At 37.1% G+C, this 72089-nt stretch overlaps 1 protein-coding gene across 2 annotated transcripts; it reads right to left on the reverse strand.

Moving 5' to 3' along the window:
* Positions 1–36541: 36541 nt before the first annotated feature.
* On the reverse strand, positions 36542–56487 carry CD200 (CD200 molecule). 2 transcript variants are annotated; one of them, XM_019652278.1, is made up of 7 exons: positions 56268–56487; positions 47590–47671; positions 45649–45969; positions 44435–44707; positions 43796–43813; positions 42770–42877; positions 36542–37727 (listed from the first exon to the last, which is right to left on the reverse strand). In XM_019652278.1, the coding sequence occupies exons 1-7, from the start codon at positions 56277–56279 to the stop codon at positions 37720–37722; spliced, it is 822 nt and encodes a 273-aa protein (XP_019507823.1). In that variant the 5' UTR covers positions 56280–56487; the 3' UTR covers positions 36542–37719. The 2 variants fall into 2 exon arrangements, with proteins under 2 accessions (XP_019507823.1, XP_019507824.1); XM_019652279.1 differs by lacking the exon at positions 43796–43813 and having other exon boundaries at positions 56268–56484.
* Positions 56488–72089: the final 15602 nt, after the last annotated feature.

Here is a 72089-nt window from a genome sequence, read left to right on the forward strand (position 1 = left end):
AAAACACTCCTGGGGAATGTTATGCACTCTTACCACACCATCCTGCCGTTACACCAGAGTTGACACATCCTTAGCCTTCCACTTAATAAAGCATAATAAAATGCAAATTAATGAGAATGACAACATAGAACAGTTGTTCTCAGCAGAGGGTAGATTTGTCTTCAGAGGACATTTGTCAATGTCTGGAGACATTTTTGATTGTCATAGCTGCAGGAAGTGGGGGTGCTACTGGCATTTAGTGGGAAGAGGCCAGGAATATTGCTAAATATCCTACAATACACAGGACAACCCCCACAACAGAGTTATCCATCCCAAAATGTTGGGGTTTAGAAACTGTAGCCTAGAATATCACCTTGGAATTTATTAGAAATGCAAATTATCAAGCGGAAACAGAGTGGGGCCCAGAATTTGTGATTTAAGTTGTCCAGGTCATTCTCAGTGATTCTCAAGTGTGAGAACTACTGGTAGAGAGATAACCTTGAATGGATTATAATTTTTAAATACTGTAAATTTTTTTTGCCAGCTTCACTATTTTGTTATATTCAATTTCACCATGTAATTATTTTTGAAATATTTCACAACCTAAAGGGATTAAGATTGAGAAGAGTTAGTGGGTTAGCCTTAGTTTTCAGAGGGGAGTGGCTCAACTCATAGCCTCAGGCAATAGCAGTAAACTGAAATAAGGGAAAAGAAATGGAATTTTCTGATGGCTGAACAGCCTGCTAACAAAGCAATGCTTATTACAAGATGAGCAGTCATGCTTGGGTGTGATGCCAGTGACTTCCTAAAGTGGTTAATTTGGATTTCTTATTGATGAAAACTGTTATAATAATAAGATTGACTAATCAGAATAGGTCACATTAACAGCTTGACATGGTGATGTAAATATAATCTGTGATAAGAGAAAAGGACAAGTCCAAAGATTTACTGAGGAACATTGCAGACCTTTATATTTGATGTTGTGTATATATTAATATTGAAATAATAAGGCTTTGAGTGAAGATGAAGGAAAATATGGAATCCCCCCAAAAGTAAGCAAAACTCACACTCCTCAAAGTGTGGCTTATGGATCAGCAGCGTTGGCATCATTTGGGAGCTGTTAGCAACGCAGACTCTCAGGCCCCACTGCAGACTTGTTGAATCATAATTTATAAGCCCCATATTTTAAGAAGGTCTCCAGGTGATTCATGTGCACATTAGAGATTGAAAAGCACTGTGCAAGGATAACTCAAGAACAACGTTTTGTAGGAAGTAGGTCATTTCCTTGCTTTTCGCTTTTGATGTACAATAGAAATGTCTTTATGAGTTCCATTATTAATATTTGAATGCACAAGGAGACAAAATGCAGTAAACTTTGTTCTCTGATTTCCTTAAAAAAGAAGCATCCCATTTCTGAAATAACAGGAAATTTCCCAATCGGGTTTCCACTGTTACCAAAGTTGGGTAATATTTTGTTGCCACCATCCAGGCAGATAAAAGAAGGGAAGCCAGGTCTTTGCCATAATTGAAGAATTTCTCTTTTCTTTCATTACTCCTTCATGGCCTCCCATCACCACTGCATAGTTATTACATTTGTTTATTCAAGAAATATTTGCTAGACACCAAGTGTTTGCCAGGTTTTATTCTAAGTGCCAAGGAGTCAAAGAATGAAAAACATGGCTTGTGTTCATATTTGAAGGCATAATTTCTAACATTTAAACTATATACAGATAAGATTAATGAGAGGTTCTCAATTATTTGTTTTCAAGTGTCAAATAAATTCAACACTGGTTTAGAATATTAAATAGCTGATGTAAGTGACAGATCTATAGTCTAATGATATTTGATAATTTTTGGTACATATTTTATCAATAGTTTCCTTTATGCATTTCTTATTATAACAGTTCCTTTCTTTTCCTTAATTGTTGGAAAGGTTGACAAATAAACGAGCAAGGATAAACCAATAAAAAGAGGCCTAAAATGAAGGACTTCTCTGTTTGGGTCCCAGGATCAGCCTGTTCGCCTTGGGTGAAAGGCACTCTCTTTTCTATTAATTCAGTCAATGAGTCAGGATGTCTCCCTCCATACTAACGTTAAAAAAAAAAAAAAGGTAATTCAATTTTTTCGTGTATCTGACATTTGCTGGCAGGATATACTGGAAAGCGCACTGAACTGGAAAATTGGAGAGTGGGATTTGAGTCCTAACTTTGCCAATAACTGGCCATGAGACGGAATCAGTCTAGTCACATCTCTGAGCTTCAGTTTCCTAATATGTAAAATGATAATAAATGTAGCAAAATTCATAAGAATGCCTTGAGATAAATATATCATTAATCATGTAGGAATTATTATCTTTCTGGGTCTTGCACTATTTCAGAAACAGTGCTCACTCAGGGTTATTAATATGAAATGAGAAGTGAGATGCAGTGGGTGGAATTCTGAATAAGAGAGTGGTTACTATAAAAAACACTCACTGAATTTCTTTACGTTAACCTCCTGAAGACCCAAGCTTCCTTTTGCTTAGTCCTGTCTAGAGTTTCCAACAGTCTCTTACCAATCCCTTGAAAATATTTGTTCATCTGACTTTACCATGAGATGACTCTAACAGTTATCTGTCACTTGCAAATCCATACTGAGGTATTGTGAAAAAGAAAAGTTGATTAATATTCAATCCGTATTGACTTCTCTTGTAATAATTTTCTATGAATACACCAGGTGAATGTGGGTGACCGATCAGAGCAAAGAAGCAAAATTTAAAAGCAGAACTTCTCTCTTGGATAAGCAAAATATATAGCTTCCTTATTTACTGATATTTATTGATTAGCAATGTTTCATTATGTATATATAATTAAATAAAGCAAATTATTATTACAGAGATGATAAGAGGGAAAACACATATGAAATGAGATATTCTTCCACCTTCATTAAAACTCACAGGTTTTTATTTGTTTTTCTCCCTGTGTTGTCCTCTCAATCTTACGCTATGATTTGCTTGAATGGCCCTTTAGGAAAGTTGGTTCTGAGAAATTATTTCCAGTCTTTGCCCAATTTTACTATTTTTTCCATCACAAAATATTATCATGCATGACACAGCAGTTTATGTCTCCTCAGCTCCCTCTTTCTTCATGTCTGGCTAGTCATAGCTACTCAGTTATTGCTCCTCACCTGTTTATGGAAGGGCTTGCCACCATGTGCTTACACTGGCAACACTGTACAAACAGCTCCTCCGTAAGGTTTCATAATCTTGGTATGAAAACATGAAAACATACAGCTGTGTTCGTGTCAATGTGTGGCGGTATCTTGCTGAGTGGTGTTCATTATTGTTACTATGTGTTTTTGTGTGCCATTGCGAGAATGTCTGAGCTTGAATTAGAGCAATGAACAAACATCAAATTTCTTGTTAAACTTGGCAAGAGTGGAAGTGCAATAGGGCATGTTAGTCCAAGTTTATGGGGATAATACCCTAAAGAAAACAGCAGCAAAAGGATTAAACATTTTTCTGAGGGGAGAGATTGAGTCACTGATGACGAGAGTTCAGGGCAGCTAGTAATGAGCAGAATTGACTAAAACATTGCAAAAATTCATCAAATTGTGCATCAAAATCATTGACTGACTATGAGAAGCATAGCAGCCCAAGTAAACATCGACAGAGAAACAGTTAGAAAAATCTTAACTGAAAATCTTGGTATGAGAAAGGTGTGTGCAAAAATGGTTCTGAAGGAGCTCACCGATGAACTAAAGCAAAGGAGAGTCCAAGTTTGCCAAGACCTTTTAGAGAGGCAAGACAATGTTTTGGGCCATGCTATCACTGATCATGCAACATGGCGTGTCAATATGAACCTGAAACAAAACGTCAAAGTACGCAATAGAAGTCAGCCAATTCTCCAGGACCAAAAACATTCTGTCAGTCCAAATCAAGAGTCAAAATAATGTTGCTAACATTTTTTTATATCAGAGAGATTATTCATTATGAATTTGTACCAACTGGATAAACAGTTAACCAAGTTTACTATTTAGATGTGCTGAAAAGGCTGTGTGAAAAGTTAGACAACCTGAAATTTTTGCCAACAATTCATGGCTTTTGCATTATGACAATGCACCAACTCACACAGCACTGTCTCTGAGGGAGTTTTTAGCCAGTAAACAAATAACTGTATTGGAACACCCTCCCTACTCCCCTGATCTGGTCCCCAATGACTTCTTTCTACACCCAAAGAGAAAGGAAATATTGAAAGAAAGACATTTTGATGACATTCAGAACATCAAGAGTAATATGATGACAGCTCTGATGGCCATTCCAGAAAAAGAGTTCCAAAATTGCTTTGAAGGGTGGACTAGGTGCTAGTGTCGGTGCATAGCTTCCCAAGAGGAGTACTTCAAAGGTGACCATAATGTTATTCAGCAATGAAATATATAGCACATTTTCTAGGATGAGTTTGCGAACTCAATTGTCATAACGTATTATACTTGTTTACACATGTTGGGTTTTCCCATTATTCTTCATAATAAAAACAGAATAATGTAGTTCAGTATTGTGTTGTTAAATTCAGAATTAAAAACATTTAGTTTGGGCCGGCCGAGTGGCACATTGGTTAAGAGCTGGCTTGGGACGCCGGCTCTGAGCAGCAGGGCCCCTGTTCGGATCCCACATGAGGGCCAGTGACACTGCCCTTTACAGCTAAAATGGTGAACAGCTCAACCTGGAGCTGGGCTGCCGTGAGTCGCCGGGGATGGCGTAGGCTTCAGTGAAGCTGCAGTGGGCTGCCATAAGCTACCATGTGTGGCCGGCAGCCAGTGTGAGCGGCGGCAGCCAGTGTGAGCTGCCAAGAACCGCTGTGAGTGGCCATCCGCAGGCCGGCGACCAATCTGCCTCACCCAGGAAGAGTGCAATGAATTAATACCAACATGGGCCAGTGAAGCGACGTCCTCCACAACTAGACTGAAGAACAAAAGGACAGCAACTTGTCTGTTCCCCTTCCCCCAATTCCCCAGTGCTGTTCCCCTCCCCCAATTCCCCAATTGAAAAAAAAAATCTTAAAAAAACCCCCAAAAAACGTTTAGTTTGATTTGAGAGATTTGCTAATTTTATCAAGTAGTGAAGTTCTGTCAGGACATGGATTAGAACTTATTTCTAATACCTTATAATTTATCTACTTTTCTACTACAACTTCTTTCAAGGAATTCAGACCTTGTAGATTTGTACAGCAATTCAAAAGACTAGAACTATTTCTTATGCAGTATCTATTAAGAGGAAAGGAAATGATTAAATCAGAGTTTAAGAATAACAAGTCAGAGGGTAAATGGGGTCAAATATATGGTGATGGAAGGAGAACTGATTCTGGGTGGTGAACACACAATGCAATATATAGATGATGTATTATAGAAATATATACTTGAACCCTACGTAATTATACTATTGTCACCCCAATAAATTTTAATTAAAAAGAAGAATAACAAGTCAACTAAAAATGAGAAGTTCTAAATTTTTTCTTCCTTCTTTTTTCATTCATGCATTCATTCATTCACTCATCACCCATCCATTTGTTGCTTCAGCCAATAAATATTAATAGAAAACCACTATATGCAAGTTACTTGGCTTCAGCAGTTCAAAATGGGAAGAAAGCCTCCAGGGAGAAGTAGCAAGTCTATCCTATTTGCTGAACTACTCATGGAGTCCCAGGATATAAAAGACAGTAGAATTTCTGAAATCTGATTTTCCCCAAGAAATTTGTGCTTGCTGCTTCTCTTACAATAGTGATTAGAAATAGTTCTCTGGATTAATTTTAAAATTACTTTCTAGAGTATTGGTTCTGTGTCATTAAAGATTCCCATCAGGAAATGCAATCTTTCACCTCCTTTCTCAGTTTAATTTGCAAACCTTAATCCTTTGTGATTCATTATTCCTGACCTATAAGTGAATGAAACATGAAGGGCCTCAGTCAAGAGTGTCATTCTCAAACTCTTAGGAACAGAGTCTCCTCACACTGAGTCTCCTCATGAATGAAAGTTCTATATCTTTGCCAAAACATGGCAGGCCCCAGTTTTTGTTTTTGTTTTTGTTTTCAAATTGGTGAATTGGGGGAGGGGAACAGTGTTGGGGAATTGGGGAGGGGGACCAGCCAAGTTGTTGTTCTTCAATCTTAGTTGTGGAGGGCACCAGTCTCCATCTAGCTGCCCAATGGCAGCTCGAGGACACTAAGCTCAAGATGCTGTGTTACAATCTCAGTTGCAGGTGGGTGTAGCCACCATCCCATGTGGAGTGGAACCGACAGGTAGCCTTGTTGTTAAGAGCGCAAGTTCTATCCACTGAGCCATCGAGGCGGCAGCTCAGCTCAAGGTGCCGAGTTCAGTCTTAGTTGCGGGCAGGTGTAGCCCACCATCTAGAACAGGCAGTCTTGTTGTTAGATGCACGTGCTCTCACCAGCTGAGCCATCCTACCACCTGTTCGCAGCTCAGCGGCAGCTCAGCTCAGGCACAGTGTCACTGGCCCATGTGGGAATTGACCCGGTGGCCCTGTTGCTCAGAGCTCACGCTCTTGAGCTAACTCTTAACCAATTGAGCCACCTGGCCGGCCCCAGGCTCCAGTTTTTTAAGACATCCCCAAAAACACTTCAAACTACCCTAACTGCTGAATTGATAACATTAATTTTTCTACTTTGTTTTCCTCTTATGTTTTGTTGTAACTTTCACAGTATTTATTTTTTTGCAGTTTTTTTGCAATTTTCCTATTATGTCACACTGTTAATAAAATCAAAGTACATTTCTAATTGCTCAAATAGTAGCCTGAATAAGTATGATCATAAAAAAAATTACTTGCCTCTATGGACTACAACCCTCAAAATGGTTATTAAAGGCTAATATGTAGAATGAGAAGAGTAACTGTGACTTAGTGTATGTATGGGGTTTCTGTTTTTTAGTAGAATTATGATCATATTTTCTTAGAGTTCAAGAAGACCCAACTTCAACCTTCTCCCCAAAGCAGCAATTTTTTCTATGTGAAATACAGTAATTTTTTATTTGGAAGCAGAGGAAAAAGTTGGATACATGGATTTTTTTAATAAAAGAAATGTGATATCTTTTGCAAATCTGAGTTAATAGTTTCAGATTCATCTCATTGCATTTTTAATCATACCTAGAAGGGTAACTAATTGAACACACTTCAGATAAGGGAGCAAGTAAGGTTATTATTTTATTATTCAAATAAAAACCAGAGTAAGCCTTTATATTGAATTGTCCTTCATAATACTAAGCTTCTCTCCTTGCTTTTAGTCACCTTCTTCATGGTAATCCCAAATTTCCAGAGAGTTTACACGTATTCATCATATTCACAGTAAAAAAGCCAGCCCCCTTGAAGCTGGAATATGTCAAACTGCCTCTATAAACTCACTATTGTGGACGATGCTTTATGGCCTAAAGTGAAAGTCATTTCCAAAGAAATTCTTCCCTCACTGATGCTGTCTTAGCTGCTATCCAATGATCCTGGCTATGTACAAGAGATACTTTTGGTTGGTCCTGTTTTCCTCCCAGCACGGGTACTCATCTGCGAAATCTTGAGACAAAGCTTTCCTGACTCTGAAGAGCACTGGGATGTTGCTATCACTGCTGCCTTTCAAGCAGTGTGCTTCAATTCATCTCCAAGTGTCAGCCTTGATGCCAAGGCCTTCTTGGATAAGTAGGGAGCCTTAGCTTACTGTTCCCACAGAGCCAAACAGTTGTATTCATTCTTTGTTGCCAGCTTGTTTGTCCTGCAATGGTTTCTCAAAATATACAGTAGAGGGAAAAAGAAATAACTCACCCTGCCCTGGGAGAGTTACATCCAGATGACTTTAGCATGACAAAATAGACCTGGATGCCAAGGACATTTTCTTCTTTAAAACAAATGAGTGAATAAAAACATGCTAGGTTCTGCTTTTACAGGCATCCTCCCACTACATTGCATTTAAAATATTTCAGCATACATCTTTATTAGTTGGGGAAAAGTGTCATTGCTTGAGTCTTTCAGCATACTTCACCACTGACGACAGCTTAACTAGTTATACAGACTCATAAATAATGCACCGTAGCCATAAATAAGCACGAATAAGACAATTAGTTGACTTGGTAATAAATTCCTCAAATTGTAGGCCATTTTTTCAGATGGTACATCTTTATGAGTGTCATCTCAGGAAAAACAAATAAATAAGGTCACAGCGACATTCATAGACACATAATTTTCCAACATAGCCCTGTATCTCTCTTCATAAAGACACTTGTGTGTACCCAAGTCAATCTTGCATCACCTGAAACTTTTTAACCTAAGTATTATGGGTTTATGAAAGTACAAATGATACCAGACTACAGGAGTAAAAGCCAAATAAAAAGTCTAGTATTGTCTGACATGAAAGAACCACTTATACTCCACCTGGCTCCAGGATATTCCCATGCCAGTATCTTGTTCAGATCCACTAAGGTAAATTTCCTTTCTCAGGCCTTAATGAGCTTGGGAGACTGAGAAAGCACATCAGGGAATAGAAGGGAGGAAAGAAAAAAAACTAACATTATGTCCTGCTATGCTTTTTCATTTAATCCTGAAAACACACAAAGCATTATTCACAAATGAAGACATATGGGCATGAAAAGTGATAACCTATGATCATGTGGTTAGTACGTTGCAGAGCTTTGATTTACACTCAGGTCTGCCTCCAAAACCCTACTTATTTTTGTCCTGCTGGAGATCTCTTTTACTATTCACACTTTTCTTGGACGAAAAATCCAAATTTTCTTTCTAACCTTTATCATTTAAATCACAAATACTTAGTAAGAACACCGTAAGTGCTAAACCATTAAAAAGGCATAATACACTTTCAAATTAATTAGGTACTTTAGTATTTGACAAATTTTTTTACATACATTACCTCTTGTATTTATCTCAAAAACAGTGTGAGATAAATATTCTTGTATCATCTCTTTTTTGAAAATGGGGAAGCCAAGGCCTAGAGAGGTAACTGACTTGTGGGAGATGACACAGCCACAGCTGAGGCACAATGTGAACCAGGATCTTCTGTCTCCAATTCCAGAATAGCTGCATTAGTCTGTTATGTGCAGAGTGTTTTATTGAGGAAACACCTGTAGCTTTTCTTCAAGGGGCAGAGCATCAGGGAAACAAAAACAAAGAGTGCACATACTTTCTTACTGACAGCGGCATCCTTCTACTAACGATTTCAAAAGTCATTCCTGCCCCGTTTCCTTCCTGTTCCCCATGAAGGTCTAGAGTGGTTTATATTCACTGTGGCAGATGTTTGAGCTTTCTTGTCCTGGAGATATGCTTCTTTTGTCCTTTCACTTCCCTATGACCTTATTCAATGAGAAGTTCAAGCACCATCAAACTGTAATATTTACAGTGTAGACGCAGGAGTCTTGCTGCTATCCAGAGAACCCAAATGTTGCAAAACCCAGTCCCATTGGTGCCATCACTGCCAAACTAGGGAAAGCTCTGTGTCAACTCATCCACTCATCTGTGAGTTCTTGCTCTGCTTGAATAATTTTTTTCTTTCAATATTCTTAGTTTTCTTGCAAAATTATCCATGTTCAAATTTCTTTCTTTAGCAAGTAGAGACCCTCATGAGGGCTTTGCTCTTGGCTATGGTTCTGAAAATTGAGTTTGTTAACATGAAGTTTCACAAAGAATAGATTGTAGTGGGGCAAAGGTGAAATGGAAGGCAAAATCTTGGGGGAAAAGTGAAGTTGATAATCACTTAGTCCAAGTAAAGAAATTATTTAAGAGAGGGTAGAGGAGAATCATGAGAGCAAACCAGCTCCAAAGCCAAGAGGCCAAGGCCAAGGTAAGGAGAAAGGCAAGAGCTAACCTAGAAGTACATACACAGGCAGAACATGAAGTTTTACCGAAGAGCCCTAGATAGAGGCAAGACCTTTATTAAGAAGTCCAGGGGCACAATCTTTGTTCCAATTTCTTTGCTCTGTACTTGGAATTGTCAGTTCCAAGTGGGATGGAGGGGATGGAGGTCTCAAAAGCTTCACACCGAGCTGAATACTCCATTGAGAAAGCTGGGGAAAATCACCCTGGGCTCAGTCAAAGGACATTTTGGCACATTTGAGTACCACCAGTAATACTTAAAAATATTAATTTTTATTAGCCACAAACTAATACCCCAGTGCTACAGGAGCAGTTCTTCACCTCCATCCCACTTTATTGTCTACTCCCTAGTGTTTGAGTTCAGTGTTGACACAGATCCTACAATTCCCTATTTTTGTTAAAGCATTTATTTTAATTTACCTCCTATGGCTCCTTTAGGCATCTGAAACTGCAGCTCCCACTCTAGAGGTATAAACAAACTTGTCCCCACTCCTTCCCTTTTCACTTAATCTCAATTCCAGTGCCTCCAAATTGCAATCAATCCCAAAGTAGTTTCTTTTCTTCTTCCAAGTTTCCTAGGGAACCTACCTTGTTCTTGGAACCCTTACCATGTTTCTAAATTAATCAACTATTAAGCAACTCTGTAGACATTAAATAGTATGACATAAATCATCTCATAAGGCAGTACATGATATGGCTGTACATAATTATATGTAACATAATTTCCAAATGTGCATCAAAAATTATAAGTTAGGAGAGTGAAATTAGAAATAATTGATTTAAAAAAAAATCCATGGAGCTTTTTTTCTTTTCTTTTTGTAACTTTGGCACATCTAAAATCACATTGTTTGGGGATGTGATAGTCTAGTATGAAACATTTAGCTTGCTCATTTAAACAAATTTGGTTTGTTATGTTTAGGATATGATAGATATTTGTTTTATTGAAAAAACAAATATGGCGAAAAGAAGTCCCCTCACCCTCATCCCCTATATTTCTTTGAAGAAGTTAGAAAACAATAGGAACCAAAAGCCTAGAGAAAATAATCTGGATTTTTCTCTTTTGGTCCCTAGGTCTTCACATGTCTAGTTACCAGTCAAGGGAAGCATAGAGACTGGTCCAGAGGAAATTTCCTGGGGAAGTTGTCTTTGAGGGATGGAAAAGATTTATATGGGTGAAGTATAAGAGGGAGAACATTTCATCTTAGGCAAAAGAGTCCGCATATAAACACAAACACAGCAATGTGAAAGGTTGTAACAGAGATTTTTGAGTGTGAGATGGGCAGAAGTGCAGCTCGAGGTGGGACAGCTTACTTTCTCTTTAAAAGTGCTCCAATCTAGCTGAAAAGTGTATTATAGTTTTCCCTCTTGATAAATTCTGCCTCCAATTAAAACATATTTGTCAATTTACTCAGCAAATATTTACAGAGAGCTCTTCCTCATGTGACAAATATATAGTATGTACATATATTCTCAACAAAGATATAAGTACATATTGGTGAAGTCATATATTCTCAACTTTTTCTGCCTGGCATTCTGCTTAGCATAATAATCTCAAGATCCATCCATGTTGTCGCAAATGGCACAATTTCATCTTTCCTTATGGCAGAGTAGTATTTCATTGTGTACATGTTTGATATCTTTTTATCCAATCATCTATCAAAGGACACATTGGTTGTTTTTATGTCTTGGCCACTGTGAATAATGCTACAATGAACACTGGAGCACATATAACCTTACAGAGAAATGTTTTCAGGGGTTTTGGGTGTATACCCAGGAGAAGGATTGCTGGGTCATATGGTAATTCTATTCACTGATATGTGGGATATAAAACTAAAAGCCACAGAGGAACAAGACAAACAAATAAACAAAAACTTATAGACACAGACAATAATAGCCCAGAGGGTAAGGGAGGAGGGTGGTGGTAGATGAGGGTAAACGGGGTAAAAAATATGGTGATGGAAAGAGAACTGACTCTGGGTGGTGAGCACACAACGTGAAATATATTGGGTTGTCAGAAAAGTCATGACGCATTTTTGCAACGAAAAACAGAAAAAATACATCATGACTTTTCTGACAACCCAATAGATGATGTATTACAGAATTGTAAATCTGAAACCTATATAACTTTACTAATATTCTCATCCCAATAAATTTTAATTAAAAAAAGATAAGTACAAAGAAGACATTTCACATAACTGTAATTAACATATTTTATGAGACAAAAATTTGAATGCAGAACTGCTCTTGAAAATCCAGGGCTGGTGGCTATTGTAAGTATAACAGGTATGTAGTTTCAGGCAAAACCAAAAAGCATCCATATATCTCAGAGAGGCACAGAGGTGCATAAGCTTTCTCCAAAGGTGAGATTGAAAGAACCCTAAGACTGACCGTATAGTGTAAGGAATAAATCGTAGGAATCATCTCACTTCAAATTAAAAACACCATCATAGAATGCTAAGTAAAACACAAGCACCTGTCATATAATAGAAGCTCAATACGTGTTTACTGAATGGATGAATAAATGATTCAAAGTCATTTTGACACATATCACAGGTGTCTTGGTTTGGTAGTCCATATAATGGTTCACAGCACAATAAATAGTATCTGGTTCTCAAACAGGATTTTATTATTTCCAAAAGGTTTCAAGAAAAAACAAAACTCTAACAATTTAGAAAAGGAAATAAATATTAAGATTGCCCTCCTCAGAGTTTAAACAATGTTGGTAGTTGACAATGATCTGTTTCTTAAACTTCATGGGGGTGCATTACTTGTTTATTATATTACTTTTTATTCCTTATAAAACCTTTCTTAAATTAGTTTAAAATAAATGCAAATAAATTATATAAATTGGGGTGAGGGGGAAAGCTCATTACTTTGTCCCCTGCCAATCTATCGGGTCAGGGGAGGAATTGAAGCTGAACTTGTAGTTGAAGAAGAGTGAGCAAACAAACCTCCAGAAACTCTCCTATGTGGAGGGTTCAGCGATGGTATGAAACCCATTATGCTGGCATTTGGGAGGATTGTACTAACCAGCTCATTTCTGTCTTTCTATCTATAATAAAGTTTTGTAAAAGTCTGAACATATGATAAAACACTTTTTTTAAAATGCTGTTTAGGACCAAAGACCCTAATATGATTCTATGGAAGATGTTATGGAGCCTCTTTAACCTGGCTTATTTCTGCCATTGAATTTAGTCCTGAGGAGCCCAGGGTCTACACTGTGGAAATAATCCTTTCTCAACATTTAATCCAACTATTAGTGGATTGGGTCTGAATTTTATGTCAAAGATTCCTACAGATTGATCAGAATTTCACTGAGTCAGTTACAGTTCATTAGTCTGCTGGCACCCTGGGGTGAGGGGTGGGGGCCATGGGCTTGAGGAGACATAGCATTGTCTTCCAAGGAAGTGAAAACTACTCCAAACGGAAAGTGTTCCTAATCAATGACAAATTTATAAGAATTCTATGGATGCAGGAGTGGGCTTCATTCCAAGGCTTCCCAGAAGTCACCCTGGCAGAAAAATATAGTGCCTTAACTGTCTGCACTTATTTAAAATTAGGCATGCAAATATCCTTGAGTTTTATTTTCTATTTAAATTTATAACAGCTTAAAATGTATTTTAAAAAATAAAATCCAGCTAAGATAACATTGAACAGTGAGGAACTGGAAGCTTTCTTGCTAAGATCAAGAACAAAGTAAGAATGAATGTTACCTCTCACCACTCCTTTTTAACGTTGTACTGAAAGTCTTAGGTAACGCAATAAGCCAATAAATGAATAAATAAATAATGAAAGGTATATGCAGATTGAGAAGGAAAAAAATTAAACTGTCTTTGTTCACAGATGACATAATTATCTATGTAGAATATTAGATAGAATTAACAAAAAAATCTCCTATTGCTAAGAAGTAATAGCAGTAAGGTTGTAGGATTTGATTAATATACAAAAGTCAATCACTTTCTTATATACCAGCAATGAACAAGTGGAATTTGAAATTAAAACACAATACCATTTATATTATTACCCTCCAAAATGAAAAACTTAGATATAAATCTAACAAACTATATATACAAGATCTATTTGAAGAAAACTACAAAACTCTGATGAAAGAAATCAAAGGACTAAAAAAATGGAGAGGTATTTCATGTTCATGGATAAGAAGACTTATTATCGTTAAAATGTTAGTTCACCTTGACTCAATCTATAGATTAAACATAACCTAATCAAAATGTCAGCAAGCTATTTTGTGGATATCAACAAACTGATTCAAAAGTTTATACACATTGTCAGAAGACCCAGGATAGCCAACACAAGATTGAAGGAGAAGAACAAAGCCAGAAGACCACCACTACCTGACTTCAAGACTTACTATAAAGCTACAGGAATAAATACAGTGTGGTATTTGCAGAAGAATAGACAAATAGATCAATGCAACAGAATACAGAGCCCAGAAATAGACCCCCATAAATACAATCAACTCATCTTTGGCAAAGGAGCAAAGGCAATACAATAGAGCAAAGTTAATCTTCTCAACAAATGATGCTGGAACAACAAGATATGCACATGCAAAAAATAAATAAATAAACCTCTTTCAGGGTATAGGCAGAGACCTTACACCTTTCACAAAAATTAACTCAAAATTGATCATAAACCTAAATACAAAATATAAAACTGTAAGAGTCTAAAAATTATAACATAGGAGAAAAATCTAGATGACCTTGAGTATGGTGATGACTTTTTACAACACCAAAGGGATGATCCACTAAAGAAATAATTGATAAGCTGATATTCATTAAAATTAAAAACTTCTGCTTTCATGAGACCATGTGAAGACAATCCACAGACTGGGAGAAAATATTTGCAAAATGCATATCTGATATAGGACTGTTACCTAAAATATACAAAGACATCTTAAATTCAACAATAAGAATATGAAAAACCCAATCTAAAAAAGGCCGAAGACTTAGAAACCTTCCCAAAAAAGACATACAAGTGGCAAATAAACATCTGTATAAACAATAATAAGATAGCACTACACACTTATCAGATGACCAAAATCCAAAACACTAACAACACCAAATGCTGGTAAGGATATGGAGTAACAGGAACTCTCATTAATTTCTGGTGGGAGTGTAAAACAGTTCAGCCACTTTAGAAGATAGTTTGGCTAGTTCCTTACAAAACTAAACATTCTCTTAAACAATCCAGAAATAGCACTTCTTGGTATTTACCCAAAGGAGTTGGAACTCTGTCTGCAAAAAAACCTGCTCAAGAATGTAGCAGATTTATTTACAGTTTCCAAAACTTGGAAACAACCATGATATCTTTGGTGAATGGAAAAACAAACGGGTCCATCCAGACAATGGAATAGCATGTAGTGCTAAAAAAAAAAATGAACTATCAATCCATGAAAAGATAGAAGAAACTTAAATGTATGTTAATAAGTGAAAGAAGCCAATCTGAAAAGACAACATACTGTATAATTCCAACAATATGACATTCTGGAAAAGGCAAAACTATGGTAAGAGTAAAGGATAAATGATTGCCAGGGGTTGTGGGGGAAGAAGGGCTAAATTGACAGAGTGCATAGGCTTTTTTGAACATAAACCTATTCTATATCATACTATAATGGTGGAAACGAGGCTGTACATGGACAGTGGGCAAGGTGTATGTTGGGAACCTCATCCCTTTTGCTCAATTTTTCTGTGAACTTAAAACTAAAGTCTATTTAAAAAAAACCAAAAAACTAAAAAGCGTGTTAAAAATAGAATTAAACATTTTCAGAGCTTGAAATACCTCTAAGAAAACTTTGGTCACTTGAAATACAGTTAGAAATATGGTACTTTTCTTCATTTCATAACTAATAATAACATCACCAGAAACCACAATACAATTAATATTGCTTGAGCATGGAGGAACTTTACTAAATCTTTGAAAACATTGTCTTCTTTGTTACTCACTGCCACCTGATGAGCCAAATATTATCTTTAACCAATTTTATGTGTAAGGAAAGAGATATACAAAAATAAGTGAGTTGCTCCTGGTCATAGAGAAAATAGAAAAGTTAGTAAAAAGTACATTAAAAAGACAGCCTAAATCTAAGGCTCTTGTATGCCAGCCTGGCTCTCTTTTATTCTGGCCTCTTATTCTGTGGGGTTAGGTAGGACACAGGGCACCCAGTATAAGAAAAAAGGACTGAGTACACAGAGTACATCTGTACCTTTAAAAGACTTTACTTTGTGAACTTTCCAGAAAGCTGCCTGAAGGATGTTGGTGAAACCTCTCCTGTGCTCGAGGCAGAAAGCAAGTCTGGTGCTGCCCAGGAAGGTCCTCTCTGCTTCTTGAGCGAACTACAGTGAAAATTGCTGAAGAGGCTGTTGAAAGAGGTTGTTTCACTTCCTGTACTCCATTCAGGTGTCCACACGTGTTCTCTGCGTGGCTGTTACGTGAAGGTACTGTTTGGACACTGGAAGTATAGAAGTGGGCAAGGCAGAGAAGGTTCATATTTGAGGTAGAGGAAATAGCAAATGCCAACGAAGGCCCGGATGCGTGAGAAGAACAGAAGGTCCTTGCGGTTGAACCCTAGTGAATCTGGTAGAAGGCCCTGTACAGGTGGTCAGGCAGGAGGAGAAGTTTGAAGCAGCCTGGGAGGGCCAGCAGCAAGTTTACATCCATCCAAACATGTTTCCTCATGATTTTCTTTAAAGCTTACACACATTCATGCCCATGCGTTGACCTCAATGTAAATAGAGACCCTCTGGCTAGGAGGAGAGGTTTGTTGTGGTACCACTGCCTGCCAGGAAACGTTAGGTTAAAAAGAGAGTGAAGGAGAGGGCAAGACAATTGTGCTCTGTTTCCTGATCCACAGAGCTGGCACTAGGCTCTGCTGAAGGAAGTACAAACCAAAGCCTTGTTTTCCTGTTGGCTTTGCCCACTAAAGCCTTTTTATGGAAAAACGTTTTGGGAAAAGCTGGTTAGATTCATTTTTTTTTTTAACATACTGAGTATGCATGTCTGTGCTTTAGTAATGTGAGGTATTTTGGAGAGCATTTTTTTTTAAGCTGCCTCTTGCATAGTTTTCCCAAAGTATTGGCATCTACCACCCTAGGAATTTCTGTTTCATTCTTTATGATCCAATAAAACTGAAGTTCCACAATCTCCTACACACTGACATTTCTCTCCTGCTGAGGTTCTTTCTGTTCTGGCTAACTCTTTCAGATTTCTTATTTTCAGCCTCAGAGTCACTTTCATAACAAAGATTTTTTGGATCCATCTCAGGCTGATATCAGTTGAACTTTTTTTCTTTTTTTGAAGTCTCACAGAGGCTTTTGTGTGAAGAAAACAATACTTAGAGTAGCCTGTATTATCGTAGTTCTCAATTGAAAACCTTATCTGTATTAAACTTTTAAACACAATTGGAGAAATCTGGTAAGAATTTTTAGCTTGAAATTAAGCAGTTTGTACTTGTTTATTGTTGTTTGCTTATACATTTCACAAGCAATGTGCACAATTCTTTAGATATTATATGTAAATTTAATTATTTTACATTTTAAATGGATATAATTCAACAAATGAATTTATAAATCTAATCATTTGAATGTTCTTAAATATTTAAACCCATTTCTCAGACCTGGTTACTTATGTTCCTGTCAATATTTCCACCTACATTTCATATAATGGATTTCCTTAAGAATCTTAAACACTTAAGAAAGCAGACGTACAACCCTCATAAACCATAGCATCTTAAACACATAAACAACTATAATAAAGCTAATAATAAAATGTATGAATTTACATATGATGATCTTAAGCATTTTAACAACTTAAAAGCTAAACTTATGAATTTGGTCAATCAGATTATCTGAAGTATTAAAAATTGACCACAAATATAAATGGGCAAAATCCCCTATTTACTATGTTAGTTGCTTTTAAACATCTTTAACACAAAGCATATATAAAGCAGTAAAATGATTTTGTTATATTTGCATAAAAATAAATGTATGCAAAAAACAATGATACCATATTTATTTTTTGTTCATCTGTATGTTTTCTTTTGTACAGTCTCAGGCTTGCAAATTGCTTAACTAAGTAGAACAGAGTCATTATTTCAGGCCCATTGCAGTAGCTGAGATTATACACTCAGAGTCATTGATCAGAGATTTGATACAAATGCTATGGATGTGAGGTTATTGGTCATTGGTCAAAAATTAGTCTGGAAGACATGAACCAACATGGCATATACAGAGCATATTCCAAGAAGATTCAATTCAGGTTTATGGGGTAAACCCATTTTCAGGGATTCTGCTATGTCAGTGAAGACCCACTGGTATATCAATTTAGCATATTACAAAAGTCTTGGTCTTCTTTCCAGTTTCACCTTATCCAAACTTTATCATATATACTTACAACATTATATCACTTGATTTGGATAGATGAAGCTGTAACAAACCCCAGATTTCAATTTCTTTGATTCCCAATTAGAATAAATAGGTGTTGTACAATATTACAGATTCTATTGCTTTAGTAACCACCATTATTTAAGCTAGGCAATATAGGAAGTGAGGGCATAAATGGAGTAAGTCCAGGGAAACCATATCCAATAGCTTCCTAGAATTGCTGTAACAAAGTACCACAAAATGGGTTGCTTATTATCTCATTGTTCTGGAGGCTAGAAGTCCCAAGTCAAGGTGTCAGCAGGACCATGTTCTCGCCAACACCAGTAGGGAACAATCCTGCCTTGCCTCATCCTAACTTCTGGTGGCTTGCTGGCTATTTTTGGCATTTCATGACTTGTGGATGCATCACTCCAATCCTCCCTCTTCACATGGAGTTCTCCCTGAGTCTTTCTCTTCAAATGGCCTTCTTTTTATGAGGACACCAGTCATATTGGATTAGAGGGCCAGTCTAATACACCATGACCCAATTTTAACTTAGTTAATTATATTAGCGCTGACCTTATCTTCAAATAAGTTCACATTCTGAAGAACCAAGGGTTAGGACTTCATTGTGTCTTTTTTGGGAGAACACAATTTACTCTATAAAACCATGGTAGAATCACTGGACTGTAGATCGTGGTCACGACAAGCAGACTTTCTCAACCTCATACTATTAACAGTTTCGACTGGACAACTCTTTGCTGTGGAGGGCTGTCCCATGAATTGTAGGATATTTAGTTGCATTCCTGGCCTCTACCTCCTGGGTTCCATTAGCATTCTCCTAGAATCCAGTGGTGACAGCCTTAAATGTCTCCAGACATTTCCAAGTGTCTCGGGGGTTAGGGTGTGTGTGTTAAAATTGCCCTCAGTTGAGAACCACAGATACAGAATAGTTACAGTTGGAGTACCTGAGGAAGTAAACAAGAGGTTGTCAATGGCAACAGGAAGTGGGGAAATGAGGTCATGAAGGAGTAGCAATTTCTATAATAACAGAAGATTAGGATTTGAGCATAGAAGGAAGGGCCTGAGGTAGGGTGAGGACTAGGTTACTGGAGGGGAAGAGGCCAGGAAATTGAATGAATCATCTATGTACATAGGGATATAGCCAATAATTATGACAGAAATAGTTTAGGAGACAGTGGCAGCTAATCAAGAATGAAAATCCTCAAGGAATCAAGGAATGAGGGAGGTAGATGACTATAAGAAAGAGGAGGGGTTAGTAAATTGATGGGTTGAGATTCAAAGAAAAGGCTTTTTCTGGAGTCAGAAAGGAAAATGACCTAGAAGTGGCACTGAGGGGGCAAAATACTTCCCCAAGCCATACTCAGGGTCAGTGGTCCAGGGAAAGCAAAACCACTGCAAGGGGCTGCGGGAGAACACTGTCCTCAAGGGGGCGCCAGCTTCACTTCAATTCCTGTAGAAATGAAAAGGAACCTTTAGAAATAAGGTTGGGGACACGGGTGTGTGCTGATTGCTGATCATGAGTTCCAGGGAACAGAGTTGGGGACACAGGGCTGTGTGCTGATTGCTGATCGAGTTCCAGGGAACAGAGTTGAAGGACTTCAGGAGTTTGGGGTTAGCGAAAGGAAGAGTCAGAAAAGGAGATTCACAGCTCCTTATAGATATTAGCATCTGTAGGAATGAGAGCTTTCCTAGGAGTCAGCCCTGTGCTTCTTGCAGTGACTGACATGAACAAGGGATAAAGACATGTTAGATAATATTGACAAAGATGGTACACTTGAGCGGTGACCAGTTAGCTCAGTTGGTTAGAGCGTGGTGCTGATAACACCGAGGCTGCCCGTTCAATCCCCACATGGGCCACTGTGAGCTGTGCCCTCCTTAAAAAAAAAAAAAGTGTGAACTATGCCATTGTAGCACCAAAGCAACGAGTAACCAATGACCATGGCTGTTCCCTAATGAAATTTTTAAAAAAAGAAAAGGAAAGGAAAAATGATGGTACACTTGAGAGATGTGAAAGGAGGGGTCTTTCCAAGAGCATGCAAAATTTTGGGACCCCATCTTGATCTCTGATAATGGATTTTTCAGGGTCGTTTCCCACAAGGCTCTGAATGGCATCTCCAAGGGAGGCTTCTGCTACTAAAGGAAGTAGTTTCTGCCAGTAAGGTGAATAAAAAAGATCTTGGGCTTTAGAACCTGGCTCACCTGGGTCTGTACCCCAGCTCTGCTACTGAGGAAGGGGGATGGCTTTTGTCTTTTTCAGCACAAGACACCTTGTGTTTGTCAGCAGTTGCTCCTCAGAAAGTGATTGTGTCTAGATAATCACCTGGTTACAGGAGGCTCTCAGCACATTATCTGAAAATTTTCTAGGGGGAAGGATAGCATGTCAAAAAATGACATGCACATTTAAGTTTTTAACCAAAATATATGCTAAAATGTCTGCTGAGTTGTACAGATATTAATAACTCAGTCATGCTTTATTTCAATCTTTGTCACACTTTTATATAACCCATGGGAAGAAATATATCTTCTTATTTATGACTCAGAGTACAAACTCATATTTCATGAACCAATAGTTGCCCCTATCACATGTTATACACTCTAGTAATTTCCTTTTTCCCCATTGTTTGAAATAGAAACAATTTAACTTTATATTGGGTTGTCGGAAAAGTCATAACGTATTTTTTTTTCTGTTTTTCATTGCAAAAATGCATCATGACTTTTCCGATAACCCAATAAAATGCACTGCAATACTGTGACAGGCAATCAGATAACTGAGATGGCTACCAAATGACTAACAGGTGGAAGCATATACAGCATGGAGACGCTGGACGACGGGATGATTAATGTCCTGGGTGGAATGGAGTGGGATGGCGAGAGATTTCATTACATCATTCAGGACAGCGTGCAATTTAAAACTTTTGAATTGTTTATTTCTGAAATTTTCCACTTAGTATTTTTGGGCCATGGTTGACTGCAAGTAACTGACACTGCAGAAAGAGAAACCACAGATAAAGGGGGACTGCTTATCTCAATAGGACAGGCTAGGAGAAGCACATACTGAGCTGGTGAAACCTAATCTCCTTGTCAGGCCTCACTCACTATTATGATAGTGTTTAGGGCTACAAAGAACACTCAAAATCTCTGTACTCAAGATACTTGAAGTTTTCTGGGGAGCAGGACATAGAAATTAAAGAAAGAAGACAGGCTGTAGTGAGTAGAGCCATGAGATGAAGGGTGGGGTGAGATTCAGGGGGAGCTTCCTGGAGGAGGGGGCACATGAAATTTAGGTATCTGTTAATTCCTTTTGATCAAAGTTCTATGAGGGGTTGAGCAGGGGCCAACACGAGTGAAGCAGGCTGAGTATGAGACATGATGTGGTGGGGTCTGAGGCAAATCAAGAGCCATGGCCAGTCTAAAGGAAGCTGTTTATTTGTGCATGAGGAGACCTTCTGGCATATAAAACTGAAAACAATAAAAGAACAGGAAAAACAAATGAAGAAACAAAACTCATAGACACAGACAATAGTTCAGCGGTTACCAGAAAGTAAGGGGAGAGAGGGGTGGTAGATGAGGGTAAAGAGGATCAAATATGTGGTGATGGAAGGAGAACTGACTCTGGGTGGTGAACACACAATGTGAAATATAGCTGATGTATTACATAAATGTACACCTGAAATTTACGTAAATTTGCTAACGATTATCACACCAATAAACTTTAATTAAAAAACAAAAACAAAAACAAAAAACTGAGTCAGAGAATTCACTTTTATCGAATATTTTCTGATTTTGTTAAAGTACTTTGTAGGCCAAACAAAACACATCTGCTAGTAGACGAGGTCATTCGCGACAAACCTTTGATCTCTACTCAGGCAGGAAGCCTTTTCCAGAATTTCATATTTAAAATAGAAATTTTCTGATTGAAAATAATTGTAACACCTTATTGTGAATTAGTACATTAGGTTATTTTCTCCTCAACTAAAGAGAAATAGTGTTTCCTAAGTCTCTCTTATAGGCTAGGTATTAGGAAAATAACTTCCAATACTTTAGAAAGGAATTCTGATTCTAGAATGGGATCAAGTCTGTGAAGCCTTTGGGTAAATATAAAACAAAGCCCTGAGAAGGGAAGGGAAGGAACAGAGAAAGAAGACTGCAGGAGAGGTACTCTCTTTTTTTGTGTGCTTTTGCCTTCTTTGTGGAGTTGGGAGAAGGGAAATTCTTTAGCAAGAGTCTGTCCTGGCTATTATCTTGGGTCAGTAATAATTAGTTTTGGTTTTCTTTTTCAAATTCGGGAACTACTGTTATCTCACTAACACAGTCTGTGTTTATGAGTCTCCGGGATTTCTACCTCCCTCTGAATCTGATTTGGCTCCTGTTTAGTGGATTATGGAGGAAAAACATAATGGGCAAAGGAGGTTGGGTGGAGGGATGAGGAAAGGGACAGGCTGGGAGGAGGGGTACTGTGGAGACTATGGGCCGGCTTTCCCCATGTAGAAGCAACTGTGTCTCCCAGCCGTGTCCCATTGGAGACCCAAGGGAAGGTAAACGACAGCACCTCCCTTACTCTCTCCCTCTTCCCTTCCCTACCTGCCTTTTAATCTCCTTCCTCTCCTTTCCACCTTTTTTTTTTTTCATTTCATAAATGAGACATCCAACTGGAGGCACCAGGATTTGGAGAGATTGGAGGCAGTAAAAGGCTAATATCACTGTGTACCAATCTTCCAGGAACCTCTGACACACCAGCAGAAATGTGTCCATTCTACCAGAACCAAGGCACCAAGCCAAAGCTTGTCAAAAATTCACAGAGAGCCAAGGAGCATGCTGTGCCCATAGGTGCTGCCTGTCTTTGTGGACAGATCCTGTAAAAACATTCTGCCTATAGTCCCCATGGTATCAGTCAGACCATACACTGTGACTTTTAGTTGTAACAAAAAACCTGAAGGGTTTTCCTGGAGGGCACAATGAGTGTTCAAAAGGTAAAAAGGAGTCTTGACTATGAAAAACTTGAGAGTAAATGCTGTCATTTCTATGCCAGACTTGTGCCACTGAGAGAATCAGAGGAATCATTTGTAGGAGAGAAGCAGAATGTATTCGTGGAAAATGAGTAGTCTCGCTAGTTATGTCATAGTGAATATGTCCATTGTCTGCTTAGTGAAAGGGAGCCAAGTGTCTTTTCAACATCTCTAACAATTAAATGCTTTTTAGTTATGCCTTATGATTTCTTTTGTAATGCAATTTCATCAGAAACATACAAGGCTTCTGTAGTACTCCTTCCAGTGAGTTTTGTGTCCAGGAAACACCCAATACTCATTTTTAGATATAGTTTTCCAGCTTGCCTCACTTTTTTGCTTCCCAGCCTTTATGCCTCCCCATTTCTTTCTTAACTTAATGACAGCTAATTTGAAGGTTATTAGACTAGAGCAAGAAAGTATTGATTGCATCTTTTTTTCCCCCCAAGTAGTATCCCAAGACTGAACAAAGTTAAGAAACATATCTGATGAAGGGCTATTGTTTAAAATATAAAAATAATACAATAAGAAAACAAACAACCCAATTTAAGAAATGGACCAAAGACCCTAACAACATCTCAACAAAGAAGCATATGAAAAGATGCTCCACATCAAAGAGATACCACTGCACACCTATTAGAAAGGCAAACATCTAAACACTGAGAGCACCAAATGATGACAAGGGTGTGGAGCAACAGGAACTCTCATTCATTTCTTGTGGGAATGCAAAATAGTACAGCCACTTTGGAGGACAGCATGGCAACTTCTTCAAAACTAAACATACTCTTACCGTATGATCCAGCAATCACTCTCCTTGGTATTTACCCAAATGAGTTAAAAACTGTTCACATAAAAACTGGCACAGGGATGTTTATAGCAGCTTTATTCACAATTGCCAAAACTTGGAAGCAACCATGATGTCCTTGGTGAAACTGTGGTCCATCAGATAATAAAATATCATGCAATGTTAAAAAAAAAAAAAAGAAGGGCCGGCCAAGTGGCATGATGGTTAAGAACTGACTTGGGATGCCAGAGGGCCCCGGTTTGGATCCCACATATGAGGGCCAGTGACACTGCCCTCTACAGCTAAGATGCTGAACAACAGCTCAACCTGGAGCTGGGCTGCTGTGAGTCGCTGGTGACGGTGTAGGCTGCAGCCCCTGTGGCAGTGGGTTGCCATGGGCTACCGTGTGTAGCCAGCAGCCAGCGTGAGCGGCCAGCAGCCACAGTGAGCGGCCGTCCAGAAGCCGGCGACTGATCTGCCTCACCCGGGAAGAGCGCAATGATGGTGCCAACTTGGGCCAGTGAAGCAATGTCTTCCACAACTAGATTGAAGAACAAAAAACGACAGCAACTTGTCTGTACCCTTTTCCCCAATTCCCCCAGCACTGTTCCCATCCCCCCAATTCCCCAATAAAAAAGTCTTTAAAAAAAAAAAAGAAGAAAAAGAAGAAGAGCTATCAAGCCATAACAAGGCAGGAAGTAACCTTAAATGCATAATATTAGGTGAAAAAAGAAGTTTGAAAAGACTACAGGCTGCATGATCCCAACTATATGACATTCTGTAAAAGACAAAACTGTGGAGACAGTAAAAATGTTCAGGAGCCGGGGAAGTTGTTGGGAGACTGAATAGACAGAGATAAGAGCACACAGGAAAAGAATGCAAAGTGAGAAAATGAGAAATTTTCTTTTCAGGCTTTTAAGAACAGCAAAATTTAAAGGTTAGGTACAGGAGGATGGGCTGGAACTTTCTAATTATTAGAATTACTTAAGAGTGTGAGGGGCTGAGTTATGAAATCATTGGCCTTTAGCAATAAGAGTAGTGGAAACCAGCTAGACCAAGATGGTGATGAAATTTGCCTCCAAGTAATTTCCTGCCACATTATATGGTCATCAGAATACATCTCCATGCTAAATGACACACTCACCAGCACCATGACACCTCTGGAGAGGACCATATAAGGACAAAAAAAATGGGTGTATTCTAAACTCCCAGAAAAATCCACCTATTTCCTGGAACTAATAGAATATTTGCCCCCTTCATTTCCATGTAAAATACCTACCAAATAAAAATTATTGCCACACCTCAAATCAAGGTTGTTTCTCACTCAGAGGCAATGTCTGTTCTGTCTATGGAGTAGATCTTTATTCAATAAACTACTTTCACTTTATTTCCAGGTTCACTCTTGAATTCTTTCCTGTACATAGCCAAGGACCTTCTTTATTACAACAAAAATATCTAATATTTATTGAGTACTTTGCTATTTTACAAGGCATGGGCTGATTGCTGTTCATATGTTATGTTATTTAATATTCACCACAACCCTATGAAAAGGTACCATTATTCTATTTTGTCACAACAAAAAACAACACAATAGCAACAACTACAACAAAAACCCTGGAGTCTTGGGAAAACTAAATGATATTTTCAGTTATAAACTGGCAGAACTAGATATAACTAGATGAAAAGAATTTTGATGTGATAATAGTTTCACAAAAAAGAAGCCCAGGTTAGGAACTTCTGCCCGTGGCTCCCTAAAAGCCATCTAATAGGATTACCTAATTGCATTCAAATTATTAATTCTTTACCCTCTCAAAAGCAAGGGAAACTATTTAGCTGACTTTAAAGCCAACTGCAGTCATGTAAGTTTTGAGTCCCCAGGCAGGCTAATGGCACAAAGAAAGAGGCTATAATAATATTAAGAAGATAGTTTCTTTATTTGCTTGTAGGAAAGTCTGTTCCTATGTAAGTATAAAAAGCATCAGATGAATCAACTTTAGGGAGATAGCTTCACAGATATCAAGCTCTGCCAGATATTCCCAATCTATTTTCCAGGCATGGTCAACATTAATTTCTTCCTGCCCAGCATCACTTGGCTGTCTCCAACAATGACATACCTAAAGGGCACACTGGGCAAACACCAGGGCCCTGCTAAAGTGAATCATGTTCCATAGGGTCTGCCCCTACACAACAGCTCCTGCACTGTAGTCATGCCAGTGCTCACAACCTGAGGGTCAATCCCTCCCATTGACATGCCAATGGCAACCGATGCTCAACAACAACAGGAGGGCACATACAACACACACAAGGGAAACACCTGGAGCATTCGGCTCAGGTGACCAGGGAGATTGAGCAACTGAGCACAACAGAACACCTACTACATAAGGCCTATCTGCTTGGACTGGGAGGCATAGAAACCCAACCTAATAAATAGAAACAAAGACAGAGAAGCAGCCAAAATGGTGAGAAAAAAAGACATATCCCCCCCACCCACAAAAAAAAGATCCAGAAAAAGAACTAAAAAAAATGGAGACAAGCAACCTATCAGAGGCAGAGTTCCAAACACTGGTTATAAGGATGATCAACAATCTCAGGGAGACTTCAACAAAGAGATAGGAAACATAAAAAAAGAACAAGTCAGAAATGAAGAATGCAATAACTGAAATAAAGAATACATTAGAGAGAGTCAACAGTAGATTAAATGAAGCATAGTACTTAATCAGCAGTTTAGAAGATAAGGTAGCAGAAAACATCCAATCAAAACAGCAAAAAGTAAAAAAGAATCCAAAAAAATCAAGATAGTTTAAGGGATCTCTGGAACAACATCAACCATACCAACATTCACATTTACAGGGGCACCAGAAGAAGAGAGAATGCAAATAATTGAAAACTTATTTGAAGAAATAATAATGAAAAACTTCCTTAACCTGGCAAAGAAAGTAGACATATAGAAAATAGACGTAGAAGTGCAGGGAGTCCCAAACAAGATGAACCCAAACAGACTCACACCAAGATACATAATAATTAAAATGCCAAAGATTAAAGACAAAGAAAAAAATCTGAAAAGCAGCAAGAGAAAAGCAGTTAGTTACATACAAGGGAGCTCCCATAAGACTATCAGTTGATTTCTCAACAAAAACTTTACAGGCCAGAAGGGAATGGCACAAAATATTCAGTGTTGAAAAGTAAGGATCTACAACCAAGTTTACTCTACCCAGCAAAGCTAGCATTTAGAATCGAAGGACAGATACAGAAATTCTCAGACAAGAAAAAGCTAAAGGAGTTCATCACAACCAAGCCACTATTACAAGGAAAGTTACAGGGACTTTTTTAAGAAGATTAAAAATATGAATAATAAAATGGCAATAACTACATATCTATCAACAATTACTTTAAATGGAAATGAATTGAATGCTCTAATCAAAAACTTAGGAAGACTGAATGGATAAGAAAACAAAACCCTTACATATGCTGCCTACAAGAGACTCACTTCAGATCGAAAGACACACACAGACTGAAAGTGAAGTAATGGAAAAATATATTTCACAAAAATGGAAAAAAGCAAAAAAGCTGGAGTAGCAATACCTATACTAGACAAAATGGACTTTAAAACAAAGGCTATAACAAGAAATAAAGGAGGACTCAGTAATTCCACTTCTTGGTATCTATCCAAAGAAGCCCAAACACTACTTCAAGGGGATGTGTGCATCCATATGTTCATTACATCACTAAAATGGCCAAGATGTGGAGGCAGCCTGGGTATCCATCAATGGATGAATGGATAAAGAGGAGATGGTACATATATACAATAGAATATTGCTCAGTCAGGGAAAGGAATGGGTTCTTGCCATCTGCAGTGGCATGGATGGACCTGGAGGCTACTGTGCCGAGTGGAGTGTCAGACAGAGAAAGACAGATGCAATGTGATTTTGCTGATATATGGGCTTTAAAGAACAAAATAAACAGACTAACAAGACAAAAACAAACCCATAGATAACAGAGAACATTTTGATGGTTGCCAGATGAGAAGAGGGCTAGTGGGTGGGTGAAAAATGGGAAGGGATTAAGAAGTACAAATTGGTAGTTACAAAATAATCATGAGGATGTAAAATATAGCATAAGGAATATAATCAATAATATTGTAATAACTATGTATGGTATCAGATGGGCACTAGATTTATTGGGGTGATAGATGGGAGAGTGTTGGGGGGCAGGGTGTAAAGGTGAAGGGATTAAGAAGTACAAATTGCTAGTTACAAAATAGTCATGAGGATGTAAAGTAAAGTATAGGGAATATAATCAATAATATAGTAATAACTATGTATAGTGCTAGGTGGGTCGTAGACTGATCAGGGAAATCACTCCTTAAATTATATAAATATCTAACCACTATGCCATAAACTGAAATTAATATAAAATCATCTTGAATGTCAACTGCAATTGAAAAAATTAAAAAGTGGGGGGGGAAATATGAAGAGGAATAAGAGGTCTAAATTTCCAGGTATATGTAAGTTATGATGATGTAATATACAGCTAGGGAATATAGTCCATAATATTGTGATGACGTGATATGGTGTCAGATGGTTGCTGGACTTATGATGGTTATCACTTCTTTAGGTATATAAATGTTGAATAAGTATGGTGCTCACCTGAAACTAAATTGTATGTTAGCTATATTTTAATAGAAATTTTAAAAGAAAAAGATCAGCACTCACATCAACCATAATAGTAAATTCAATTCCATCAATTGAGTGTCATAATTGGCTCTTACAAAAGTGTTAACAATATGTTTTCTGGATGCTGGGATAATGAGTTAATTTCCTCTTCTTCCTCCATGTTTAATCTTCTGAACTTTACTAATTTTCTAAAATAAGCATGCATCATTTACTTGTATAATTAGAAAAAAACCTCTTAGTTGGACTTTGTTTTCTTGGTAGTCAAAACAAGAAGGGAAAATCAGTCATTTATAAAATTAGAATCAGAAAGAAGGGAGAGTGCCAATTCCTTTGGACAATAACTTTTTTGTGTTTTGTTTTTTTAAATATTGGTTTGTACTTGAAACACTAAGCAGTATAATAATGTATTTTGACCTCAGCATCATTTCTCAGCCAATACATTGACTATGCCCACAAATGCTTCTCACAACATTGTTTAGAAAGAGCAGAAGGTGTAAGTGATTCTGTATGGGCAAAGGTTTTGTGGTCCAAGAATACACACCATTTAGATGGATTATATGTTCTTAGTAAATTACTCATAAAGATTACTGTAAAGTGAGTCTAATAGTCATGACTCCTGGTCTGGTTATCAGAACTGAGATTGAAAATGTGCTTGGAGCTGGCTTCAATAGCTTAAAGTATCTGAGGATGAGAAGTAAAATATGTGTTTAAAGTTTTGCAATAATGTTACATATAGTGTGACTCCAGAAATGATGAGTTACATGACCTCAATGACTGGACATTAGCCTGTATCTACTTCAAACTAAGAGCAGGAACACTGTAGTTATACAAACTACTGACAATTAAGTTCCTAAACTCATCCTAGAGAAAGTGCTACATACTTCATTGCTGAATATCACTATGGTCACTTTTGAAGTACTCCCCTTTGGAAGCTATGCACCAATGTCAGCACCTAGTCCACCCTTCAAAGCAATTTTGGAATTCTTTTTATGAAATGGCCATAAGAGCGGTCATACTATTACCCTCGATGTCCTGAATGTCATCAAAATGTCTTCCTTTCAATATTTCCTTTATCTTTGGGTAAAGAAAGAAGTCATTGGGGACCAGATCAGGTGAGTAGGGAGGATATTCCAATATAGTTATTTGTTTACTGGCTAAAAAATCCCTCACAGATAGTGCCATGTGAGGTGGTGCATTGTCATGATGCAAGTACCATGAATTGTTGGCGAAAAGTTCAGGTTGTTTTTGCCTAACTTTTTTCATGCAGCCTTTTCAGCACTTCCAAATAATAAACTTGGTTAACTGTTTGTCCAGTTGTTACAAATTCATAATGACTACTCCCTCCGGTATCAAAAAAGGTTAACAACATAGCTGCAAGAAGTTCTCAAAGTTAATTGTCAGACCTTGTAGAGGAAAACTGATACTCCCAAAAAGTGTGAAGTAACTATCACTCCTATTTTATCATCTGCAATAGTGTATTCTTTGAAAAAGCATTGGAGGTCAAGATAGTCACCCCAATTGGTAAAAGAAACTATAGCAAAACTCTCCGCCATGTATCCTGATTATGGTGATGTTCTTTTAAATCCAAAAGTAAATCCTACTTGATTACGTTCTGTCAACTCTTGACTACTATGACCTTTGTCAAGGGAGTGGTTGTATAATCATTTTAACACCTGGGATTTGATGCAAGATCCAGAGCAGAGTATTCAGGAATATATTTCCATCCAGAGTAATGTACTTAAAGGTTGTGGACTGAGGACAGATTTTATTTGGAAACCAGATGAAAATGTGGTAGAGATTAATAGATTTGAAAATGCAGGAGATAATAGTGTTCTTGCTTTGCTGAAAGGCTACCCTCAAGTAGGCAGTTAAACAAATTTAGAACTGTGTTTTTTAAAAATTTTGGATTATGAGATTTTCAACCATTTGCAAAAGCAGAGAAAGGAGGATAATGAGCCTCAATTTCAACTGCAATCAACACATGGCCCATCTTATTCCCTCTCATCCATATCCAAGACATCTTATCATTACATATGCAATTATGTGGAATCAAAGTATAAATTGAATTATAATAAATACATTTCTAAATTTTATTTCCCATTATGACATTACTTCATGAATTTTCACAAGTTGTTTTTAAATACACACAGGTAGGTTTAGTTTGTTTGTCATTAGGCAATAAATTTCTCCAAGAAAAGGATTTGATGAGTGCCTCCCCCTGCAGCTATCTCTCAGGTCTCAGTGCAGCTGGATGGCTGAGATAGTACTTGATAAATGTTACCCACGACAAGGTACATGATGTTATCCTGATCATCATAAACCCAACTGGCAGCATGACATGTATGAAACAGAAAAGAGAAGTGCAATATGACTAACAACTGTATGGTCAGGAAATTAATATATACTTAATTGGTATAAAATCCAATTATAATATTTATTTAATGACATTATCACCTCTAGTCCATCTCTTTGTTCAATAAATCAAGCCAAACATGAGCCCCAAACTTGTGAAATCACTTGTTTTCTTTCTCTTCCTTTTTTCACAAGGGTTGAAATGTTCTCGCTGATATGTTTAGCTTTTGATGAGAGTGAATGGAAATTCATTCAAGCCTGGCTTTGTAAGTGTTAGCTTTATAAGTGGTTCTTGGGTTTTTTTGTTTTGTTTTGTTTTTATTGTTAACGATATTTCTGGAAACTTTCCTCTCCTTACCCAAGAACCCAAGAATGTGCTTTCACTCTCTCTCTCTCTCCCTTTCTCTCCCCCTCTCTCTTGCTCTCACTCTCACTTTCGCTCTCGCTCTCTCTTTAAGATACAAAGAAAAAAAATACCTAAACTGAAAACAATCTAAATTATTCTAGCAAAGAATGCTCAAAAATATAAGCACAAAATCAGAACTGTTCCTACTGTCTATCAAACCACATGTTTACCTGTTAGGAAGCTGGAGATGCATCAAACACCAGTAATGGGAATAGCTTTGGACCTCACTCAGAGGAAAGCGGTTCAGGAAAGCCTTGGGTTCCAGTAAGTGCTGCGGTCCCGAAGCTATATTTAAATGTAGGAAATGGTTTTCTCTGCTGAGTCAGTACCCCTACCAGTCAGGCCACATAAGAATCTTTGTAGCTGGAAATTTCTGCTGCCTGATTCTCTCATCTCTCCGGTAAAGGAGCGAGGCTTGTGTGATTTTGGCCATTTGACCTTTCTACGCCTCAGTTTCCTCATCTCTGAAATCCCTTGTACCTCTGACTTTCTATATTCTTATTCAGTTTCTTCCACAGAGACTCACATGATGCCATGCCTGTGGGCATACATCAGACGTTTCAGCTTAGCTGGGGTCACCTATGACAGTCAACTCTTTAAATGCTAGGTCTCAAAGTATCTCTAAGTTTTGTTTTTACAAGATGGTGGCTTCTGATGACACATTCAGGATAGAACCCAGTCAAATCAACTACAAGTTCATAGGCCTGGAGTTCCCTAAAAGAACACATTCTCTCATCCCAAGATATTTGGAAATTAAAGTTAGCTGTAAGATGAAGTAGAGAGAAGCATCTCTTTTACCCAAGGGGTTCCAAACATGTCCTGGCAGCTGCAGAACTGGCTTGGCTTCTTCGAAACTCTCTGGGACAAGTAGAAAGGGGGAATAAAATTCTACTATAGTTTTAGGCTGCATTTCACGAACACTGATCTAGTCCAGTCCTACTCACTCCCGGAGGTACACGGTGGAATCAACGTGTTTCCATCAGACTGTTCACTGTCACTGAAATTTTAGGGCTTCCTGATATTTCTCACCTAAGAGCCATCTGGCCTATTAATTAATGCATTACTTAAAAGCATGTAATTAAAGTTGCCACCTGATTTATTTTTACAGGAGATATGTAAAATATTATCTTTGATCTATAAGAAAGGAAACCAACATGTGTACAAGTTGAGGAAATTACTAGATACAAACTAAACACCAGACACAGGTTCATGTGGTCTTCGAAGTACGTCGTCTGACATCTGGGCTTCAGTGCCTTGCTGCTGTTGGACTGAAAAGGGAAAGCTACTGCCAGAAAAACGTAACTACCTTTTTGAGTTCCAATTCTCTGAGTTGAATTTTCCACTATCTGAGCTAATATGATTTTGGTTAAATGTAGCAAAGTGTCTGTTGCATTCTCTGGAACCTTTCAAGTCCTGGCAAGGTTCTTCTATCATGACATATTGTCAGACCTGATAAAGCCACATAACTGTAGGGAGAGAATTCAGGGGTATCCATTTTGGCCTCACCTTTCAGTGTTTAGTGTTTTGGAGGGCTCTCTGCCATCTCGGGCGACAGGTCATGGCTGTCAGTACTCTAGAACAAGATGGCCAAACTGTATTCAGAAAGCCAAATACTAATAGCGAGAACTTCTGTGCTGTGTGTATCATTCCATTTTGTCTTACCTTTAGCACAAGAAAAGGCCAAATCATCCAGGATGGTGTACAGCGGTGTCTGCAAAACCCAGCAGGTTTTCTCTCTGCTCAGCCAGAAGGCAGGTCCCACTGCCAGCACCCCTATGTTCTACGCAACCCCACGTCCATGTCTGGACAAGGGTGCGGCTGACTGCGGAGCTGAAAGGGAACTGGAAAGCAACTGAGGACGTGAGGCCTGTGCTATTTCAGTGGAAATTTTGAGGTCACAAAGCAGACATGTCTCAGCACATAAACTTGCATATGTTGAGAGATATGCCCCCCTTCTCCCTTGAGCCTTAGAGCTGCTCAATAAGACAGACTTGGTACACACCCAATTTACAACTGAGGAAATGTAAATTCAGAGAGATTAAGTGATCTCTCTGGCCTAAGATCAGACATTACTAAATGCCGGGAATGAAACTTAAACCCCATTCCTTTGGCTCTAAATTTATTATGCTCATCTATATGCCTCATGCTTATGACCATCAATTTCTAAAGTCCTTTTCCTCCTCTCTAGTTCAATCACACTCTCCCATAGGGCAGGAAGGATGTCCCAATGCAAAGCTATTTAAACTACTTCCTTCCTCCCATAATGTCTTAGCATAAAATCAGTTTGTTCAAATATGTATTGACCACTTATACTAGGTGCTCAGGAAAAGCAAACAAGCAAGCAAACAGGTTAAAAAAATCTCTGCCTTCATGAAGCTTACAATCTAATGAAAGGAGACATATAATAAGCAAAATAAACAAGTAAAACATATTGCATGCTAGATGGTGATGGGTTCAGTGGAGGAAAATGAAGCAGGAGAGAGAGTGATAGGGAGTGTTTCCTGGGGACAGAGCTTATGTGGCTATCTACAAGAACTTTCCAGGCCGAGAGAAGTGTCAGTCCTGTGTTGAAAGGTCCTGTGTTGAAAGCATGTCTAAATGTTGGTGAAATAACAAGGAGGCTAATGTGGCTGGCAGAGTAAGGAGCAGTAAGAGATGATTTCAGAGAGTATCAGGGAGCCTAGCCATGTCGGAGCCTAAGAGACCATGTAAAGACTTTGGCTTCTACTTTAAGTAACACAGGAAACTCTTGGAAATTTTGTACAGAAGAATGACATGATTTGTCTTGGCTTATAGTTTAAGACAGTTATAAGAATAGGTTAAAGGGGGAGAAGGCAGAAGCAGGGAGATTAATTAGAAAACTATGGCAACAACATAGGGCAAAGATTGGGAGTAGGAGTTGTTTTTTGAGTACATTCATAGAGCAAATAGGATATACTGACAAGTAGGATGTGGGATGAATCACACACAGTCTGAATGGAGGGGTCAGAGAGCACTGGACAGGAAGCCTGGGTTTTTGAGTTGGAATTTTAGCCCCATTTCTCATTCACAGTGTTATCCGAGGAAAGTCACTGAAAAGCCTCATGTTTCACACCTACAAAAATTGGCTTACATAGCTTCCCGACCTCACAAGGCTCAAATGAATATGATGCTGGAACAAAAGTTGGCTTGTTTAGAACTAAGTTGTAGCTCTAGCTAGCTCTGTGTAACTTTGCACACATTCAATGCCCTGAACGACTGTGGCCTGGAGACTAAGGTCAACTCTGGAATGTTTTGAGAACAAATATTAATGAAACAAAACAAAAATAAACCAGCATTACACTTGTGAGGAATTAATTAAGGAAGCTTTATTTTTAAAAAGTAAAATCTCTTTCTTGATGGTCTAAGAATGAGAAGAGGAAAAAGGTTGATCTAAGTAAACTGTTTTAACCAAAGACTTACGAAACCCTAATCGTAACATGGATTTTGTGCTCTTTGAGCCTGTGTTTATGAAATGTTACTTAGCTGGTGATTAACAAATTGCTACCCTCACCCTCTTCCAAATCCTCACCTTCAGTTTTAGTTTTACTTAAACATAAAAGGCTTTTTTTCATCTTCTTTTTCTTTTTTCCTTTCCCGTGTCTCTGAACAGGCTTACCACCACCCTGGAATTTTTCTAAATTTTTACTAATGAGAATTATGTGATTCAGTTATTCTAAGTGACTCAAAGGTTTATAACTTTCCCAACCTGGCTTAAATATGCAAAGCCCAAGCTGCCTCTTTCCAATTCACTAATACAGAAAAAGCACTATAGGGTGAGCATGAGGGAGTTGGTGAGCCACTCCCAGGGGCCGGAGAACAGAAGTCACAGGACAAGACTTGTGCTCCACACGGATCAGATCCGCCTTCTTAGGCAGGGCTGCCGGCTCTGAGTTGCCCCTTCCTTCTCTCTCTTCATTCTATGTGACCCTCCCAAGTCTCGTCCATCAAAACCTACCTATTTTGAGTCTCTCAATATCCTGCAAGGTAACTGATAATCCATTTAATAAGCCAATTTAAATCAAATTATTAGTGATGGAGGTGGATTAGTCCTACGGCTCTCTGCACTTTAAGAGGAACTCCCATAAAGGTAATGGCCTAACTTATGTTGTGGCGGAATGGTGGAATGCTTAGGCACTGTGAAGATAACTACGTCGTGAGTTCTTCCTTTGAGAAAGACTCATGAAGTCTTCTCATAAGGTGGTCTCCTACTTTGCCTATACTTTAATGGAGCTGTCTTCAGTATTGTCCCCAAGACCATTTCAGGGGGGTTCATAAAGTTAAAATTTTTGTCACAATCACACCAATACATTTGCCCCTTTTTACTCTCATTCTCTCACAAGTGTGCTGTGGAGTTTTCCAGAAGCTACACGATGTGTGATATTGACATCGCTCTGATGGCTAATGGAATGAGTGCTGTATATTTTTGTTTTTAAAACTTAATTTCAGATATAATAAATTCAGTAGATATAATTCACTTTACAAACAAACAAACAAACAAAAAAAACTCTTTAGGGACTTCAGTAATGTTTTTAAGTGTGTTAAGGGGGTCTTGAGAGATAACATTTGAGAACTGCTTTTTTAAGTTATTCTGCCTGATCTGGCAGCTGAGATATCAGGAATACAGCATACCCAGAAGCAGGGTGGCAATTCTTACTAAATTCAAAACCATGTGAGGTAATCAGTTTGCAAGTGTTGGTATCTAAATGAAAGTTCAAAAGAGCACATATAAGGATGAGCCCCAATATTGACCAGCTCATGTCAAAAGGATACAGGCCCCAACTTGAAGGAGCTCCCACTGGCCAGGTCAGAAACACCTGATTTTTTACTTTGCGAGTGATCAGAAGTGTCAATGGCACCTTTTAGGGGGTGACAGATAGAGGGGAGGAGAGGGTTTCACATACAGAAGCAAAACACAAGAATTATAATTAATGTCCACATTTCCCACGAAAATATAATGGACCAAATATTTAGAGTTGATACTTTTAATTCTTCAGTATCTTAATACAAATATAAGAAATAATACAGAATTAAATAACATCTGAAAAAGCTTACTAAATATATAAATATTCAATTAAACAATGAAAACAACATGTTTTAATTCCTAAGTCACCAGATAGAGACAAGAAAGCAAACAATACCAATAAAGTCACTAATTTGGTCTTATGCTTATTTAAGAGTTCAAAAATTGTTCCACTAGTTAAAACAATATATTTAGAACAAAGGGAACTGTATACCCATACATGCTTCCTCTGCTGCTGCGAAAAGTGAACTCATGGGGAAAGAAGCCAGGAGAGAGACAAAGCATATGAGCTGGCTGACTTCTATTTAGGAAACCTCCTAAATACCTGTTTTCACAACATATTTTCATTATACTAGTCTGAATTCAGAATGACTAAAATAGAGCCAGGTCATATTATGCAACAAATAGACAAATAATGCATGCTTTTCAAAAAATGTGAGCTGCTGTCTAAGACTAGCAACACTTATTCTGCTATAAAAATAAGTAAATAAAGTTAAGGTGGCCAATGTTATTTCACAATGAATTCAGTCCCATTTTCACTGTGGTAAATGTCACAGAAATACATGAAGAATAGCAGTGAAACCCAGGGTTCTAAAGAGACCAGCTATCAGCAAAGCAGCAAGCGGGGAGTGGACTAGATACCAAGTAATGAGGAAACAGACGCATGGACCTAAGAACAATAGGGAAGAAGAGATGAAATATCCACAGAAAAGCAAAGGTAATCTCCGAAAAGTTCTTTGGTCCTTAACCTTCCCGGCTTCTTCGTTCTCCTTTTCACGACTTTTCCCTTTGTCTATTCCCTTTTTCCTGGAATTACATCAGTTTTTAGAGCAGAATGGCAAATTATCTGGTCCAACTCGTTAATTTTTCTGAATGCAAACATGGACGCTCACTGATTAACACAGGGTTGCCGCCAGTCTCAGCCAAAGTCAGTCTCTAAGCTGTGGTTCCTGATTCTAAGTCTGGTACCCTTTCAACAGCACAACACTGCATTTTTTTACAAAATGAAGTCCTACAACACGCCTGAGAGGTAAAATAATTTCCTCTTGGAACTTACACAAGCACTGGGTAACTTTGATGGCAGTAGAAAGTCTTGAAATTTTTAGGCCTTGTACTCCCACCTCTTTTGCTCTTTCAGGTCCCTTGGAGAATGGCCCTTTTTCTCCTGCTTTCCTCCTGCATCAGATTCAAGTAGACCATAAAATAACTTTCAGGGTTCTATGACTCTTCTAGGGCTCTGGATAAAAGAAAGATCAAGATATTAGTTTCAAACATATATATTTTCTATCCTATTAGATTCTAAGAATATAAATTGACAGAAGGGTCAATAAACAGAAAATTCTCCTTGTGCAGTTTTCATCAGCAAAGATAAGGAATTAGACATTCTTACCCAATGTCACATGAGGGGAATATGGCTCTGTTTAAAAAGATACAGATAAGTCTACAAAATAAAGGTTTGTAGAATCACTTGAGGCTACAAGTAAAAGAACATGTTCAAGGATTCCAAATGATCTATGTGTATTTTATTTATAAGATCTTGAGTGTTGTTTCCCATGGATACTAATTTGCTGGACATCAGGTTGAGAACAGTCATAAAGTAGATAAATGGAGATCCTTTCAAGGGCTATTGGCTTTCCAGCACAGAAACTGGGAGGATGTAGGCTTCCCTATAAGGTATGTAGATAGTGAAGTAAAAGACCTGGGATGTCATCTTGGTGCCATCTCGCATTTTTTCTGTAATCTTAAGTATTTCTTGCCAAAACCTGCAGAGTTCTGCATGTTTGAACCTTGCCAACATTTCCAGTGTGAGCTCTCTGTGGCAAAAGACACAGAACAGCTCAGGCAAGAACCCCTAGGCTTCAGGGTCTGTTAGTGACTTTGATAAGATTATATCATGACATTTTTTATATAATGGGTGGCATTTGCACTCATTCAAGAATAAAATTTTGTAGAAAAATAGTCTTAGAATGCAAGATTTATGCCAGCAATTCTAACCTAGATGTTCCAATAAAGATTGCTTAACCCTTTTCTCATGCAAAGCATTTTGTTTCTTCTTCTTGGAACTATGAGGAAATTGGGACAGAGATGAGGATTACCACTCATCCAGCCTTCATCTGGAAAGCATAAGTACAATTATTTAGCAAAGCAAAGACTCTTATTTTTTTGGAAACAAATATTCTTTGTATTGTCCTTCCAACTAAGCACCTATTTCACCATTACAAATTGTTTATTGATCATCTCTGTTATTTGACATAGTACTAAGCTTAAAATAAGAGATAATAACATAATCCCACCTAGGGTATAGTGTTTTCCTAACATTGCCATGTTATCATTGCAAAGAGCCTATTTATAGGTACGGTGATTGTGAAGCTAGGTGAAAGAAATCAGGTAATTATATGGATAATATGGGTGAAAAAAACCCACTTCTACACGAAATAGCTAAGTTCTTAAAAAAAAAGTTAGGTTTGGACATGCATTTCACATGATTGTCTATATTTTCTATTTTTTCCAATTCAGCCTTGACTCAATCAAACAGAAAACTGCTGCTTAAAAAGTCTAAAACTTATGTGATTGTCTATAAGGTGGAGTTTTGGTTTCTGAGAAGCATGTAATCATTGTAGGATTGACTAATGAGAAATAAAAGATTACTCTCTACCCCAAATTTGACTTCATTATATCATATGTGGAAGGGACAAATTTATGACATCAACTGGGGTTTAATTGAAATAACAGGCAGAATAGTAGGAAATTTCCCTGGGAAATTTTAATTTTTTTCTCACTTCCTATATTAGTAATAAAGAACTGGATTCATAAAAGAAAAAAAAAAGTTCTTTGAAAACCTGTTATCCTATAATCTTGTTGTCATAGTCTCATGAGAAGTTAACTGTGATGATCCCATCCGGAATGTTGGAAAGTGAAATTGCCTCAAACTCATCACACCTTCCTCCAGAGTGCAGCTTTACAGTTGAAGAAAACAACATCATACTCTAGCATTATACAGAATCACAAGAAAAATAAAGGGAGTCTAACTTCTCTATAAAAATAACAGCAATTATTAGAGGTTATCTCTCTGTCCCAAAACTATCAATTTTCTTATGCTTTTGTGAGCAATCTGTACGAGGTTTCGATGGAAAATAAACTTCTATTTTTTTTTTGTCATTTATCTTACAAAGAATTGAATCCTAACTTCACAGACTTTCCTCACTTACTAAATGTGTCTTCCTACTGGGCAGATCCAGGGAGATGATTGTCTGTTCATATTCAATATGTTCAACAACTAACTCATCCCTCCTTTTTCTTTCCCTACAAACTCTGAACACACATGCGCGCACACACACACACACACACACACACACACACGCACGCACATGCACACACACATTTCCCCCTCTCCTCTTCCTTATTTGTTTACTTCATTTTTCAGGTCACCAGGTCAAGAATCTTGGTGACATTTTCCCTGCCCATCCAAGTTTTATGTTCTCAGAAGATGATGGAAAGAAAGAGGAAAAAGGCAAAGGTAAGAAAAGATGAAAAGCAACGGTAGTCGGACTATTCATTTTTATCACAAATTGAAAATCAGAATTTGTTACTTGAAGAAATAAAAGATGTCACTATCTTTTATGATTATCTTCCCTTTCTTCCAACTTTGTGCAACTTAAAATTTGGTCCTAAACAAGTTTTCTTCAGCCTTAAGGACTTAGGTCTTCAGCATAATCAACACTTGGTTTAACTAGCTTTATAAGTATGTGGGATCTGGCTGTTAAAAACAATTTATTTTTCATTCTTTAAAATATTTTTTAAAACCAGCCAAAAATTCCAGTCACTCAAAATATGCCACTGAACATTCATTGTAATTAATAGAGCAGGTCTGATGTCATGAAGACATCATTAGTAAATGGGAACTTAGTGCTTACAAAATTCCATACAGGTTCGGTTGTTTACAATAATCCCCCCTTAGTCATGGTTTCACTTTCCACAGTTTCGGTTACCAGTTATTAACTGCTGTATGAAAATATAACATGAAAAACTGCAGAAATAAATGATTCATAAATTTTAAATTTTGTACTGTTCGGGGTAGCATGATGAAATCTCGCACCCTTCTACTCCGACCCACCTAGATGTGAATCATCCCTCTGCCCAGCAATCCACTCTGTGTATCCTCTCTGCCATTTAGTCACTTAGTAGCCATCTATCTAGGTTATGAGATCAACTGTAGCACTTTGTGCAGTGCTTGTGTTCAAGCAATGCTTATTTTACTTAGTAACGTCACATCGCATAACTTTATTACAGTGTATTGTTATTGTTCTGTTTTATTGTTAGATATTGTTGTTAATCTCATGCTGTGCCTATTTATAAAGTAAACTTTATCATAGGTATGTATGCAATAGAAAAAACACAGAATATATAGAGTTCTGTGCTACGCGTGGTTCCAGCATCCTCTGGGGGTCTTGGAACATATCCCCCTCAGATAAGGGGAGTCTACTGTGTTTTATAAATGAGGAAAAGCATGGGTACAGTGATAAGCTGACTCTCTTTGTTTCAGAAACTGGATAAAGCATTGAACAATTATATTTCCCAGAAAATCCAAGACTTACTTAATGAACAAAGGAGAATTCTTTGCAAATTCCTCTTTCTAGTGGAATTTATCTTGTGCTTGAATAGACTGTATTATGATTTTTGTCCAAAAGGGACTTTTAAAAATGAATTTGAACACTTCATACTTTTCTATTTAAACTTTCCCAAAAAATTCAGCAGTAACAGCAAAGCACAGGCTAAAAGAAGTGCAACTGATAACAAGAATGCCTTTCAAGTCAGGACTCCAGGGCCTCATGACTGGAAGAACATTCTAGCAGAGGTCAGGAGACCAAAGTAGTCACAAGCCTGCTGCTGTTAACTAGCTGTGTGACCTTAAAGAAGGAGGTCAGCTTTCCCCTCTGGGCTTCAGCTCCCAACTGGACAACTGAAATGTTTGGAGAAAGTAGAATCGGCCTTCTGTTTCTGACATTCTATAAGATGCTAATGAGGTCCATGGGCTTACATTTATGATCAATAAGCTCAGCTAACCTGCAATCTCCTCTCCCTGACAGAACAAATACCTTTTTTGCAAAGAGGTAATTGACATTGAAGATTTGTCACTTTTCTTATAAAATCACAAAAATTAATCTGGTATTTACATAAGCTTATGCAAAATTAAGTGTTCAAAAAACCTAAAACATGAAAGATATTCGTCTATGAGAAATAAGAGAAAAAGGAAAAAGAGGTTGCATTTGAGTGAGATTTTGAACAGATATTTAAAATAGCACTCAAAGCCAACATTTTTTTCTTTCTTCCCTATCCTTAAGTCATCTGAGACCACAAAAATTCCCGTATCACCCCTTCACCCTAGGAAATTCCCATCACACATAATATAAATAGCAGTTTTGCATTAGTTGTAGTAAATTACGCCCGTTTTCAGAAACCAAAGATATTTACTTCTCTCTCTCTAGCTGACTCTTCTTGTTCTATAGTGTCTCTTGTTTTCTAATGTCTCACAATATTTTAGACTCAGCATTTATGAGGTACTGAATTTACAGTAAGAAAAGGGATTGAAAAAAATCACTTTGAAAATCTACCCTTCTATTCATTCATTCACTCATTCATTATTTCAATGAATGTTTATTGAGTACTTGGTCTACATAATACACTGTGATAGATCAGAGGGTAGAGAGAAATTTATGATCTATAAGGGCAGGATGACATGACACCGTTATTATAAGTATGGATCACCTGTATGTTGTTTATAGTGTTGAGAAATAGTAAGAGTATAACACAGAAAGTACTACGTAATTATTGATCATATTGAACAATTTCACAACCTTTTAAATGGAATAGCTGGCGTGTGGAATGCTGTAAAAAGAGAAGAGATTGTCCCTCTTATTAACCTGTAGAATGGACACAGCATGGGTGCTGATACTTCTTTCTCTGGTTTTGTCATCAGATGTTGCCATAGTCATCACATAAACATTTTCAACATTTCCTCTCATCAACCTTCATTCTCAGTTTACAAAATAATTAGCCTTTAAGCAATCTCAGCAAGTGAAAAGCAGGAATGTCCAGTTTAAATGTCCAATGGCAAGAAGATGCTGCTGCAGTGTTTTAAAACACCGTCAACATTTATGTATTTTGGAAACAACAAACAAAACACACTGTTGCCATCCCATTATTTAATTTTCACGCAACTTCCAAATTTTCATTAAAAAATCATTTGTTTCCTTCTTTGTACTTTTGGGGATGACTCACCTCGGTCTTGGGTCCGATGACGTTTCCAGTACAGTAAGATTGAGATTAAGATCAGAAGAATCACCAGGGAAACAATACTTAACAATAGTGGGACTGAAAACCAAACGCCTATAAATATTGAAGGGAGAAAGAGGAAAAACAAGGTCATCAAAGTAAGTTGTGGAGGAAAAAAGGATAAAGCAATAGTTGTGATGAATTTTCACTAGAAAACTATTTCAGTGAAAACTATTCTTAAATATACATATTGAGGCCTACATTTGTGACATATTATTTTAATAACATTTAGATAATAATGATAGTTAACATGTCTTATGTGGTTACTACGTAATAAAAGCTTTGAATGTGTTATCTCATTTAATCTTCAAAACAACCCAAGAGTTAGTTATTATTATTATTATCTAACAGATTAAAACAAAACCAAAAACTGAGGTTCAGAGAAGCTAAGTAAACCCAAAATCAGCATAGTAAGTGGTAGAATGAAGGCTTGTGTAGAGGTTTCTTTGCCTCCAAATCATATATTCTTTGCCTTACTATCTATTAAAGTAATATCTTTATTGAGGGAATTTTGGAAAATACAGAGATATACAAAGAAAAAAAACATTATAAATGATATGTCAATTTCAGCATTCATAGAAAAGGAGACATGTTCCTTTTCAGGTTTGTGTTTTTCAGAAAAATTTACCCTTTGCCTTGGCCAAATCTAAGGTTCATTGCAAAAAATGTCCAAATCTAACACTGCAAGCCTTTTGACAAAATTTACCTAAATGTCAACCTTTTGATTAGTCTGTGTTTTCAAGGACCCCGGGAGATGTTCCTGAGAGGCTACTGCACCAATGAGGCACGCACGGGAAAGTTTTTCCAGGTTTTATTGTTCAAAATACCACCCCTCGCCCCTCAAAAAAAGCAGCAATATCTTTCTAGAAGGCTTATTACTGAGTGCCTCGTCCAGAGTTAGTGCTTCAAGACTAAATAAAGAAAGAATACTGTTATCACTGCTTCCTTTACTCTCTCACCCATAGCCCTTACCTCTTGTATCCATGAGGCCTGGAGATAGCAGTTTAGATAGAAACACAAGAAATTAAAAGGGGTCTTGAACAGCAGGCAGTTTGTTTTAAAAGCATTGAGGAAAACACTCACACTGGTCCCTTTCCCACATTGTAGATTATGCAAAGGTTTCATCACAGATGTCACTTCTTCCAGGATATCTTCCTAATCTTCCCAAATTGAGCTGATGCCTCTCATTACCCCTGCAGTCCTCCCATGGTGCACCATAGCTTTCTCACTGAAGTGTTTAACATGCAGTTTTACAACAGCCCAGCCACTTTCGTATTTCCTGGTAGACTAGGGACTAAGTCTTGCTCACTGTCACATTTCACTGTCGCAAAGCCTAGCACACAGCAGACACTCAGTAAGTGTTAGTAGCATGGAAGAATAATGAATAGATGGTCAGCAAAAGCATTTGATATGTGAGCATCGTACCACATTTAGCAAAGTAAAATTTGCTTTATTGGCTTCCTTAACTCTGTTTTTCTTTCCCTACTTACTCCATTCTCTCCTCTGTTAGCTGCTCTGCTAAGAGGCCAAGAGGCTCTGCAGAGTATTCACTACCTTTCACGTATATATACACAGTTGCAACCACAGACATCTTTGCCCACCCTCTCTTACCTTTGTTCACAGTTTGCCTGAAGTTGGTCACAGTCCCCAGGTGCAGCACCTGGCAGATCACCTCCTTTCCCACCTGACTCTTGGGGTCTTTGACATGGAGGACACTGATGACAGATGTGGTCCCATTGGGGTGTGAGAGAATCTCTGTACTGTTGTCCATTCCTGATCCAGAAACCTTCCAGGAGATCGCAGGTGCTGGGCGGGCGTTGGCAGAGCAAGTGATATTTAGGTGGTCTTCAAAGAATTTATAGTGGAGGAATACTGTGGGCTGTACTGGGACAAAAAAAAATGAAGGTCTGCCATCAGTTAAGCACCTGGTCAAGTCCCACACTGTCCTCAGAGAGATGACAGAATGATTTCTACAGAAAGATAGTGGAGGCTATAAAGATAAGGTAGCACATCTAATCCCAACCGAGGCCTTCTCGTTTCTTCCTATGTCTAAGTCTCTGACCCACAGGATGAGGAATGGCTTTGTACAACCCTGTGACAAGAAAAAATCCTCTCTGTAGTTGCCTCTAAGAGAATTAGCTGGATGGACAGTTACCCCTTATTCCTTCTACTTAATTCTTGATCTCAGCTGTTTTAGGAGGAAAGGAATCCTGTCAAACTAAGCCTCTTGGATGTTTGTTTTTCTTTTAATGATCATTATCCAGTTAAATCCCCAGTTGATGTCAAGTATGAAGAGCCTCTGCTGCATGTCCCCTTATCAATCCTGAGGGGGCCACACTGAAACAAAATGACAGGGACCACCATAACTGGCTCCAGGTCAGCCCAACCTGACTCTATCCTTAGATCCAAAAATATTAAAGCTATTAGAGAACCCACAGATGATCTATTTCACACTTATTGTGCAGATAAACTAACTCTAGTGCACAGTGGACAGAACTCATCTAAGGTCACATGACTAATAATGGTAAAGCCAGGTCTGAATCATATCACTGCTCCTGGAGAACTTGTCTTAACTTACTCCTGCTGGTGACAAGGTTCCTCAGAACAAAAATAATTCCAGGCAGAGACTCAATGTAGCCCAATGTAGACTCAGTGAACTTTCCAACAACCATAACCACAATTACCATAGACATGAAAGGGTAAGTGTCTTCTCATAAACCTTTCTGGGGTTAGGATCCTAACAAATTAGGTTCTACGACTGTGTCCCACGCATTCTTGAAAATAACATTTCTAGTCAGAGCTAATGTATTCTCAGAGACTCTCACCAAAGAGAGTGAGGCAGGCTATTCCTGAGACCTTCCCGGAACCAAAGGTATTGAAGAGGCACTTATAACACCCCTCATCCTCCAGGGTGGTGTTCCAGAAGGTAATGGTTGAGTTCTGGAGTCCCAGCTCAGTGATGTTGATCTTGTCCTTATAGGCAGCCTGGACCACAACCCCATGGGTCTTGCTGAAGGTCACCATGTTTTCTGGGCTTGCAGCCTTGATTTTCTGCCATGTCACAACCAAGACTTCCTGGGAAGTTTCCAGAGAGCATCGTAAGGAAGCAGGTGTGTTCAGCAGCTTTTTTTCATCTTGGGTCACCACTTTCATCATGGAATCATAAAAAACATATTTTAAAAATTAATACATACACAAATACACATTTTTAAATTAAAACTATGCATGTTCCAAGTAAAATACAGAAAATACAGAGAAAAATTCAAAGAAGACAACATTTACTTACATTCCTGATGTTGCTAGAGAAATATAAGTTCAAATATACTCTTTTTCATCTTTAAGAGTAGCAGAATAGAAAAACATGAAGGCAAATTCTCAGGGACAAGAAACTGTGTGAAGAATCCCTATAAAATGGAAAGTAGGTGGAATGAGATTGAAAGTGGAAATTGCCAGAAAAGATTTACCAAGTGTGTTTATGCCAGGAGAGGTAGAAGCCAGGAGCAGGAAATGGACAACAGACAACAGGCAGAGTGATTAGTTTAAGTGAAGCGGATGTGACAGACAGCTCTATACATTCCACACACACACTACAATGGAAGGGCAGCAATAGTGGTGTCTGCCTCCAGGAAGTAGTGGTGAATACAGCAACATATGGTAGAGAGATATGTATATATGACGATACTCCAGCAGAGAGTATTGTAGCAGAGAGCTTTGACAACCAAATGGAAAACTACACATTCCCTATTTTTATTGAATGCAGTGCAGAATATAAAGCATGGCAATAATTTCTTCCACCTCTAATGCTGGCTACTCATGTTGATATGATAGATTATTCAATGGAAAATTTCAATATAATAACAAATAGCCAAACATTTGAAAATGCTAACACAATGAAAGAGGAATAATAAACTTTACAAATTCAAGATTTCATACCAAAGAAAGATATCATAAACCAATAAAAAACACTTAGACAAGAATAGATGTGACATCTTAAGTGTAAAAAGAAACCAGCATTGTAAATAGTGTAAATTAGTGATGTGGACTAAAACGGGGCTACATACTAAACCTGACAAGCTCAGGGGAGGCTTACATACTCAGAGCCTGAAATGAAGTACATTGGATGGTCTGAACATAAAAATTCCTAACCACATCGAGACTGGTCTATAGCTTCCTTAACAAAGGTCAGTCTTTACCATAAGTGAGCCTGTCTGTGGCCTTTTTGCATCTGAGATAACATACCCTTGTAATGTCAGAGTAATTCCTTTGGCTAGACCCCTCAGGGCACAACCCGCCATACCAGAGCAAGAGATTGCAGAATCCCTCAAGTTATTCTTATCCTCTGATTACCATTTGTATGTGCCGTAAAATGCTAACTATTAACTATCCTGTACCCACCAATGTAAAAGGAGTATCTACCTTTCCAATTTACTTTTTATAATCCCAGAAATTCCTCATCCCCAAAAGTTGTATTCATTCATACTCCCTCAGTCATTGTCATATCTTTACAAACAGATAATTATTGTTTTAAAAGTTATTCAATTTGATAGGTAAAAAAAAAATCTTTATTTAGAATTTTTTCATGTCTGGTTTTGAAAACAAAACTGTGGGAAGTGGAAAGAACCGCTTTCACTCCTTCAAGTGAATTATAGGTTTAAACAATTCATGCAGACAAATGAACCAGCACAGCACAAACAACAGTGGCCAAATATCTTCACTCCAGAAATCATGTTTCCTGGACTCCAAGCAGGGGAACTGAGTATCTTTACCTTGCGCCCTGCATAGCGTCACTGCAGCCAAGAACCAAATCAGTCTGTAGGTAGAGAGATGACAGAAGAACCTCCCGAACACCTGAAGACAGAGAGCACAGTACAAAAATGGATGTTCGGATGTGGACAAAGCCAAGGAAGCTTCCATCACATTGCTATCTCAAGGAATGCTGCATCTAACGTTTTCACCAACAGAGAACTTTGGTTTTCTGGAAGTAGGACCAGATACTATAAATGGAAGAAATAACAGAGTCTGCTCAGGATATGGGAAGGAAAAACAGTAGTGTGGCTCCTTCATCATGGCAACCCTTAGCAATTTGAGGTCTTGCTTCTAAAGCCACCATGGTCAAGAGCAAGGTCTCAAAGACATCGTCTCTCTGGGGAAAACAAACTGCCATTAATATACACAGAAAACACAGAGACTACAAATGTTAGAGAGCACCCATTTCCAAAATAATCCACATCTGTTAATATTAAATATTAATTCAGGGGTAACCGCTTGTTAGAAACAGGTCACTGTCTTGCAGTTTGCTGAGGTAGATTTTCCTGCAAATTCTGCAAAATTTATATAAATTGTACTTTTTAAAAACCAGTGATGGCTTTATTTATTTATTTTTTCTTCATTGCTTTAATTTCACGTGTCTGGGCAGAAATCCTTGGCCTTGTTACAAATCATGTTGGTATTTAAGGAAATGTTATTCTAGGTATCATTTTGCTATAAAATGAAAGGGTGGAATGTAGACAGTCTCATTTCTCTGTGCAGTAGCCCCATGGGTCCAATCACTTGGTCCACATGTGTGTGTTCATTGTAAGGGGTACAGGCAAGAAATGTAACCTTTCCCTACATTTGTTGTATAGTTCTAGATTTTCTATAATACAAGTGTGTAAGAAATGTGTATTTCTCTGTATTTTTCTTTAACTGAACTTCATTTTTATTTCATGTTGCCATTCCAGCTAGAGGTAGAAACTTAGTTTCGGTCAATATCTCATTATCTTTGTCAATTTAGCCTCCTGCCACCCCAACACTTCACGATTGTCTCAATCTCTGGCATTGCATCTACATTCCTGGGGGTTTACATAGTAATACCAAGCCACGGAACGGGGCTACTAACCCTTAGTTACAAGCATCTACCCATGCTGGCATTCCCTAAGGCTGCTGTTTTCCCTCAAGTTATCAGGGTCATCGGCCTCTGCAATTAAATCTTGTGCTTACAAGGTATTCTCTCTCATTCTTGCATTCTCCCTGATTCCACACTCCTGGATTCTTCCTGTTCTGGGCAAAGGGAAATTCTACAAGGCTCTCTGTCTACACTCTCATGTATCTATCCATTTCTGTTTTACTATTCCCTTGCCATGACTGGTAGGCTGGCCTCTCCCACAGTCTCCTCCTTCCCCATAGGAAAGCAAGACACAAGTGCTGTCTGTTTCTGAATTTTAATACCATCTATAAGTTCTATTTACCATTCTCCTGAACTCCCCACTCCTAAGGGAAGGGCACAGGGCTTCCTTTCCAGGACACAAATTCTTGTCTGAGTATAGACATTAGTCAGTCCCTCTCTGCTTTCCCAGACTAGGAAATACTTATTTCTCTTAGAATCAGAAAAGCTGTTTCTTCCGTCACCCTCCATTCTTCTCATCGACTGTTTCTGGAATGAATGTATATCCTTTATCTTTCAGCATTTAGGCTTTTTAAAACTCAAACACTTAGGCATTTGCTATTTTAGAATTCTGGCTCCTGAAACTAAAAAGCCTGACATTTCAATTCAGCACTGTTATTTTGCAACCATCATGCATCTCTCTCACCTGGAAATCCAAGTTTTATCAAAGGCTGAGATGAAGAATACTGAAAATCTGTGTTTTAAGATCAGAGAGAACGCAGGCACACACCAAAACTCAAGACATGTGTAGTGGGAGCCAGCAGTGTTTCAGACACAAAGATATGGTAATTGAGGCAAAGGGAACTAGAAGGAAAGCCTTGCTATTAAATATATATTAATACATATTTACTCTGGCTGACTTGAGTTGGAGCTAGTAGAAATACTAGATGTGTGAGCTAAGACAATTGCTTTTACCTCTCTAAAGTGCAGGGGAAATAATAGTACCGACTTCTGTTAAAAAGATTAATGAGGAGAGGTTCCAAGATGGCGGAGTAGATAAATGCTATAATTGCTTTCTCCCAAGACCACAAATAAAATTACAACTAAATTATAGAACAATCTACCTGGAGAACCATCTGAAGTCTAGCTGAACAGAAGTTTTATAACTAAGGATATAAAGAAGAAGGCATATTGAGACTAGTAGGAGTGGTGGAGATGTGGAACATGTGGCTCCACACTTGCCTGTGAAGGTTGAGAATCAAGAAATATATCCTGGTCATGTAGGTCTCACCTGGATGAATGAGGGACCACAGCCCCACACCAAGCTCCCCAGCCCCAAGTACCAGGGCCAGAAACAGGAACCCCCCAGAACATCTGACTGTGAAAAACAATGAGGATTCTGACCATCCAGGTGGGATGAAAAACTGCAGGAAACAGAAACATCCTCTTAAAGGGCCCACACACAAACTCACTCAACTGCAGGCACTCACCCTGGGCTCCAGCGCAGGATCAGTGGCCTGGGAGGCATCAGAGACATACAGAAAGAGACTGAGTTGTGTGGCTTTACGGCAAGGACTGGAGGGACAATCACCATCTTCCCTGTGTAGAATTCTCCCATGCACCTGGTAGACGGGTGCCTTCTTTGCTGTGTTGAGCCAGCCCCACACAGCCAAATCTGAATCTGCATTGTCCTGGTGAACTGCAGTCACTCAACCCACTTGCTCCACACTGGTGGCTCCCTGGAACCCTGCCCCACACAACTTGCACAATGCCAAAGGCATTTTCTTGTCCAGCAGGCAGCCCTACCCGCATTGCATTCTTTCTTAGACAACTCTCCAGGATCCCCAGGGCCCAAACTGGCAGCAGCTGGCCTCGGAGTAATCTGAGACTATTGCTGAGTAGCTCAAGGCTCAACACTAGCACCAAACCACAAGCTACATTAACATGGTGACCATTCATCCCACCTTGATGACCCCCTGAAGCCCTGTCTCATCTAACTCATATACCACTTGAGGCTCTATCAGTGGCTAAGCCTTATAGGAGGTAGCAGGCAGCAGCAAGCCTCAAGGTGTCCTGGGATTTTTGCAGAGCTACCCCAGGCCGGGTACTGATGGCAGCCATTCTCAGTTTGCAGCATGGCCTCTTTCACGTGCCACCAGGTCCAGCTCAGGAAGTGACCAACTATGGATCATTTGTAGCTTATATCAGGTAGCTGCCAGCCAATCACAGGCAGTGGTTGACCTGTGCGTGCACCAGAGCCCCTCCCAAGAGGTCCCAGAACCAACGTACCTGGAGCTTGGTTTCAAATTACAGCAGAGAATCACCCAATTAGCCCCACAAGTGGCACACCCAAAGGGCAGTCTTAGCAGGCAAGAAAGCCTACTGGGGACAATCCTGATCCATGGGGTAAGCCCTCCGCACAGCAGCTGAAAGCTGTGGATGTGGCCAAACCCCATAGTCAGTCAAACTAAGGATCAATCCCATGCACTGGTGTACCAACAGCAATCAAAGCTCAACTACAACAGGTGGGCACACAACCCACACAAGGGACACGCTTGGAGCAACTAGTGCAGGTGACCAGGGAAACTGTGACACTGGGTTCCACTAGGCACCTACTATATAAGGCTAACCGGCCAAGACTGGGAGACATAGCAGATCTATGTAATACATAGAAACTAACAGAGAGGCAGCAAAAATGGGGAAACAAAAAAATATGTCCAAATAAAAGAACAGGAGAAAACTCCAGAAAAAAACCCTAAACAAAATGGAGGAAATCAACCTACCAGATACAGTTCAAAACAATGGTTATAAGGAGGTTCAAGGAACTTAATGAGAACTTCAGCAATGAGATAGTAAGCATAAAGGACATAGAAACCATAAAAAAAGAAGTCAGAAATGAAGACTACAATAACTGAAATGAGGAATCCATTAGAAGGAATCACCAGTAGACTAGACGAAGCAGAGGATTAAATCAGCAATTTGGAAGACAAGGTAGAAGAAAACACACAATTGAAACAACAAAAAGATAAAAAACATAAAAAAAAAGGAAGCTATTTTAAGAGACTTCTGGGACAACATCAAGTGTAACAACATAAGGGAACCAGAAGGAAAAGCGAGAAACCAAAGGATTGAGAACCTAAATGAAGAAATAATGACTGTAAACTTTTCAACCTGGTGAAGGAAATAGACATACAAACCCAGAAACTGCAAAGAATCCCAAACAAGATGAACCCAAACAGGCCCACACAAGGACACATTATAATTAAAATGGCAAAAGTTAAAGACAAAGAGAAACCCTAAAAGCAGCAAGAGAAAAGCAACTAGCTAATTACAAAGGAGCTTCCATAAAATTGTCAGCTGATTTCTCAACAGAAACTTCGCAGGCCAAAAGAAGTTGGCATGAAGTGTTCAAAGTAAAGAAAAGCAAGGACTTAGAACCAAGATTACTCTACCCAGCAAGGGTTCTATGAAAAGATAATCAAAATTGATAAATCTTTAACCAGACTCATCAAGAAAAAAAGAGAGATGATCCAAATAAATAAAATCAGAAATGAAACAGAAGTGACAACTGACCCTACAGAAATACAAAAAATTATAAGAAAATACTATGACCAACTATTTGGCCAACAAATTGGACAATCTGGAAGAAATGGATAAATTCATACAAACATAAATTTTCCAAGTCTGAATCAAGAAGAAACAAAATCTGAAACTAATCTGATTACTACTAACAAAATCAAATCAGTAATCAAAAAACTCCCAACAAACAAAAGGCCTGGATGGCTCCACAGGTGAATTTTACCGAACATTCAAAGAAGAATTAACACCTATCCTTCTCAAACTATTCCAAAAAATTAAAGAGGAAGGAAAGCTCCCAAGCTCATTTTATGAGGCCACCATTATAATTCTAAAACCAGACAAAAATATTACAAAAAAAATTATAGGCTGATATTGCTGATGAACATAGATGCAAAAATCCTCAACAAAATATTACCAAGCCGAATTCAGCAATACATTAAAAGATCATACACCATGATTAAGTAGGATTTATTCCTGGAATGCAAGCCTCATTGAATATCTGCAAATCAATTAATGTGATACACCATATAAACAAACAAACAAAAAAGGATAGAAATCATATGGTCATATCAATAGATGCAGAAAAAGTGTTTAACAAAATCTAGCATCCATTTATGATGAAAACTCTCAGCAAAGTGGAAATAGAGGAACCATACCGCAACATAATAAAGGCCATATATGACAAACCCACAGCTAACATCATACTCAACAGGGAAAACTAAAAGTGGTCTCCTTAAGATCAGGTTAGGAACAAGAGAAGGATACTCACTTCACCACTTTTATAACATAGTGTTGGAAGTTCTAGCCACAACAGTCAGAATACAAAAAGAAATAAAATGCATCCAAATTGGAAAGAAAGAAGTAAACTGTCATTATTTGCAGATGACATAATGTTATATATAGAAAAGCCAAAAGATTCCACCAAAAAACTACTAGAACTGATGCATGAATTCAGTCAAGTAGCAGGATACAAAATGGGTATTCAGAAATCGGTTGCATTTTTTTATACCCATAATGAACTGTAAAAAGGAAAAATTAAGAGAACAATCCCATTTACAATTGCATAAAAAAACAAACAAACAAACAAACAAAAACCTAGGAATAAATTTAACCCAGGAGATAAAAGACCTGTACTTGGAAAATTATAAAACATTGAAGAAAGAAATTGAAGAAGATACAAATAAATAGAAGCATTTATCATACTCATGGATAGGGAGAATTAACATCATTAAAATGTCCATTATCCTTATCAATGGCATTTTTCACAGGACCAAAACAAATAATCTTAAAATTTATGTAGAACCACAAAAGACCCTGAAGAGCCACAGCATTCTTGAAAAAGAACAAAATTGGAGGTATCACACTAACTGATATCAAACTATACTACAAGGTTATAGTAGTCAAAACAGCATGGTACTGGCATAAAAACAAACTCATAGATCAATGGAACAGAATAGAGATCCCAGAATTAAACCCACGCTTATATGGTCATTTAATCTATGACAAAGAAGGCAAGCGTATAGTGTGGGGTAAGGACAGTCTATTCAATACTGGTGTTGGGAAAACTGCAAAAAAAAATGAAACTGGACCACCTTCTTACACCACATACAAGAACAAACTCAAAATGAATTAAAGACATAAATGTAACACCTGAAGCCATAACATTCCTAGAAGAAAAATAAATTAAAAAAATAAAATAAATCCAAAATTTATAAAGAACTCATACAACTCAACACCAAAAAACCCCAACAATCTAATTAAAAAATGGGAAGAGGACCCGAATTGATATTTCTCCAAAGAGGAAATACACATGCCTAGTAGACATATGAAAAGATGCTCAACATCACTAATCATCAGAGAAATGCAAATTGAAACCACAATGAGCTATCACTTTATACCTGTCAGAATGGCTGTCATCAATAAATCAACACACAACAAGTGTTGGTGAGGATGTGGAGAAAACGGAATCCTTGTGCACTGTTGGTGGGATTGGAAATTTGTGTAACCACTATGGAACAGTTTGGAGGTTCCTCAAAAAGTTAAAAATAGAACTACCTTATGGTCCAGCAATTCCATTTCTGGGTATTTATCCAAAGAAATAAAAAACACTAATTTGGAAAGATATATATATCCTGATGTTCATTGCAGTATTATTTACAATGCCAAGATATAGAAGCAACCCAAGTTCCCGTCAATAGACAATTGGATATATAGGTACATATATAGAATGGGATGTTACTCCACCATAAAAAAAAAGAATGAAATCAAACCATTTGCGACAACATAGATGGACTTAGAGGGTACTATGCTAAATGGAATAAGTCAGACTGAAAAAGACAAATATAATATGATCTCACTTATATGTGGAATCTAAAGAACAAAATAAATGAACAAAAAAAACAACCCAGAAATAGATTCATAGATACAGAGAACAAACTGATGGTTGCCAGAGGGAAGAGGTTTTGGGGATCTAGGTGAAACAAAGTGAAGGGACTAAGAAGTACAAATTGGTAGTTACAAAATAGTCATGGGGATGTAAAGTACAGCATAGAGAATATAGTCAATAATGTTGCAACAACTATGTATAGTGCCAGGTGGGTACTAGACTAATCAGGGGATCACTGGTCAATAATATAAATGTCTAACCACTATGCTGTGCACCTAAAACTAAAGTAAAATAAGATTGATGTCAACTGTAATTGAAAAACAAAACAAATAATGTAATAAAATAAAATAAAAAAAGAATAGTGACTGATACAAATCATCAATAAATAAATGTTGGTGTTCTCTCACTGGGTTACTATGAGATTTAAGCATTTAAAGCACTTAAACCAGTGCCTAAAATATAGTAAATGCTAATATGTGTTATGTAGGCAAAAAAATTGTTTATCAAATCATATATAAGGAGTACAATAAAGGTGGAAAAGTCCACCTTTACTCCTTGCCAACAGGGCCGGGCTTCACAAGGCCAGGTCTAATCTGATAGCTGCCCACCTGGCAGCTACATACATACCTCTCTCCCTGAAAATTTCTACATCCAAATCCTAATCCCACCACACATAGTCACATGGACTTGGAAACCTCTCCGGCTGTTTATTTGTAAAATCAGGTAATAATTCCTCTTTTGAAGGATAGCTGTGAAGATTAAGTGCAATTGGTACGCAGTAAACATTAGCTTGATGGCCACCATTCTCCTTTGTTAAGAAAGATATCAAAATAACTGGCTGTTAAGAAAGATATCAAAATAACTGGTCTTGCTAATAAACTATATATGAAAAAAAATTATCTTGAGACATTAGTTGTATTTGGATTTTAACTTTTTTATTTAATTGTTGTTATTTTATTAATTATACCAATGTAAAGGAAAATCCTCCTCTTCATTTCGTGTCATCTAAGCAGCTCCTGAATAAACAAAATGTCTGTCTCTCTAATATACCCTGAGTGTTAACCCTGATCTATCTGATTCTTTATGGCTTCCCCAGCAAAGGCCCTTTGGATGGAGAAAGCGGCTGGAGGATCAAGGAGGGAGCTATGTACTCTGGAGAGATGAGACCTGAATTCTGCAGCCCCACCCCAGCTGCTGATGCCAACATGGAGCCAAAACAGCACCCTCTATCCCCATGGTGCGTTTTAAAGTAGGATGTGCTTTTCCAGCTTCCAGCTGCAATCAGTCAGAGAGCCTCTCCGCCCTGCCAGCATGCTGAGAGGAATCTTAAAGGATGACAATTATCTCGCTCTCAGAGGATTACAATGATCTCAGGAAGCATCTCCAGAGCCCCCGCCTGGCAGCATCTTTTTTTCAGGCCGTTGGGACGGAGACCCAGGACGCCTGGGCACCAGCCAACAAAATCCTTTTCTAGCGTTAAGCGCTGACAGAAAAACCCAGAGGCAGACGAGTCTAGGGCAAACTGCAGCTTGGGGCACTCAGCCCGCCGCCGCCCCAGGCTATCGGAGCGACTTCTCCCACCCTGCGCCTTCCTTCCCGAGCCCGGCCCCGCTCACCAGCCTCTCCATCCTCGGTCCTGTCCGCGCGGAGTGGCCGGCTTCAGCTGGAAAGCCCAGGGGTCTCACGCAGCACCAGGCTGTGCACCTTGTGGAGCTCGGTCGAGTGAGCCGGGCCCGACACCAGCTCGGAGCAATGTTGCCCACCTCCTTTCGGCCCTGCGCATTACGCCTCCACCCCCTCTAGTCCTTCCCATCGACACACGCGCAAAGGAACCAACCCCTCCAGGTGGTTTCCAGTGTATGAGGGTAAATTATTATCTTCTCCTATTTTCATAGTATTTTCCATTTTCAATTGAGAAAATAAGCAAAACCCGACTTTTTTCATTTTTATTTTATAAATAGAGAGAAAGAAAATGGGGCGGGGAAAGGGAGACATGAATTAACTGCATTAGCACTTGGAGGAGTAACAATCTGCTCTGTTGAGCAGTAAGGTAGGAATGAAAGATTTTTGAGAAATGTTATTCAGTCTCTAGAAATGTTACTTTTCTAGAGAAAGTGAAAAATGCTGAATTTAACCAATAGACACCTTAAAAAAAACAAATGTACATTTATTTTCATCCAGAATCAAATTATATATTCAAGCAATCCTTTTTTGTTGTTTGTTTTTTCTTTACTGCGAGGAATTTCCTTCCATTTGCATTGATGATGAGGATTCTTCTAATATTAACAAGCTTCAGAGTTTGGGGCTTTAAAAAAAAAAAAGACAGATTAATGAAATGTTCAACTCCTGAAGCCTTTTCTATTTTCCTGCCGCCTCCGACAAAATGCTGGGAGACAGCTTTTGCTTAAGGATCCATGGGGATGTAAGTTCAAGCGCTATAAATAATAAAATAATGACTGATTTTTTTCAGAAAACTCAGCAACATGAAATACACGTATTGAAAAGATTATAAGATTCATGGGGTGTCAAACAGGACACATAAGAGAACGCCAACTTATAGACGTATTATAGTGAAATTAAGAATATCAAATTAAGAAAATCAAAGAGAAAATTCTAAAATCTTCAAAAATGAAGAGGCAGACAGACAAAGGAGAAAGAGTCAATGTGACATTAAATGTCACAAGGCATTGCTGTATGCAAGAAGGCCATTAGTTAATTTTCTGAAAAGTTCTTCCATGTTATTGCACATAGCTGTAGTTCATCCATTCTTACTGCTGTATACTGTCTCATTCTGTAAATACTGTATACCACATTTATGTATCTATTCTAATATTAATGGACATTTGTTTGTTTTCTAGTTTGGGTTTATTTTTAATAGTGGTGCTATAAACATTCTTATACATGGCTTTTCATAAACATATTTATACCATTCTGTTGGATTATTTTTATTTTTGCCAGATTTATCTTTTACTAATGCTTTATTTTTAATCTTTCCTTATTCTTTTTATTAATGTGTAGATGATATTTTGTAGATGCTATTGTGCTGGACCTCATTAATTTTTTAAAGTCTACTGAAAAACTTTGTCATAGATTTTATAAGCAAAATATTATTTAAAAGATAGGATTATCAAGCATACAATTCTCAGAAAGTTTATTATATCAAGACTCTCCTTGAAGACATTTTAGAAAAAAACATTCTAGAAAAAAGATAAATGAATACAGGAGGATGCCACATAGAAAGATATAGAGAAAGGATAAATAACTTATCAAAATTTACAATTGTCTTAAAAAAGCAAGGTCCCCAAAATTAAAAATAACTTAATAAATAATTAAATAATTCAAACCTACATGGAAGGGGGAAATGGGTTAGAAAATGAGATTACAAAAGGTAGGTAAGAATTATGCCAAGGTGTATATGTTTAAGAAATTGACATTAAAGGTAAATATAAGTATTGTCCTTAGTAAGTTAGGAGAAACATCAGAAGAATGAGCATAAAATATAACTCACACTGCAAAAGAATATTTAACCTAATGAAAAGCAGCATAGGAGTAAAAATGAAAACATTACTAAAATGAAATATAAAAGTTAAAAATAAAATGAAAATAAAGTCCTATTATGTCAGCAATTACAACATACACAAAAAGGTTAAACACCCAAATGACAGAGACTTGAGATACAAAAGAATGAAAAAAGAGGGGGAAAGAATCCCTGCCATCATGAAGCATGAACATTGCTTTAAATATTATTTGGAAAAGAAGAAATCACTTACATAATTTAAAACTTTGCAAAAAATGACATTTAAAATTTTTGGACAAATTTAGAAGAGCACTCCAAGCTAATGTATTATCTTAACTAAGTTTATCAGATACCAAGATTAAGCAAAAGAAGCAGTGAATTCAATGAAGTAGAGAGGCTGATATAATAAAACTAAAGATAAAAAATCACTAAAAAGGAACAAAATTAAATAACATAAAAAGACTTTTTCTAAGTGGAAAGTCACATGCAAAAGAATGAAACTAAACTGCTATCTATCACCATGTACCAAAATTAACTCAAAATGGATCAAAGACTTAAACGTAAGACCTGAAACAATAAACTTAATAGAAGAAAACATAGGTACTAAACTTATGCACCTTGGGTTCAAACAGGTTTTTATGAATTTGACCTCAAAGGCAGGGAAATTAAAAGCAAAAATAGATGAATGGGACTACATTAAACTAAACAGCTTCTGCACAGCAAAAGAAACCATCAACAAAACAAACAGGTAACCAACCAAATAGGAGAAGATATTTGCAAACACTGTCTCCTATAAGGGGCTAATATCCAAAATATATAAGGAACTCATACAACTCAACAATAAAAAGACAAATAATCCGATTAAAGAATGGGCAGAGGACATGAAAAGAAACTTCTCCCAACAAGACAAATGGCCAAAAGATATATAAAAAATGTTCAATTTCACTAGCTATTAGGGAAATGCAAATTAAAACCACAATGAGAATTCACCTCACACCAGTTACAATAGCTATCATCAACAAGACAAATAATAAAATTTTGGGGAGGGTGTGGAGAAAAAGGAACCCTCACACACTGCTGGTGGGAATGTAAATTGGTACAGCCACTATGGAAGGCAGTATGGAGATCCCTCAAAAAATTAAGAATAGAATTACCATATGACCCAGCAATCCCTCCTCTGGGTATCTACCCCAACAATCTGAAAACATGTATCCGTAAAGATATATGCACTCTGATGCACATTGCAGCATTATTTATGGTGATCAAGACATGGAAACGAAAAAGTCTCCTTCAGTTGATGATTGGATAAAGAAGGTGTGGTATATATACACAATGGAATACTACTCTGCCATAAGAAAAGATCAAATACTACCATTTGTGACAACATGGATGATCTTGAGATTATTATGCTGAGTGAAATAAGTCAGACCGAAAAAGTCGAGAACCATATGACTTCACTTATATGTGGGATATAAAACGGAAGACAATGGAACAAGGCAAACAAATAAACAAAACTCATAGACACAGACAACAGTTCAGTGGTTACCAGAGTGTAAGGGGGGAGGCAGGATGGTAGAGGAGGGTAAAGGGGGTCAAATATATGGTGATACAAGGAGAACTGACACTGGGTGGTGAACATTTAATGCAATATATAGATAATGTATTATAGAATTGTACACTTAAAACTATGTAGTTTTATTAACCTTTGTCACCCCAATAGATATTAATTTTAAAAAGAAGCATAAGTATTGGAAAAAAAGAAGCAAAAAATGTCATTATGTGCAAGGAGAGATGATCATCTACATAGAACACCATTAATCAACAAAAAAACTTTGAATTAATGAAGAGTTTAGCAAACTTTCTAAGTATCAGTTAACTTACAAAAATCCAGAACTGCTCCTAAACCACTAAAAACCAGCTAGAAATTTTCACAAGAACATACCAGTCATTATTATAGTGAACAAATTAGAGGTACCAAGGAATTAGCTTAGCAAAAATTACACAAAACCTACAGAGAAAAATTTAAAACTTTCCTAAAAGACATTCAGAAAGATGTGAATAAATGGAGAACATATATAGAGGTAGAGCAAATTACACTGTAAACATATCAATACTCCCAAATTAAGTTAATATATAAATTCAATGTAAGATGAATCAAACTTCCAGGTGTATTTTTTTAAAAAAACTTAAACTTATTTTATGATGTGTATGTGTTTGTGTATCCCTGAAGAGACACATTAAGTTAGAAAACACAACAGGAAATTTATCCCTATTACATTTTAACACATAACAAAAGACCATAGTAATAAAAACCATATACAATTATGAGGAAGCAAAAAATTGAGCAATGGCATGAAAATTCTACCTGTGAGAGCTGGAAATAGTGCTCCTCATTAAAGAAAGAACAAATTTTATAGTAGCTGATGTTAGGAAATCTAGCTCATTATACAATGAAAATTAACACTATATACCAGTCCTACATTATGTACAAAATATGAAATAGAAAATACTAAATATGAAATAGAAAACTATGAAGCTAATAAATATGATTATATTTTTGCAAAAATAGGTGGATGAGGACTTCTTAACTAAGACCCCAAACTCAAATTATTTGGTGAAAAATCGATAGATTTAACAATATTAAATCATTAAGGACTCTGTTCTTTTAATGATATAACAGAAATTTAATAGATAATGCCATATAAGGAGAAGTAATCAAGATCTAGTATGTAAAGAACCTAAGATATAAAGAATTTCTGCAAACATGAACCACCAACCAGAAATCACATGAAGATATAGACAAAAACTTCACAGAAGGGGAACCCTAAATGACTAACAAATATATTAATAATAAATACATGCTCATACTTATTAATCATCAGACAGAAAAGAAAAAAAACAGCAATCAAACCAGCCATTATTTGGTGATGGTGGGAGGGGTTCTGAATCGGTATAAATAGAAACATTTAAAGACATTAACATTAATATAGCCTCATTTGAAACCACTAGTTCATGAAACTGGGTTACAAAAACAAACATTTGTTTTAAAAATGATAATTGCTGCTGCCAAAATGGATGATTAAATATGGAAGTTTAAGTCTTAAATTTGAAGTATACCTAATGACAGCAAAAGTTAACACAGCTTCCAATTACCTGTGTGCAGAGCAGAGTTCATAAAAATCTCCACTTCAGGCTGTCTCAGCTGATGAGTGATTTCAAGTACATTCTCTGACCTACGGAAGTAATGACACTGATGTATCCGTAGATGAATACAACCCAAACACGTCCCCTTATGACCAACACAGTACATTACAATGTACTGCCATTGCAAGAGTATGCTATGAATAAAAAATTGGGAGATTCAGATTCAAATTCTCTTAAAAGATTAATCAAAACATCTTTTCGGGCCAGCCGAGTGGCACGTTGGTTAAGAGCTGGCTTGGGACGCCAGAGGGCCCTGGTTCGGATCCCACATGTAAGAGCCAGTGACACTGCCCTCTACAGCTAAGATGTTGAACGGCGGCTCGATCTGGAGCTGGGCTGCTGTGAGTTGCCGGTGATGGCATGGGCTGCAGCCACTGCTGCAGTGGGTTGCCGTGGGCTACCGTATGTAGCCAGCAGCCGCAGTGAGCAGCCGTCCAGAAGCCAGTGACTGGTCTGCATCGAATGAGAAGAGAACAATGATGGTGCCAACTTGGGCCAGTGAAGCAACATCCACAACTAGACTGAAGAACAGAGGGACAGCAACTTGTCTGTTCCCCTTCCCCTAATTCCCCAGCGCTGTTCCCATCCTCCAATTCCCCAATAAAAATCTTTAAAAAAAAAATCTTTTCAGTGCTATATCTTTTTATAGTTCAGTATAAAAGTACACCAATATAGAACTTCCAAATTATTTTTACTCTACAATAATGAGAGTCCTAACTTAACGATTTGTCTTTTGGAGGCTATTCTGCTATATTCACAAATTTATAACTCTTGTCCTTATGTGCTCTATAAATTTCAGATTCATATATATATATATATATATATATATATATATATATATATATATATATATATAATTGACATATTCCCTTGAATGTCAAATAGGCATTGAAAAATTAACCTGTTCAAAATAGGACCCTCCAAAATTTCTTCTTTCTCTGATTTTTCTCATATTTATAGAAGATACCTTCATCTATGCCAAAAGGTTTAGAAACATCAGGAAAATTTTTCTTTTTCACTCTTTTTCCACATCTTATTCATCAGCAAACCTTGTCATCCTAAACATATCCCTAATTCGTCAATTCCCACTGCTACCATCCTTGCCTCTAGACCACTCTTGATCCGGATCTGCACTATGGCAATCATCTCTTTAAAAATCTCATTCTTTTCATCCTTGACTTACAAGAAACTATATCCACATTCCAGCAAGAGAGCTCTTTTCAATTAAAGTATAAATTAGGTCTTTGTACTTCCTTGCTTTAAATACTTCAATGGATTGATATTACAGATAGTAAAAAAACCCAAATGCCTTTCCAGGCCTGTGGGCCTTACCTGTTCTGGCTCCCATCTCTATTTCTAAATCATTCTTGTAACCACACTGATATTTACTTTTCTTCTTAGGACACACCAAACTCATTTCCACCTTGAGATTTACACCAATACTTCTGTTTTTGTCTGGAACATTCTTCACCAAGGACTTCATTCACAACTTTTATTTTTTTTCACTCAGTTCTCAGTCTAAATGTCACTTCCTAAGAAAAAGACGACTCAACCTAAACAAGCCCCACAGTCTTTTTCAATTATATCATTCTGTTTTGTTTTCTAAATAGTATTCATCACTACCTGGTTTTATTTATTTATTTATTTATTTATTTATTTATTTATTTATTTATTTATTTATTTATTTTGTATCTTTTCATTAACTACCCCTCCCTACTGAGAAGTAAGCTTCTGAAGACAAAGAACTGGTCTGCTTTAGTTGTCTCTGTCTCCCCCACTGAGAACAATGTATAGCAATATATAAGCATTCCAGAAGTACCATATTTTGCCTTGTATAATGCGCACCTTTTTGCCCAAATTTGTGAGGGAAAAATAAGGATGCATATTGTACATGGGTAGTTCTAATTTGTATCTATATAAATGTTTGTAATACTTTTATTTGTGCTTGTGAGTTAAAAGTGTAACTCTAGAAATCAATAATGATATCCGTATACAAAATAATACCCTGGAATACAATAATCAGTTTTGCTGAACTTACAACGACCATGAGTTCATGGCTTCTATGATGTATAAATGTCGTAAACTTGTTTACGGTACATACAATTTTTTTACCTTGTACCTGTTCTTGTGTTTTGTAATTATTTGTTCCATAAAATTTCTTGTACTTTAATATGTTAAAAAATAAATTTGGAAATTCCTTTATAATACAAAAAACAAGTACCTAAATGTAAACAAATAAAAATTTGAATTAAAAAATCAAAACAAAAGATTCTTTTTCCCTGAAAGTTTGGGCCAAAAATGTGGGTGCGCATTATACATGGGAGCACATTATACATGGCAAAATATGGTATTTGTTGAATGAGTCGATACTTTATTATATTAGTCCTGTAAAGTAACACCAGTTTCATTTTTCTGTGACCTTGTCAGGTAGATTATTTTAAAGCTTCCAATCTCAGCCTTTTTCATCACTCAGTGGGCACCCATCCACCAGTTGTCTGAAGTTCATATGCTGTCTTCTGTCAAAATATGTCCTCAAGAAAGAATCTTAAACTCAATTTACCATAAGCATGAATGATCACTAACAGCTTATAACAATCCCAGTTAGGGTAGCATCTAAACAAGAATAAATCTTGGCTGCAAGGATTACCAAGCATATGGAAAAGAGTTTTCCATGATGATTCTTTCCATGACAAATTTTTCCAGAGCCCTTGGGATTTTTTTTTTTTAAGACTTGAAACCAGCCATATTTTACCTACCTTCTCTATCACAGACAGGTAGTAAAACAACTTACTTTTTCATCCTCTGAACAATATGAAAAATGATAAATGGGATACATAGACAAATTATGGATGCAAAAATTACAGACAGCCAAATATAAGCAGAACCAGAAGTGCCTGAAAAACACAAATCAGAAACATGTTCTTTGTGACTATACTTCTTTTCTATACACTGTTCTGCCATTTTGGTTCCTTTAATCTGCGGTGCTATTTTGATACACTATTGCTTTGTTGACATTCAAGTTGATGTAATGAGATTATTTTCTACATTCCATTTTATAAACATATTCAAATTGAAGACAGATAATATTTATTATCCTACCACTCTCAAGGTTACCGTATTGCCCCATGTATAAGATGCACCGTTTTTCGAAAAATTTGGGGTCTAAAAACTGGGTGCATCTTATACGTGGTTGTAGATTTTTTTACTTGCATTTCCTGCTTTTTCGCGCTTGTTGTCTTTGCGCTCATTGTCTCGCACTTGTTACCGGTATATTACGGTAGGTTACGTTTTGCCACATTCTGCCCAGAAATGGCTGAGAAAATATTTTATACAGTGCTGAATTCAAGTTAAAAGTGATTCACTTTGCAAAAGTGAATGGAAATCATGCTGCTGAATGTAAGTTTGGTCGTTCTCCAACTGAGAAAACAATCCAAGACTGGCTCTGGGGAAGAAGAAACCCTACTGAAAATGCCACAGCAGAAGAAGGCCGTGAGAGGCAAGTCAGCAAAATGGCCAGGTTTAGAGAGGGAATTGAAGATATGGATCGAAGAGCAAAGGGCAATTGGGTGATTCGTCATCAGACACAGATGAGGACAAGCTAATGGTTGGGAGGTGTATGAATTTTATGATGAATAAGACTTGAGTTCAATAACTTTAATACTTTTTTTTCAAATTTTGGGCCCCAAAATTAAGATGCGTCTTATACATGGGGAAATACGGTATATCTCACAAAATGTATATAACCACCTAAATATTCACCTAGATATAACCACCTAAAAATGTTTAAGCAGAAGATAATATAGCCACTTGATGAAATATTACCCAATTACTAAAACAGAATTTTTAAAGAGTTTGTAATAACCTCTGAAAATAAATTTATAATAATTATTAGTATTTAAGATTAATGTTCTAAGCAATGTAATAAGCATTTTATAATAATTATTTATATCAGCTAGGTGAGTGTCATTATCAGATACAAATGGGAAAACTGAAGCTCTGAGATGTTAAGAAAATTGCCCAAAGATACAGTGATAAGGTGGCAAACCTTGGAAGCAAATTCAGTTCTGTCTGACTCCAGAACCTACACTCTTAAGAAAAAAAAAATTGTAAAATTGTAATTATCAACACTTTTTACAATAACTATTTCGACCACAGTGTTCCTAAATTGTATTACAGTAGTCCCCCAACTGTGATGTTGCTTTCACTGTCTAAGTTACCAACAGTTAACTGCAGTCTAAAAATATTACATGAAAAATTCCAGAAATAAACAATTTACAGGTTTTAAATTGTGCGTAGTTCTGATTTAGCATAATGAAATTTAGCACCATCTCACAGTTTCGCTCAATACCACCAGGCATGTGATTCTGTCTAATTTCTCCACACTGTATACGCTACCTGTCTGTTAGTCACTTAACCATCTTGGTTATCACATAGACTGTCAGGGTATATTAGTGCTTGTGTTCAAGTAATCTTTAGTTTACTTAATGATGGTCCCAAAGTACAAGAGTAGTGATGCTGGCGATTCAAATATGACAAAGAGAAGTCTTAAGGTGCTTCCTTTAAGTGAAAAGGTAAGGTCTCAACTTAAAAAGAAAAGAAAAAATCACATGCTGATGTTTCTAAGATCTATGGTAAGAATAAATCTTCTATCCGTGAAATTGTGAAGAAGAAAAAAGAAATTTGTACTAGTTTTGCTGCTGTACTTCAAGCTGCAACAGTTACAGCCATAGTGTGTGATAAGTGCTTAGATATTTTGAGAGAGACCGTATTCACATATCTTTTATTACAGTATATTGTTATAATTGTTCTATTTTATTGTTGTTAATCTCTTGCTGTGCCTATTCTATAAATTAAACTTTATTATAGGTATATATGTATAAGAAAAAAACAGTATATATAGGATTTGGTACTATCTGTGGTTTCCAGCATCCATTGAGGTTTTGAGAACATATCTCTCACAGGTAAGGGGGGACTACTGTACAAACTCCACTTCTTTTTGTATAGCCTTCTGCATATAATTTACATTTTTCATTAGAGTTTAAGTTTAACAAAAGGCCGTCGCTGTGATTAATATTGATAGTTCTTAGATATAATATAAAAGTTAAACTAAAATATTCTGCAGTGGAATAAACATTGGGCCATAGTTTGTTAATCTCAACTAATATGTACATTACATTCTCCTTGATTTTTCTTGTTATGAAGCTGTTTTGTGAACCTGAAGAAAACAAGTGCTTTTTATCTGGAAATTCATCGAACAGAAAGAATGCGCATAGAATAATGAATTATATGTAGCCATGTCACCGTGAATAACAATTTATTGCATATTTAACCATTTTGATTCCTCTTGTTTGATTTTTACTTCTCTGTTAATATGCGAAACTGATCAAACGAAAGTAAACTTCAGTTTTACAATCTGTATGTCTAAAAGCGGGTACTACCGTTTATTGTACTGACTTGTTTAAATGATTCGCTTTTGTAAGAATCAGAAAGCATTATGCTTGTTGTACAGTGCCATATTGGTGGATGACATAAAAGGAAAGAGTATTTTATGATATATTTATAAATATTATAAAGAAAATATTGTGTTTCATGAATTCAGAAATGGTTGTTAATATTCTCCCAACTGGTTCAACCTTTGCAGATACCCTACATTTGAGTCTCAAAGGCATATACTTTTAATATGGATATCTAATTCTAAAGTCTCTTTATTGGAAGCAACTGGCAAATCATAATACTGACTTCTTTAGTGATACATGTTTACTTTTAAAATATATTGTTGTACTAAAGAAAAACTTCTAAGTAATTTGGAAATAGTGTCTTCATTTCCCATTGCTTATGATGAAATTAATGTGTTTCTCAAATGCATATTGATCACTATAATCCTAAAACAAATCTTTAAGTAAACCAGCAAATTCTAGAAGAAGGCATTTTATCTAAAATTATTTTAATATGTGGTATAGCAGTAATTTCAAATTTAAGATTTGCTTTTATAGTTATAAACAATGGCATTGGACAACTTATACCATTATCTGTGATATAATGGTGTGGTATAATATTATCATAGATTAGGAGGTAAGCAGGACTCACCCACCATCACTGACATCCAAAGGTTATTCTGTAGTATTTGCCCAACATAAAAGGATCCAGAAAGTGGGGGGAAATGCTAGAACGAAGTAGAATTTGTACCTTTCTTAAGGAGGAAGATACCTTCTAGAAGAAAAGATGAAAACTCTGGTTGGCAGAGAAGCCAAAATCTCTTCTTTATTTCTGTAGAAAATATCTAAGGCTATGTGATGAGCGGGGGAGACCTGTGCTTTCTTGCAGTTCTAGAAACTGGGGTCAAGGCACATTGATTCCAGAACATGGTGACAAGAGCCCTGTTGATAAAGGCTATGGAAATATAGTTGTAAAAGCTGAAAGGTGATAGCCACTATAAAATTGGATGATAAGAGAAAGTTTCAATTCCAACAATGATCTAGGTGATTTTAGACCAACCTTTCTTCTGAGAACATGAAGAAAATTTGAACAAATTATTGTTAAAAATGTTTTCATTGTCAAAGAGCTATCAAGTCATTAAAAATTTGTAGGGCTAAGCAAGATTCAGTAAAAGTGGAAAGCAAGGGGAAAAAGCCTGATATTTAGATACACTTTTGCCCCTAATAAGTGTGCCAATTATTAAGGTGAAAGTCAGAGTTGAGATGCTGAGAAGTCAAGAAGAAATTTCAGCAGTCAAATATGGCTTGCACAATAAAAATTGGTGGTAAGAGCTTGTCAGGGACAAAAGATTCTGGTATTCATTCCAGGCTTAAAACTGGAACTCCAAATAATTACACTCTATGAAATAAGAGTGAATAAGAAATAGACTCCATTTTTCAAGGACTAAAGGCTATCTCAAATAATCTCAGTCTATGATTGAATTAAGGTAAAATAAGCACCCACAAAAATGTAAATGTTCTCGGGAGGAAGACGAAACCATCCACCACAAAAGACCACGTATTGTGTAATTCCATTTATACAAAATATGCAGAATGGGTACCTCTATAGAGACATAAAGCAGTCTAGTGGTTTTTCTAAGGCTAGGATTATGAGGGTTTAGAGGGTATGGCTAAAGGGCATGGAGTTCTTTTTGGGGTGATAAGAATGTTCCACAATTGATTTGCTGATGGCTGCATGAACTTTGTGAATATACTAAAAATCATTGAATTACACATTTTAAATGATGAATTGTACAGAATTTGAATTATATATTAATAAAGGATAACAAAAAAGCATTCAGAGACTCAATTATCTCCACATTCTTTATATTTAAAGTCTGAAATTCAGTCTAAAGTAACTATACATAAAAATTCAACAGTGGTTGGAAACTATGATAAAAAATAATAGATCATAGAAAGAGACCCAGAAAAGATACAAATATTGAAATTCTCACATGCAGGATTTAAAGCACATCTAATTTAATTATTTTATATATCTAATATACTTGTAATTAGAGTCCCAGAAAAAGATGAGTGAGGATGGGACAGGAGCAATATTTGAAGAGATGATACCAAGAGTTTTCCAAAAGTTATAAATGACGTTAATGCACAGATCAAGTATATTGGAAAAATGCAAGCAAGATAAATACAGAAAATGCAACACCAAGGCACAAAATAATAAAAATGCTGTAAAACAAATACAAGAAGAAAATATCAAAAGCAGCAGAAGGGATAAGGGACGATACATTTATTTAAGAGAACCCAATAAAATTGACAGATATCTGTTCAACAGAAAGTCAAAAGCCAGTCAAATACCACTCATTGTCAAAGTGATGAAGAAAAAGAAAACAAAAAAACAAAATTACCAAACTGGAATTAGGAATTCTGTAAAATGTTCTTCAAAAATTCAAACATTTTATGACCAAAAAAATTACAAGAATTGGCGATCTGCACACCTACATGAGGGAAAAACATTATTTAGGCAGAAGAAAAATGAAAGTTTAAAAAAAAAGAAATGAAAAACAACAGAAAGGGTAAATCTAAAGAAACATTACTATAAATAACAGGGATAACAAAAATAATATATTTTGGTATTTATATACAATTAAAATGCACAAAAACTATAGCACAAAGGGTGGGAGTTGATATAATTTCATTGCATTATCTGAAAGTACTAAATTATATTAGATTTTAATAGTCAAAGATGTATGTTATAATCTCAAATCAACCACTTAAAGAAGGGTAGAGAAATGTATAGTTAAAAAACTAATAGAGGAGGGAATTAAATAAAAATAAATACTTAATCTGAAAGGATTCAGGAAGAGAGAGAAAGCTACATAAAACAGGTCAATTAATATAAAATAAATAGCAAGGTGGAAAATTAAAACCCAAATATATCAGTATTTACACTAAATATATAGCGACTGTATGCTCTAGCTTTCAAGGTTATTAAGTGGACTATAACAAATTATTTACATTCTATAAGAAATTATGCCATTTTAAATATTTAAATAAATTCCTTAGGCAAATCATATCCTATTTAACTATGGCTTTGAAACAGAAGATACAAATTGACGGAGCTTGGGAGTGAGGTGGACAAGAAGTGGACAAGTAAGAGAGACTTTCTATGTGGATAAAACAAAAACCAGGTTTAACCATGCTGTTGAAGGTTGCAGAGGTAAGCAGCAAAAGAACTATACTGGGAAGAAAAAACTTGTATTGGGAAGAGGAAAAGTTGAAGGAGGTATAGATGAGCCTAATTTTCATTAACTGTGGCAGAAATTCAGGGGAAGGCATGTAGGGGAGAACAATTAAAAACATGCCATATGAGGACAGTTATCCCCAGAAGCAGGGCTGGGTTAGATAACATCTTCATTATTTAATTCTTTTAACCATGCATGTGTACTATATTGATTTACATTTTTAAAACTAGGTGATTATACAAACACTTCTGGTAGTGAATTTAAAAGATAAATATCTTTCCTTTTTGATGATTACTTCTACTTACATTCTTGTCGGACTGGCAGCGGAATAATCTTCTCTTCATTTTCTAGGGGATGATGCACGTGCACAGTCAGGTGTTGAAGTCTTAGGGACCTCACCGCCTCCAAGGAGATGTTGTATATTTTAGTGATAGTCACTGTGCCATTTGAGTTGTGAGCAAGGTATTCCTCTGGTGGATTAATCAAGACTTGTGATGGGGAAAGAGATATTTGAGGAGCAGGTTTTCCCACAGCTGAGAAACTAAACCTAAGGAAATCTTCACAGCTAAGGTTGGACTGGAGTTCAGTTTTTAATTCAGATACAGCTGAGGGAAAAATAAACAAACAAACAAATAAATGTCATATCAAGTTTCTATGATGAACTTCCCAAATTTTTATATGAAACCAAAATGTGGAAAATATGTCCCTCTCAGATACCTCTCCTCACATTTGATAGAACTTCACAATTTCATTTCTTACACCATCCTCCAATTTGAGAGGAACAACTGGCAACTCCCTTTCTTTCTTTCTTTCTTTCTTTCTTTCTTTCTTTCTTTCTTTCTTTCTTTCTTTCTTTCTTTCTTTCTTTCTTTCTTNCTTTCTTTCTTTCTTTCTTTCTTTCTTTCTTTCTTTCTTTCTTTCTTTCTTTCTTTTTTTTGATAACATTATCTCCTTTCATTTTTCTTTGATGCCTCTCCCCCATACCTCTTGCAGCATTGCCTGACTTCTTATTTTATTATGTAAGGACTTCTTCCAAAAGTGTTTTCAGTTTGGGTCTTTGTGTAGCAAATATTCTGAGCTCTTGAATGCAGGGGGGTTTTCCCCCATAATTCTCTCCCATCTGAATGACAACCTTAAAATTATATAATCCCCAATACTTTAAATTTGTAACAATGTAATGAGGGAACTATGACACTATCCCTTCAACATTTTGTTAATTTGAAGATTAGGAAATTCTTATTTTCTTAGAGTCTTCTTCCCTCTTTTTCCTTCTCTACTGTTTCCTTTCTTTTTCCTTTCTTTGCCCAATGAAAATCCTGTTGTGGTTCATGAATTTTGCCCACTGGATTTAAGGCAGGGCAGTGTAGTGCGTAATAGTTAGATGAGAGGGCAGAAGACCTAAATGCGACACCTGGTTCTGCACTGTGTGAAAATGGGCAAGTTAGGTAACCATTATTAGCTTCCTTTTTTCTTCTTCTTCTGTATAATAAAGGACTTGGCCTAGATAACCTCTATTATAGTCATTTCTTCTCTAACATTCTTTCTCTGGACCTTAACATTCAAAGACCACACCCCATAATTTTTACTCCACATATAACATTTATATACTTATAATGTTAAGGCAAATTTGTCCTCCATGACTGCCATGTGGGAACACATTAAATAGACATTTGTAGCAGGCTTCATCTTCAAATGTCACTTCACGGATAGTTATGAATGAGGAATTGGGTTCGATGAGTTTGCAGTGCAGCCGATCAATATATGGTGGAAGAATCTTTTCTCCATATTTACTGCTATATGTGCCAATATTTTGTAGCAAAGAATGTTGGATCTTCTGCCAGGTAATTTGCAGAACATCTGCTGGAGTTGTTAAATTGCAGAAAATTGTCACATTTTCTCCCAATACAGCTGTCTCTTTATTTTTGTGCTTTATTTTATGTAGAGAATCTGAAAATAAAACTCAGTATGAATTAAGAGAAATGTACTTTCATACTGCCTTGGACTTATACCCATAATAACACTTATCTCTGTTTTATAATT

This window comes from Hipposideros armiger, unplaced genomic scaffold (assembly GCF_001890085.2).
Source record: "Hipposideros armiger isolate ML-2016 unplaced genomic scaffold, ASM189008v1 scaffold_176, whole genome shotgun sequence".
In the NCBI taxonomy this organism is placed as follows: Eukaryota; Metazoa; Chordata; class Mammalia; order Chiroptera; family Hipposideridae; genus Hipposideros; species Hipposideros armiger.

Coding starts and splice junctions, on each gene's coding strand:
- CD200 (XM_019652278.1), bottom strand. Junction 45,970..47,589: donor GACGCTATGCAGGGCGCAAG/GTAAAGATACTC, acceptor CCATGATGAAAG/TGGTGACCCAAGATGAAAAA. Junction 44,708..45,648: donor AGCCTGCCTCACTCTCTTTG/GTGAGAGTCTCT, acceptor TTTTTGTCCCAG/TACAGCCCACAGTATTCCTC.